Here is a 72,089-nt window from a genome sequence, read left to right as displayed (position 1 = left end):
TTCAGGCGGTTGGATGAATATCCTACATCTCCTAACCCTTCTTCCTCACCTCTTCTTCTTCCCCAACAGACCACCGCACGGGTCGTACGGATCCTCCCAACATGCGGTTGGATAAACATAATGTATGAACGAAAATTATCTGTCAGTGGTAGCACGTGTCAGTGAGGGTGCATTCCCTTGGTTGGGTTTGCGGCGTGCAGGAGCGACCGTGTGAGGGTGCGGTGTGACCGCGACAGCCGTGCGCAAGTGTACCTCCTTTTCATTTTGAAAACTTTAGGCAAGCTTGGCAAAAATGTGTGGCGAAGTATGGCAATGCAAGGCCTAGACCTAAACAGGATAAGTACGTACGTATGTACTAGGAGTACTAGTGTTAAAAAAGAAAGGCGGGGTTTTCCTTCGCGGGATTAATCGATACAAATCCTCGTTTGACATGTCAATTAATGCGTATTTTTTCTCCAAAGCCCAAAGAGCTAACCATCTCACTCCTCATCGCTTGATTAATGAAGCGCCATGCAAACCAACCTTCTCACTTCCGCATGCATGCAAGGGTATATTAATGTCCTTGGTTGCTAGTACGAGGCAAACCCCATCAATTTTGCCTCGATTAGTGTTAGTGGCCTTTTCCAAATTGTAATTTTGATATACTGTCCTTGTGTACAAAAAAATGGAGGTAGTAAGTATTTGACTTCCTTCCCCATTGCGGTGACATCGACGATATCTCGAACATTGTGGTTTGGCGAAGTGCGCTTGACGGAGAACACCATTGAGGGAGACCAAGGTAAGTCGTTCGCAAGTGCCGCCTGCAAGCCGAGACAACCGCCTTATTTGCATCCAGGAAGTTCGTTGAACCAAAGGACGCGTAAATGTACTACTACTAGTACACAATAGCGTCGTCCGTCCAGCTTAGTGTGGTGAGTTGGTTTCTCGAAGAAGACGATGGAGAAGCGGAGTCAGTGAAGAGTGAAATGATGGTTGCTTCGTCCGTGCTTTGTGATTTGTCGCCTCACTGCTTTGTCATTTGTGATAGAAGGTACAGGGGAGTAGACTCTATGCTCTATACTGTACATGCGTCCAAGCACGGGAGAAAGAGGAGAAACGTTGCATTTTTCTATTCCTTCAATCAATCAATCAGGGAGCTTCGGTTCCATCTTTTTGGCTTTGGCAGCACCATCCACAATGGTTCCCATCGATGACAAAAGCTATTTTCACATTTGGCTACACATTGTGGATGCCCTTAACCGTACCACTTGGTTTTGCTCCTGTGTGCTATCTATACAAATCTCAGTTATATTGATCTAAAAAATTATAGAATCAAGATTAGTAAAAAGGAGGTGATATATCCGTGCGGATGGCAGGGGAGGTTTCTTATTTTTAGAGGACATTGGCTTGGCGGTTTGCTAACATGCAGTCCCACGTGTCAGTGCTTTACCAAGCCGATCTGCGTCCCAAATGAGGCAGAACAACGGCTGAAGCAACATGTGGTTAACTTGAAGAAGATGAAGGAGAAGCGGATTCAGCAACGAGTGAAGTGATGGTTGCTTCGTCCCTCCAACTTCTTTTTTTACTAGCATTATTATTACTTCGTCCCTCCAACTTAACTGCAGGAAAGGTGCAGCTTTGTGATTTGACGCCTCATTGCTCATTACTACGCCGGCGCCATGACTGGGGTGCTTCACCCCTGCTGCTTTGGACTGTATTTCGGTATGGCACATGGACCCGGTAGCTTGATGTCCCACATGTCGGCGAAAGGTACTAGAACATTTATGAAAGCAAGCGCTCCACTCCTACGACGGAGGAGTACACGACACAGCGGCCCAGTGAACTGTCACTTGTACTGTATAGTACTATAGTTTTGTTGTTTCGCACGATCCATCGATACAAACCCGATTAAACAGGAAAGGGCGGGATTTTTCCTGCGCGGTAGATGATATTGGCCATACATTTCAAAGGTAATTTTAATGTATGCAGACTGAATAATTAAGTAACAATATGATATCTAGTAAAACTAAAAACACATATGATATATTGTGTTAGAGTGTAGTAGTAGTAGTAGTAGTAGTAGTAGTAGTAGTAGTAGTAGTAGTGCTGTATTGCATAGTTGTTAGATGTAACATGCGAGAATGTGTAGAGATGTAGTTTTGTAGGGCCTACAGAGAGAAAGCGTAATATGGTCACCGAACTTCAGAATACGCTCATTACAGTCACTATATACGTTTTGTGGTGATTATACGGTCACTTGCTCACCGTTCAGCATCGGATTGCACTCTGTTGACCGGCCAAATAGTCTGTGTGGCACCATGTTGACTAGTTAAATTTACCATGTTCCTTGTGGGTCCCACCTGTCAGTTCGCATAGGAAAAAGGTCACATAAACACAAATTTACGCAGGCGCGACAAGACTCCAACCCGTGCGCGGGAATCACCTGGTTGTGTATGTGTCTGTCAGGGCCTGATGTGTGTGCATGCACGGGTAGGTTGAGCACTTGAGCATGAGAGTGTGTGTTGGTCGTGTGGTGTGTGCATGCATGCGTGCGTGTGTGTGTGAGTGTTGCGTGCGTGCGTGCATGGTTGTGTGTGTACGTGTTAGTGTTGCGTGCGTGCGTGGCTGCATGTGTTTGTGTGAGTGTTGCGTGCATGCAGTTCGTGTGCATGTGTGGTGTATGTATAATCACCACACCAGCTCATGTGTGTTAAAACAGACGGCTCAGCATACCAATAGAAGGCCACCTTGTCCGCTGTGCCCGCGGTCATGACTTCGAACCACCGTCCAATATTTTTTTTGTCATTTGTTTTCATTCTTACTAGCAAAACAGACGGCTCAGCATACCAATAGAAGGCCACCTTGTCCGCTGTGCCCGCGGTCATGACTTCGAACCACCGTCCAATATTTTTTTTGTCGTTTGTTTTCATTCTTACTAGCAAGATGCCCGTGCGTTGCACGTAATATCACGATGCATTTGTATGACTAGTTTATCTTGTGGGAGAAAAGGATGAATGAGGGAAGGCCTTATTTGCAAATGTGGAGAGGTGTGTGGGTACCTTTTTGCAAAATTGCCATAGTTTCCTTCCTATCCATCAGATATAAATCGGACGTCCTATATTGCAAGATGGCAGGCACACCATCATCACCAACTCTGTTTTTTATAAGAGTGTAGATGTAGATGTAAAGTAGATACAAGCCGATAGGTGGGCCCAATGGTAGTGTGATAATGTGATGCAACACTATAGGTGCCACGTGGAGCGTTTAACTGGTCAACTAGTCGTGTCTTGAGCAAATACAGAGCTGTACGGTGAGTACGTTACTGTATAATAACCACAAAACATAAATGGTGACCGTAATGAGTGGATTCTGAAGTCCAATGTACGTGTTGTGCTTTCGCTTCAAATACAATGATCATCACTGTATATATCGCGAGATAAAGATGAAACATGCGTGAATGTGTTGGGGGCTTACTTTTAGAGGACCTGGATATAGTTTGTGTGCGTAAGTGAAAGGGGCATAGATGGGGTGTATGTGATGGAGAGAGAGATGCTCTTCGTTTCTCTTTATTATGACTAACTTTGTATATAGTATAAAAATATAAAAATTCACAGTGCGGAATAAATATCATTGTGGGCACCATGCAATGCAAATTAATGCTCATACTCCTCCATATAACTTTGTAATGTTGTATATATTTAGAAATTCTTAAAAAAAATTGGCCACACTTTATTCAAAAGGAATGTTGTATGCGAAATAAATGTGAAGAGAGGGCTTTTTAGATCAATGGGGTATGTGATGTAACATGTGTGAATGTGTAGTTGATGTATTTGGCAGGGCCTAGAGAGGTATGTGTGTGTAATACGTATTCGAGAGAGGCATGGATAGAGGGGCCGGCGGGTGGAGGGGGCGTGGGAGAGATAGCACGAGAAATGAGAGAGGTCTAGAGAGAGAGGGACGAATATGATGTCACGGCGAGAGATTCCCTTGAGTGTGTATATGCAAGGGGGGAGGGGATAGAGGCACGATGAGAATTTTTTTTGTGTGGTGTCTGTGTTGATATGTGTGGGTGTGAGAAGATAACAAGACCTGGGGGCAGAGGGTGTGTCACCGCGTGAGGTCCGGTGGGTCGAGGTGAGGCCCTTGGTTCGGTTCCGTCCTACGCCACATTGGTCGGCCCGTGACGCATTTAAGGAGACCCATGGATGACTAGTCGTACAAGACAAAGATAGCAGAATTGTGAAGGACTCTGTGTCCACTGACAAAGCCGGCCAGGATTTGTAACCCTAGGTTCTCAGACTAAGGCAACCCCTTATCTCTGATATTACTATTCATCCAACCTAACTTTAAGGGGCATCCTACAGAATGCTCTGCTAGAATCATACTCGTCGATTAGGAAGAGAGGTGTGAGACAATGCGTGAGAGACAGGCCCAAAGATAATGTGCGTACAGGAGACACGTAGGCAGGTCTATGTATATAGAAAGGGTCGATGGGGATTGTGCGTGTGTATGCTTGTGAGAGGAAGAGTGCTTGTGATTAAGGTTAGTGAAAATAGTTGTAAATGGTTATGAGAGGGATGGAGGGTTATATCGAGAGCATGTCTGCGAGAAAGACACCTCGTGAGAGAGTGTGTGAGCATGTGTGAGAAACCACCGATGGAGAGTGAAACTACACATAAAAGACTGATGTACACATTGATTAAAGATATAAATTGTATCCAAATATTAGGATGGGATCATGATATTTGCAATTCGCGTAAGGAACGGTCATTGATCCATCAGACATCTAGATTCTATCAAATTTGAGCATGTCTATGTTATTATTCGACATAATTAATCCACATAGTTAGTATTTTGAACTCCAGACAATGCATCGCTTTAGCAATCGAATATAAACGTGAGTATAGTTCATGTTGTGTGTGTAAAGCACATTATACATACGAAAGTTACACAATGAACATTATAAATGGCTAGCTATGAACTAGCATACATTTGAATTCAACTTAAGGTGGTTTAAAAAAAAATCGAATTCAACATGAAGTCCATTCAATTATTTGAATTCGATATCATGGCATTTGCAAATCATACCTAAATTATGGGGGCACCAATCTTTGCTCTGATTTTGTACATAATAGCATATATAGTCGTGTACAAAATAGATTCAAATTTAGCTCCTCCATTCCAAAATAATCGTAGTTATAGGATTTTCAAGTGTCAAAATTTCAAAAAGAAGCAGATAATTTAATGAGTTTTTCAAACATACAAGGTCAAATTTAACGTTGTCTATTTAGGTCAATCCTCAAAGTTCAAGAGTACTCTAAAAGTGAATGCTTCTGTTTCAAAATTTAGAAAAAAGCGCCAAAAGAGCCTCTACTCGCCCGAAACCGCGTGAGACCAATGTTTGGTAGTAGAAGCAAATTACTTTTCTAACTCTGACCCGTGAAACCTACCGACCCGACGTCCAAAGGTCTAAACCGGGTTAGGTTTGTAGCTTCATCTAGACGCCACACAACCGACTCCGAAAAACATTCATACACAATGACCGCCTAAGCACACATGCGCGCAGCCAAAATCGCTCCCGCCCACTATTTGGGACACCTGGGATTGCCATCCTACCCCCGACCCACAGTAGGTCCGAAATTTAAGAGGGGGGAAAAGTTTGTACTTTCCCCAAATTTCAAACAAGCGTGTCCCATCTGTTCAAAAAAGCCAAAAACAAGCGCGTCCCAGACTGAAACATGGTTCTCCCTAAGGTCCCCCCGCCCCCCCTCCCCCCCGTCCGATTCCCCATTCGTACTCAGTCGGTGCCAAAACTACCTCTCCACCAGCCGCGAAACCCCGGCGTCCTCCGTCCGCCACCCCATCCCACCCATCAACCGCCGCCCTCCTCCATCACGTCGGAGTCGATACCCCAATGTCGTTGTCCACCGCAACCTCAACCGCAACACCCTCCACGGCTAGTAGTTGAAGCTGAGGCCGAGCCGTCCGTACCCGAGCTAGTTCAACCACGCCGTCATGTGCCTCACCGCTGCCGCAGCAACTTTGCCACCGTCCACCGCACCGGAGCTATTCCTGCTGCGCCATCCTTCACCACCTCGGATCTGCTTCCCCTCCGCCGACATACGGCCACGGCAACACAGTCAACAATTTTGCCATGGTTTAGTCCAAGCCTGCACCCTCCTCCAAAACATCGGTTCCCCCAGCAAAAACAAGAAGATCGCCATGACATGACCACACTGGCAACCGAAAATGGTACTCCTCTTCCCTTATTCGTGCAAATCTTACGTGTCTGCTTGCATGGTATTCATCCCACAGAAGACACTAGTTGACCGCTTCTTCTTGATACTAGATGTTCCTAGTAACTCGCGATGCACAGGGTTTCTCCTCATATACTATTTCACCTTAGCTAGAGGTCTGTCGCCCCCCTGGATTTCAATTCCTGGTCAGTTGATTCCCAATTAACGGAAGCATTCCCCGGCGTAACAGGCGGTAGTCCGCCTATTACGGCGGGGAAGCAGCGCCTCGGTGTTTATCTTAGGGGCATGTGGGGCCTAGAGCTACTGGCGCCTGATCTGGAGGTCGGCCGGGATTAAAGAGATGGACTGGGGGCGCTGCCAAGCACGGCGGTGGTGTGAGGTCGAGGGGAGGGCGGGGCGGCGGAGGCAGGGGTCTGGGTCGATGGTTGCTGGCGGTTCAAGAAAGATCATCAATAGTGACAGGCGGGAGATAGACAAAGGCCATCTGCCCGTTCCTTATAGATCGGACGGTTCATAAAAAAATCGACTGACCTATTTATTTTCAGTCGACTGTTATCTTGATAGGACCACATGTGGTGGTGTGCTGCAGGAGTACCTGCATTTCCTTTGCTCATATATTACAAAATTGTATGGAGTAGAATCTAATTTTGTTTGCCATGCAATGTTGTAGAGCTATCATATGTCTCCTGTCATTTATTTTTCAGCCACCTGCTATCTGCTACTGTTACAGTGCACTAGTTCTGTACACACACTTCACCCATACTCTCACTATTGTGTTTTTATGCAAGGGTATTTCAGACTCTGCCTTCACAGAAGCAGAAAAGAGAAGAGAGAAGTCGCTCCTGCTTTGTACGCGGGTAGGCCAGACATGTTTCAGCACTTTAAAGGGTGTAGTGTCAGCAGATGGAGATGGTAAACGTAGCTCTGGAGTTGACAATCTCGCTCGCAACGAACCACCATCCCAGGTGCCTGCTTTAACTTCGCGGTGTCATATGTGGTTGCATGTTGCATATGGTGTCTAGCTTGTATTTGAAAGGCCGAAGTCGGTCTTTATTAAGATAAGGAAAGATATTTTTTACATGAACCACCATCCCGGGAGCACCAAAAGTCAAATAGCTAGTCAGGGCACTGGCCGAGCCAGTGATAAGCCTAGCACAGACAGGCATCACCTGGAAGCCAACTAAAAAGCCACGATGGTGGCGAAGCAGCCCGCCTCCCACCAGGCTCTCAGGTCCTAGATGATCATGCTCACCACTCCAGCCGGATGTCTACTTTGCATTGCTTCCAATTTGGTTAAATTGCATCTGCTTAGCTTACACACTATACCTTTGAATATGACATGCCTTCCTGTTTTTGGTACATACTAGTACATCTATCTATTAACCATGTTCTTACATCAAACTAATGTTCTTGTGTATCCCTCATCAATCACTTATGATGAGGCAGTCAAGCCAGTGGACTACTGTGAGAAAAGATCCTCATTTAAAGAATGCAGCGTCAGCCTCCCCACATGATTCTCAAGAAACAGAAAGGCTAGATGAAGATAGTGAATGTAGCTCTATAGTTGCTTACCGCATTTCCCCTACACTAGCATCGTAGGTGCTTGCTCTAACTTGGCAGCGTGATATGTGGTTGCATGTTGCATATGGTGTCTAGATTGTAATTCTTCCAATCTGGTTAAATTGCATGTGCTATTCTACTTAGTTTATACATTATACCTGTTAATGTGACATGCCCTCCTGTTTTTAGTACATAGTACATCTGTCTATTAAGCATGTCCTTACATATTGTTTTTTTTGTATCCCGCGTCAATCAATATGACGAGACACCTTTAGTATATGCAATGTGATATTAGTTGCATCTTTCATATGATTTGTAGCATGCACTGCTTCTAATTTGTTGAAATTCCATTTATGATGGGATGTTTTTAACTTGGTAGAGTCATATTGGTTGCATCTTTCATGTGGTTTCTAGCTTGCATTGCTTCTTATTTGTTGAAATGGTTTCTGCTTAGTTTACACAAATAGTTGTGAATATGCCATGCCGTCCTGTTTTTCGTATTATTCCATCCTGGTATCATGTGTTTGCCTTACATCAAAGTAGTGATTGACAGTATCATGCACAAATGAGTTCTGAAGAGTGAATTTTATTGTTTTTTCTTGTCGGTTTTACTTGACAATTCAAAATCAATATAAGCGGAAGGAAGTTAGCAAGGCAGCAGATAAAGGTGCTCCTTCCAAATTGAGGGCCTCTACAGATTCTACTCCTCCATCCCCCAAGATGATTTCCAAGACAACACATGCATAGACACTCAACGTAGTTGTGTTGATGATGAGCACATCTCCCCTAGTGCACCATCACAGGTGCTCCCTCTAACTTGGCACTGTTATATGTGGTTGCATGTTATGTATGATGTCTAGCTTGTATTGCTTCTAATTTTGTTGAATTCCATCTGCTTACTTTACACATTATACTTGTGAATAATACACGTGTTCCTGTTTCTAGAACATACAATATCTGCCTATCACACCATGTTCTTACGTCAAGGTACTACTGTTGTGTAACCTGCAACAATCACTTATCATAAGACACGTTTGACTTGGGAGTGTGATATAGGTTACATCTCGCATTCTTTTCTAGCTTGTACTACTTCTAATTTGTTGAAATGGCACTTATGACAAGACGGTTTTAACTTGGTAGAGTGGTATTCGTTGCATCTTTCATATGGTGTCTAGCTTTCATTGCTTCTAATTTGTTGAAATGCCTTCTCCTTAGTTTACACATCATAAGGTGTGAATATGCAATGTTGTAAATATACAATGGCACTAATGACGAGAGACCTTTAACTTGGTAGTGTGATGTTGTTTGCATCTTGCATATGATTTATTTCTTGTACTGCTTCACATTTGTTTAAATGCCATTTATGATGAGACACTGTTAACTTGGCAGAGCAATATTTGTAGCATCTTTCATATGGTGTCTACCTTCCATTGCATTGCTTCTAATTTAGTGAAATGTCTTCTGCTTAGTTTACACATCATAGTTCTGGTTATCTCATGTCGTCCTATTTTTCGTACATATTACATCCTCCTATCATGTGGTTGTCTAACATCAAGGTTCAGTTCGTCTGTATCACGCATCAATTTGTTCTGAGGAACTAAATTGTTATTTGTTTTTCTTGTCGGCTTGACTTAACATGGCACAGAGAAAGAGGAAGCAACACAGATTGACAGGGAAAGGGAAGCGGAAGAATCCTGCAGATTCTGCTGGTACTGATGGTGCAGTAGAAGGTCAAAGTCCAGCGGAAAATTGTACAAACAGGGTATCCCGTGCTACACGAGCTGCAGAACAAGCCAAACATAAACAAATAGCTTCCACCAAACAAGCAGAGACAGCCCTATTTGTTGCAACACCTTCCACAGTACCACCAGCTGCACAATTTACTCGTTGGTCAACTCAGCTAGCAGCACGTTCCCAAGCACCCTTGCCACCTGACACTACTTCCGAAGCACTCTTGAGACAAGATGAGTTGGCAAGATCAGATGAACTTTGTGAGCTTCAACAACAAGAAGGTAGTTGCTGGAGTCAAGTTACAGTTGCATGCTTCTTTATATGTAGTCTCACAGTTTGATGTACACTAACACTTCCTATGTTCATTGTTGGACTAGCACCTAGGCGCAAGAGGAAACAAACATCAGGGATAATGCTCGATAGGTTAACTAAATCTAGAGGAGGAAGAATGGAGATCCGTTTTGAGGCAGGTTTAAAAAGGCCACGTGATCCTACATAGTCAGCCAAGTTAGTATCAGAGGCAGCGGTTGCCGTTAGGTGTCATGTACGTATCCTCCCAACATGGATTCAGTACAGGAATGAAAAAGACGAAACCCAGTTCAACACATTCCTCGACCATTTATCTGTAAGTATGGTTATGTATGGAAACTAGTAATGTCGTCTTGCTCTGTCCCATACTTTCTAGGTTGCTTATAATGAGACTCCCATAATTTTCAATAGATGAGGTTCAAGTTGGATAGCCAAGATGATGCAACCAGACAAGCTTGCACCCATGTTTTCAAGTCTGCTCTGCGATAGTATCAGTATAACTTGAGGAAAACTCACTTTGAAGGCAAGGCTGACCCTGAACTTTCCCAAACATCTCCAGTGGAAAATATATCGGATGAAGACTGGAGAGGCCTCGTTAAACACTGGTCTGATCCAAAGTATCAGGTACATTATATATATGTGATCAGATCACATGTTGAAGTCCTATTTATGCACGTGCCACACAAATATATCTTCTTGTAGGTGAACTGTTCAAAGAACAAGGCCAACCGTACGAAAGTGAAATTCCAACAGACGATAGGATCTCGTAGCTATATTGCACACTGCGAGGCTCTTGTAATTAGCTGCTGTTTCACTCGTTTCATTGTACCATATTATCAGATCTATATTGACTTGTTCCAAATGCTGAGGAAAGCCCGCAAGGACCAAAAAGTACCTGAACCAAATGTTGTGGAAATCTTCAAGGACTGTCACACAAGCAAGACGAAGGGCATGACTACACCAGTCAAAGCCACTGTTGTAAGTCCTTAATCCTCATGCCGTTTAACTACTACTTACTCTAACTTGTGCCTTGAACTACATGGTTTGAAGCCAATGTCTATTACTCTTTTCAATTTTATACACAATTTTCTTAGCGTATCATTGCACCTTACAAGGTTTAAAAGAGAGGAGTGATGTTCCTTTGATCTTGACCTGTAATCTAGTTCCGTGCTGGACTTGCCCACACAACGTTACAATTGTCTGTTTGTCTGTTCTCAGTTGTTTTGTGATATGAATGATGTCATACTATGCTTTCCGTATTATAAACTTTGTCTCTTTACCCTTAGCTGTCAATACAATGTGAAGAAATAGACAATACATTAGCCATGATACATGGTCATATGTTTGGAACCTGGTTTTATTATGTACTTTTCAGTAAAATACAACTAATATTTTACATGGGTTCACCAGAATAAGTTATGTATATAGATCAAACCTATTTTCTTTGGTTTTGCTGCCTCCTTAATATCTTCAGTTCTGGTACTACTAATGTAAAAACTCAACTTTTCAGCAAGCTATGTAAAAAATGGTGGAACCGCCACCTTCTGAAGGTGGCGAGGCAACTATAACCGCAATGTCAGCTCTTGCTGCAGTGGGTCAGTACCTGTCCACTAACAGTGCCAAAAGCACATTCCTGCGTAATACTGGGTTTGCTGTTAAGGCAATCTCGTCCAAACTGCCACATGATCAAATTATGCAAGCTCAAAACAATGTTATATCTGCGCTCCAGACACAAGTCCATTCCCTAACAGAGACCCTTTGTGAAACAAGGACAGACATTGTTCGATGTCATCAAGATATGCATGGTTTTGAAACCAAACTATCAGGCATTTGCTATGTTGTTCAGGAGCCTAGGAGAAATGAAGGCGGAGGTTATGGTGCCCCATCGACAATACAGCATGAAAATGTAATAGTCAGGTCAAATGAACTGAGCTTCTGAACTTCTGGTGGTGCATTTATCTGCCAGACTGTTAACTTTTATGCCAACCTTCCTTTTGTTTTATAGTTGTAATTTGTTTTGTTGCAATACAAAATTTGTTCTTAACGTGCAGCCACCGTTGCAATACAGTCTTGTTGAAGTTTTTATTATACCCATCTTGGATGCTCATCATATTAGGACTAATTTTATAGCCAAAGCAAATTACCATGCTGTTCTATAAGACTCTCAAAATAATATAAGTGAAGCATGAGAGATCAATAATTTCTATAAAATAAAACCACCACCATGCTCTAAAAGATATAAGTGAAGCACTAGAGCGAAATTATCTAGCTCAAAAGATATAAGTGAAGCACATAGAGTATTCTAATAAATTCCGATTCATGTGTGTCTCTCCAAAAGGTGTGTACAGCAAGGATGATTGTGGCAAACTAAAAAGCAGATACTCAAATCATACAAGACGCTCCAAGCAAAACACATATCATGCGGTGAACAAAAATATAGCCTCAAGTAAAGTTACCGATAGACGAAGACGAAAGAGGGGATGCCTTCCGGGGCATACCCAAGCTTAGGATTTTGGTTGTACTTGAATTTTACCTTGGGTGCCTTGTGAATCCCCAAGCTTAGGATCTTGCCACTCCTTGTTCCAAAATCCATCAAATCTTTACCCAAAAACTTGAAAACTTCACAACAAAAACTCAACAGAAAATCTCATGACCTCCGTTAGTATAAGAAAACAAACGACCACCTTAAGGTACTGTAATGAACTCATTCTTTATTTATATTGGTGTTAAACCTACTGTATTCCAACTTCTCTATGGTTCATACCCCCGATACTAGCCATAGATTCATCAAAATAAGCAAACAACACACGAAAAACAGAATCTGTCAAAAACAGAACAGTCTGTAGCAATCAGATTTGTTAGAATACTTCTGGAACTCCAAAAATTCTGAAAAACTAGGAAAACCTGCATAATAATTTTTATATTGATCTACTGCAAAAAGAATTGGCAATTTATCACGTTCAGCAAGATCAAACAACTATCACCCAAGAAGATCCTATTGGGTCTACTTGGCACAAACACTAATTAAAACATAAAAACACATCTAAACAGAAGCTAGATTAATTATTTATTACTAAACAGAAACAAAATGCAAGAAACAAAAATAAAATTGGGTTGCCTCCCAACAAGCGCTATCGTTTAACGCCCCTAGCTAGGCATAAAGGCAAGAATAGATCTAGGTATTATCATCTTTGGTATGCAATCCATAAGTGGCTCTCATAATAGATTCATAAGGTAATTTACTTTTCTAGGAAAGTGTTCCATGCCTTTCCTTAACGGAAATTGGAATCTTATATTTCCTTCTTTCATATCAATAATTGCACCAATCGTTCTAAGGAAAGGTCTACCAAGAATAATAGGACATGTAGGATTGCAATCTATATCAAGAACGATGAAATATACGGGCACATAACTCCTATTTGCAACAATAAGAACATCATTAATCCTTCCCATAGGTTTCTTAATGGTGGAATCCGCAAGGTGCAAATTTAAAGAACAATCATCAAATTCACGGAAACCTAACACATCACACAAAGTTTTTGGAATCGTGGAAACACTAGCACCCAAATCACACAAAGCATAGCATTCATGATCTTTAATCTTAATTTTAATAGTAGGTTCCCACTCATCATGAAGTTTTCTAGGGATAGAAACTTCTAATTCAAGCTTTTCTTCATAGGATTGCATTAATTAGACCATCAACGATATGTTTGGTAAAAGCTTTATTTTGACTATAAGCATGAGGAGAATTTAACACGGATTGCAACAAGGAAATACAGTCTATTAAAGAACAATTATCATAATTAAATTCCTTAAAATCCAAAATAGTGGGTTCATTGCTACCTAAAGTTTTGACCTCTTCAATCCCACTTTTACCAATTTTTGCATCAAGATCTAAAAACTCCGAATCATTGGGATGCCTCTTAACTAAAGTTGAATCATCTCCAGTCCCATCTTTATCAAGATTCATATTGCAAAACAAAGATTTAATAGGAGACACATCAATAACTTTTAGATCTTCATCATGAAAACTAGAAGAACACACTTTCATAAAGCAATATTTTTTAGCACGCATCCTAGCGGTTCTTTCTTTGCACTCATCAATGGAAGTTCTCATAGCTTTGAGAGACTCATTGATATAATGCTTAGGTGGAAAAGATCTAAGTTTCAAAGAATCAACATCAAGAGAAATTCTATCCACGTTCCTAGCCAACTCATCAATCTTAGGCAATTTTTCTTCAAGCAAAGCATTGAAATTCTTTTGCGAACTAATAAATTCTTTAACACTAGTCTCAAAATCAGAGGGCATCTTATTATAATTTCCATAAGAGTTGTTGTAGGAATTACCATAATTATAAGAGGAATTACTAGGAAATGGCCTAGGATTAAAATTACCTCTATACGCGTTGTTACCAAAATTGTTCCTACCAACAAAATTAACATCCATAGATTCATTATTATTCTCAATCAAAGTAGACAAAGGTATATCATTAGGATCAATAGGATCACACTTATTAGCAAACAATTTCATAAGTTCATCCATCATTCCACTGAAAACATTAATCTCTTCTATCGCATGAACCTTTTTACTAGTAGATCTTTCGGTGTGCCATTGATAATAATTCCCCATAATATTATATAGGAGTTTAGTAGCTTCTCCTAAAGTGATTTCCATAAAAGTGCCTCCCGAGCCGAATCTAAAAGATTTCTAGAAGCAAAATTCAAATCCTGCATATAAATTTTGTATGATCATCCATAAATTCAAACAATGAGTAGGGCAATTACGTATCATTAATTTCATCCTCTCCCAAGCTTGTGCAACATGCTCATGATCAAGTTGCTTAAAATTCATAATATCTTTTCTAAGAGAGACGATCTTAGGGGGAGGAAAATACTTAGAGATAAAAGCATCTTTGCACTTATTCCAAGAATCAATACTATTTTTGGGCAAAGACGAAAACCAAGTTTTAGCACGATCTCTAAGGGAAAACGGAAATAGCTTCAATTTAACAATATCATTATCCACATCTTTCTTCTTTTGCATATCACACAAATCAACAAAGTTTTTTAGATGTGTAGCGGCATCTTCACTAGGAAAGCCACAAAATTGATCTTTCATGACAAGATTCAACAAAGCAGCATTAATTTCACAAGATTAAGCATCGGTAAGAGGAGCAATTGGAGTGCTAAGAAAATCATTGTTGTTGGTATTGGAAAAGTCACACAATTTAGTATTGTCTTAAGCCATCGTGACAAACAATCCAACACACAAGCACACAAGAAGCAAGCAAAAAGAGACGAACGGAAAAGAAGGCGAATAAACCGGTAAGGGTGAAGTGGGGGAGAGGAAAATGGCAAATAATGTAATGCGAGGGATAAGAGTTTGTGATGGGTACTTGGTATGTCCTGACTTGACTTGACTTGGCGTAAGCCTCCCCGGCAACGGCGCCAGAAATCCTTCTTGCTACCTCTTGAGCATGCGTTGGTTTTCCCTCGAAGAGGAAAGGGTGATGCAGCAAAATAGCGTAAGTATTTCCCTCAGTTTTTGAGAACCAAGGTATCAATCCAGTAGGAGGTTACACACAAGTCGCCTCGTACCTACACAAACAAATAAGAACCTTTCAACCAACGCGATAAAGGGGTTGTCAATCCCTTCACGGCCACTTGCAAAAGTGAGATCTGATAGAGATAATAAGATAAATATTTTTGGTATTTTTATGATATAGATTGGAAAGTAAAGATTGCAAAATAAAAGACGGAAGAAATAGTAGATTGATAGGAAAATAATATGATGGAAGATAGACCCGGGGGCCATAGGTTTCACTAGTGGCTTCTCTCAAGATAGCATAATTTACGGTGGGTGAACAAATTACTGTCGAGCAATTGATTGAAAAGTGCATAGTTATGAGAATATCTAGGCATGATCATGTATATAGGCATCACGTCCGTGACAAGTAGACCGAAACGATTCTGCATCTACTACTATTACTCCACACATCGACCGCTATCCAGCATGCATCTAGAGTATTAAGTTCATAAGACCAGAGTAACGCATTAGGCAAGATGATATGATGTAGAGGGATAAACTCAAGCAATATGATACCCCATCTTTTTATCCTCGATGGCAACAATACAATACGTGCCTTGCTGCCCGTGCTGTCACTGGGAAAGGACACCACAAGATTGAACCCAAAGCTAAGCACTTCTCCCGTTGCAAGAAAGATCAATCTAGTAGGCCAAACCAAACTGATAATTCGAAGAGACTTGCAAAGATATTTAAATCATACATATAAGAATTCAGAGAAGAACAAATATTGTTCATAGATAATCTTGATCATAAACCCACAATTCATCTGATCTCGACAAACACACCGCAAAAAGAGTTACATCGAATAGATCTCCAAGAAGATCGAGGAGAACTTTGTATTGAGATCCAAAGAGAGAGAAGAAGCCATCTAGCTAATAACTATGGACCCGAAGTTCTGTGGTAAACTAATCACACATCATCGGAGAGGCTATGGTGTTGATGTAGAAGCCCTATGTGATCGATTCCCCCTCAGGCGGAGGGCCGGAAAAGGCCCCAAGATGGGATCTCACGGGTACAGAAGGTTGCAGCGGTGGAAATAGGGTTTCGTGGTGCTCTCGGATGTTTTCAGGGTATATGAGTATATATAGGTGAAAAAAGTAGGTCGGTGGAGCCACGAGGGGCCCACGAGGGTAGGGGCACGCCTCCCTACCTCGTGGCTTCCTCGTTGCTTCCTTGACGTCCACTCCAAGTCTCCTGGATTGCGTTTGTTCCAAAAATAACTCTCCCGGAGGTTTCATTCCGTTTGGATTCCGTTTGATATTCCTTTTCTACGAAACACTGAAATAGGCAAAAAACAACAATTTGCACTGGGCCTTCGGTTAATAGGTTAGTCCCAAAAATAATATAAAACTGCATAGTAAAGCCCATTAAACATCCAAAACAGATAATATAATAGCATGGAACAATAAAAAATTATAGATACGTTGGAGACGTATCAAGAAGGAAGCGTGAGCTACGCGACGCATGCGCACAGTGCTTACCCATGTACTGCATGTGTTGTCGAAAGGGCTCAGGGTTGTCGTTCAACCTGGGAGCATCCAACGGTGCACACGTACGATCCGTGGGGTTTGGGTTCTGGCCAGTCAGAATGCACGACTCAGATCGCGCACGCAGCGGGGGTGATATCATACGGAAACCAACATTCGGTGGAAACCGATGAAAACCACAAGAAAAAGATGTTTTGAAGTTCCAAAAAAAATTCAAAAAAATGCGGGAGTTAAGAGGATGATGTTTTATTGCCACACAAAATTTCAAGTTGAAACACATTACGAGATGTGAGCTATGAAAAAGACAAAATCAGTATCGAATAGTAATGTCACTATTCAGGGCAGAATTTGTCGTTTTCATAGCTCACATCTCATAATGTTCTTAAACTTGAAATTTTGTGTCGCAATAAAACATCACCTTCTTAACATCCCACATTTTTTCAGATTTTTATGAAACTATAAAATAAGGTTTCCATGAAGTTTTCATTGAATATCGGCTTTCGTGAGTGAACCGTGTGCTATTTGAAAACATTTCGTGAGAAGAATCTCTGTTTTTAAATCCCCGTAAATCCAAAACTAAGCTGAAAATCATGAAACCTGCCATGGTGTCACGACATCGCACTTATATGTTGAGGAATTTTTTCGTCCATTGTGGCGCAAGTTTTATTACAAGCCTCTTACAAACCGGAGCTTCTCTCAAAGAAGTCTCGTGGTTCCGATAGGGAAACGTGTCCCCCTTGTGGGCGAAACGTAATCACTGCCTCTTTTCGCCTTGTATTTTCTTCTACGGGCAACATGGAACGACGGGATATCCGTGCTGAAATTTAAACTTATTCGGGGTTCGTTTGGCCTTTTTATACACTAATTGAGTTTCCTAGGCATTTAATGTCCATAATTCAAATCTGAACTACAAATACATGCTCCAGTTCACCAAAATGGCTAGAAAAATTATACATGTGTCCTTGGGTGCATGCTTAGGTCCCATGCTAGGAATGGGAACGAATTACAACCGTACTGGTGTCATGGCTCATCCTCGAACATTTCGAATCTCGGTTTTTAAGTCCCCATAAATCCTAGACTCACCAGATAGTCATCAAAGGTGGCATGGTGTCACGTCATGGCACATATTATGTCGTGGTAAAAACATTGTCCAATTTGGGTCAAGCTTTATTACAAACCTCTTACAAAAACTGGAGCTTCTCTCAAAGAAGCCTCGTAGTTCTGATAGGGAAACGTGTTCCACTTGTGGGCGGAACGTAATCACTGCCTCTTTTTGCCTTGTATTTTCTTCCATGGGCAACATGGAACGACAGGATGTCCGTGCTGAAATTTAAACTTATTCAGGGTTCGTTTGGCCTTTTTATACACTAACTGAGTTCCTAGGCATTTAATGTCCATAATTCGAATCTGAACTACAAATACATGCTCCAGTTCACCAAAATGGATAGAAAAATTATACATGTGTCCTTGGGTGCATGTTTAGGTCTCATGCCAGGAATGGGAACGAATTACAACCGTACCGGTGTCCTGGCTCGTCCTCAAACATTTCGAATCTCGGTTTTTAAGTCCCCATAAATCCTAAACTCACCAGAAAGTCATCAAAGGTGGCATGGTGTCACGTCACGGCACATATATGTCGTGGTAAAAACATTGCCAATTTGGGCCAAGCTTTATTACAAACCTCTTACAAACCGGAGTCTGTCGCAAGAACCCTCGTGGTTTCGATAGGGAAACGTGTCGCCTTTTGGGCCAAACGATAATCACTCCCTCTTCTAGCCTCGTATTTTCTTCTACACGCGACACGGAACAACTGGAGATTCACGCTAAACTTTGAAATTATTCAGGGTTCGTTTGACCTTTTTTATTCATTAATTGAGTTTTCTAGGCATTTAATGTCCATCATTCAAATCCGAACTCCAAATACATGCTCCAGTGCACCAAAATGGCTAGAAAAAATGTACATGTTTCCGTGGGGTGCATGTTTAGGTCCCATGGAACGAATGGGAACGAATTCAACTGTCTCGCCGTCCTGGCTTGCCCACAAACATTGCGAATCTTAGTTTTTAAATGTGTGTAAATCCAAAAGTCACTAGGAAATCATGAGACTTGGCATGGTGTCACTACATGGTACATATAATTGTCCAATTTGGGCGAAGCTATATTACAAGCCTTTTACAAACTGGAGCCTATCGCAACCCTCGTGGTTCCGGTAGGGAAACATGCCCCTCTTGTGGGTGAAACGATAATCGCTGCCTCTTCTCGCCTTGAACGTTGTTTTCTACAGGCAACATAGAATAACAGGAGTGTCGGGCTGAAATTTGAAACTGTTCAGGGTTTGTTTGGCCATTGTATATATATTACTAATTACTAAGTTTTCTATGCATTTAATGTAGTCCATAATTCAAATTTGAACTACAACCACATGCTCCAGTGAAGCAAAATGGGTGGGAAATCGTACATGTGTCATTGGGTGCATGTTTAGGTCTCGTTTAAGGAATGAGAATGAATTACAAACTTGTCGTCGTCCTGAAACAATGAGAATCTCGGTTTTTAAATCCCAGTAAATCAAAAAGTCACCCAAAAAACATGAAACTTGGCATGGTTTCATGACATGGCACATATATGTCGTGGTAAAAAAAATCGTCCAGTTTGAGAAGAGGCGCACACATTAGTAGCCACCGAAGTCCTTTTTGAAACAAAAAGCTGACACGTTAATATCGCAAATGGTTGTATTATATTTATCATGTCAAAATTTAACCATAATCGATGGCGTGCGTGCAACTGTTTGATTAGACAGGACAAGCGCGAGAAGTCCGCCGTGCAGGCTCAACGGGACGCGTGCGAGCAGTCCGCCGCACAGGCTCGATGGGACGTGTGCATCCTGTCCACCTCGCAGGCTCGACGGGACACGTGCGAGCAGCAAGGCCACCCATGCTCACCGTGAAGCAAGCTCTTTAACCTCCATGCACCAGCCGCCGCCCGCCTCGCTCACAACTTCTCCATTAATAGGTTAATTAAAGCACCTGGACGGAGGGTGTTTGGTTGTGATCCCATGGTAGCATTTACTTTGTTCGTGTTTCCAACTCGTATTCCGCCCTAATTTAAATTGCCACATAGGGCAACGGATAATACGGCCACAAATAAAATGGCAAGGGATAATACGACGACAAATTTACAATAGCGCAGATAATAATTGTCTTACATATTCCGGATAATTTAAAATGCCACATGCGGCAAAGCCCGGAAGACAGGGGGCAAGAGAAGAAGGAAATTGCAGACAATGATCTGGGTCGCTACTGTCTCTACTCGTCGATGGATCACCGGGCGGAGAAATCCTCCAGCTCCTTCTTCAATTCCTCACGACTTTGCTTGAAAGCAGCTAAGGATTCCTCCACCTCCTGCTCGCGCTTGATCCGGAGCTTCCTCAAGCCACCCATTAGTTCCTCGACGACCACTTTCAGCGCCATCTCCGAGGCACTGCTCTGCTCATGCAGCATCTTCCAGCCAGCGGTCTCCTCCTCCTTCTCAGCGACCAACTTGAGGAGCTTCGCATTGTCACCCATGAGTTGCTCGACGAGGCCGGTCGCCTTGTCAACCGAGGCATCGCCGATCTTGAGCAGCTTCATCAAGCCGTTGACCAGCTCCTGCTGCGTAGTGACGCCAGTGAGAATGTCGTCGTCGCCGGCGAAGGACTTCAGGAATGCCGGCTCGTCGTGATGGCCGACGCTGCGAATGCGCTTGTGAGAGCCCTCGCGTTCCCGTGAGAGCTCGTTCGAGGGCTCCGCGGTGCGCCGGGACATCTCTGCTGCAGCTGCGGCTTCGCGGCGGGACCTCTCTAGTGCTTCCACGCCCTTGGTCTTTGCTTCCTGGTTATATGTCCACCCTAAACTCCTCCTACCGGTCATGGCGGAACGACTTGACAGAAAAAACCAGTTTTGTGGGTGATGAGGAGAGACACTGTGAAGTAATTTTCGAGTGGGTAGTTTTTATAACCCGGTGCTAAGTGTGAACACATATTAGTTTGATAGGTGTGAACAGATTTGCAATTACTTATTGCGTTGTAATCAGCAATATGACGAGAAACAAGGACAAAATTTATTGATGGCAGAAGGTTGACCACGTGGTTGCTCGCCGTTGAGGCGGCCGCGGCACGCTCCGCTCTGCCGTCCCTGCGCGCGCTCTGCTCGCCGTTGAGGCAAAGTTACAATGGCAACGGTTAATAATTCTTAATAATTGTCTTACATATTCAGGATAATTTAAAATGCCAAATGCGGCAAGGCCCAGAACACTCACGACCTACTTATGCATACAATTATAATAGAATATAAGCTAAAAGGCTGAGCTGGCGGCCTTCCGACGATGGTCTTCTCGGACTCCATGATCAGCATAGCACTCTTGCGGCCGTTCACTCCGAGTGTCCCGACCCGCCTCCGCCTACGGAGCTGCTAGCGCTGGGAGGCTCTTAGGGCTGCTGGGCCTCTTCCAGAAGAGCTTGACAGCATGCAATCGCGTGCATGACAACTCCGCAGAACCGCTCCATTTCCATGTCTCTAGCCTGGTAGCAAATTCTGTCGATCACCTGCATCCTCAAGATATCACGTTGGCGATGTTCTACTTCGTCGGGGACGTCAACTCCGCCAAGGATGCGCTCGAGCCTGACCACCACATCATCGGGATCGAGGTTGACACGGTCACCGCTGGCAATGATGAAGTCGCAGGCTGCCTTTGTTTTGAATGAATCGCAGAGGTCCTCTGCCCATTCCTTGTGGGGCATCAGGCCCTCGATGAGCACTGGTGACGGCGGTTCTTCGGGTGGGCCGTCGAGCAGCTCTGGATCTTTTGCACGGTGGATGGCAAACTGCTCATCACACCTCCTCTGCAATATGTCGATTGTGCTCCCAAGGACTGTGACACCGATATCGCTGTCGATGGGTCATGGTGCCTGCACCGGCCGATGAAGCTCTTGCTCCCCGACCTGCTCCGGCTCGTTCTCCTCGCGGAAGATGTAACGTAGGTAGGCGTTGACGTCGAGGCTTTGGTCGTTGCCTAGCATGCTTGGAATAACTAATGGTAGATGGGTGAGGACTAGATCTTCGCAGAGTGTTGCGGCGGTGCGTTGCCGCCTGGGTTATATGCAGCAAGCCGTTAGCTGGTGGTGGGAAACCGGTGAGGGAATAGGCGTTGATTTTACAATTCACCCATGTGGAGCGCGGGAAGCATTCGCTGGAGCGCCGGAAGACTAAGTGGAGCACACACACAACCCGAATACCGTATCCGGTGCCACGCGTTATTTATCACACAAGTGTTATCATAAGGAAATTCATGTGTAACTTACTAATCATCGCAAACGAGTACTCGCAGACGCATCGTGTGCGATACTCCTAGCCACCGCAATCAACTAGTTTGCATTTTGCAAAGTTTTTTGTACACACAGAATCGCACACGAACTAACTGTATTAACCGTCTGTGTTGTAAATTCTCATCGCAAACAGTTCATCGAAGTCGGCTATTTGCCATGAAGCACACACATCTTGTTAAATTGTACCGTTTCTGTTGCCTTCGCTAATCGAAAACAGTTCGTCCGAGTGAACCGTATGCCCTATATCACACACACCTTAATCTGGCTAACCGTTTATGTTGCACTCCCTAATAGCAAACGGTTCATCAGAGCGAACTGTATGCCGTTTATCGCACACACATTGATATGGTTGCCCGCTTCTGTTGTTCTGCCTCATCGCAAACAGTTCGAACGGGTTAACCGTGTGCCCTGCATCGCACACGCAACTAAAATTTGAACCGTGTTTGATGCATCCTCCATCGCAAACGTTTTGCACCTTTTTTGACGGTTTTTTAATCCCCGTTTATGATTAATGCATCGCACACATTTTCGTGAAAGGGTCTCTGATCGTAGTGTCGCGTTAGCAGCATCCTGCAGTAGTGAACACAATAAATAACAAAACAATCAAAGCATCACAAAGCATAACATGGCAATACACGGTGCTAGGGGTGACCATACTATGTGCTACTGGCGAAGGGGGAAACATCCGAGAAAGTATTCCCAGTGTTTGGCATTTTCGGACAGATGAAATGGAGGAGGACGGTTCGTCTCGTCATTTTGAGCAATTTTCATGTACAAAGTATTTTCATCCGAGTTACGGATTATTTTATATTAATTTTTAAAGTTTTAATTCATTTTTGGAATTAACATAATTAATTTAAATCTAAATATGTTTACTACATCACCATGATGTCAGTATGACATCAGCGGTCAACATTAACCGTTGACTGGGTCAACTGACGCATGGGTCCCGTTTGTCATAGACACAGTTTTAACAAAACAAAATTAATTACCTAATTAGGTAGTCAGGGTTAATTAAGATGAATTAATTAGATTGATTAATTAATTTAATTATTAATTTTTCTTTTCCTTTTTTTAACATTCTCAGGGGCGGGGCCCCACTGGTCATTGACCCAGAGGGGCCTTGACGGGCGCGTGGGCAGACGGATGCACGCAGGGGGAGCAGGGCGGCGAGGCCGGCGGCGTAGCACGGCTAGAGGGGTCGAGCGGGGAGGAGGGTGGAGCGCAGTCGGCGCGGCACAGGCAGCGGTACGCGAAGCAGGGCAACATGGGCCGGCGGCGAGCAGCGGCGATGCTGAGCAGCAGCAACAGTGGCTGCAGCGAGGCGAGGCGGGGTGCGACGCGGGCTTCCAGGGCGCGGGCGCCGACGGGGGAGCGAGCGGCGACGAGGAGGAGCAGGTCGGCGCGGGCGGAGCCGACGATGGACGCAACACGCAAGCAGTAGAGGTGGCGCGCGACGAGCGCGGCCGGGACACGGGTAGGACGGGGCCTGGGCGAGGCAGAGCGCGACGACTACTCGGGTGGAGGAGCTACGGGAGCGGCAGCGGGCGTGCTCGAGCTCGAAACCGAGCTCGAGAATAAGCGAGGGGGGAATGGAGGAGCTCACAAAGGCGGAGGACGAGCTCGGGAGGCCGGAGGTCGACCGGGGCGGCGGATCGAGCGACGGAAGCGGTAGCGGCCGAGATTGGGGAAGACAACGCAGGCGACGGCGATGGCGCGACGTGGTCCAGCGAGGAGAACGGGGACGAGCGACGGGGACGGGGAGCGTCGGCGAGCAGCGACGATGGGCGACGGGCGACGTCGGGTCAGGGAGGCGAACGCAGGGGCGTGGGGATCGATCCCGATCCAGATCGGGATGGGGGGAGTGAGGGAGAGAGTCTAGGATTTCGGGGTGAGGGGGGTATGTGTAGGCCGGGGTGGGCCGGCCTGGTTGGGACATGGCCTAGTTGGGCCGGGGTCTTTCTTCTTCTTCTTTTTGTTTTATTTTTACCTTTTACTTATTTTCCTATTATGTTTTCTTTTAGTCTCTAATTTATTTTCATTTCTAAAAAGATAAAAGTAGTTCCTAATTTAGTATAACTAAATATACTATCGCCACATTAACTATGGCACCAAAATAAAATATTTTAGTATTTTATTAATTATAAAAGGCATTTATTTAATTGTTTAAGCTGTTGTTTTATTTATTTCAGTGCATTTAAATAATTTATGAAAATGTGGTTTCACCATCATAATCATCTATGATTTATTAGCTACATTTCGAACACTTTAGTTTTAATATTTGAATTTTTTTATTGTTTGACTTGATTTTGAATTTGAATTCGGAACGATATTTGAGTCATCGTGAAACTAACAACGGTAATCCTGGTGACGTGCCATCATTAGTATATGATTACTATAGCTTAACTATCTGAACAACAAGGGCTTGGACATCGGCGACCGTCGTAGTTTTTTTGTTTGAAACGTAATTAAAACCCACCGTGTTTGCCTAAATGGCGTATGTTTATGTAAATTATATCTGAACTTGCATAAAATCCGGCCCTGTTTGCACAAATTTCATCTGGTTAATTCGAATGCGGGTTGAAATGTACGTGGTAGCGTTGGATGGACGGATGCGGGAGGAAATTTGTGGGTCGCCGTTGGAGATGCCCTTACAACCAATAAACAAATGCACTTCTCGGACCAACAACCTTTACCAATAAATAAATGCACCCTTGCACACATGTGGGACCAACAACATTTCGAAACACAAATAAATGTACTTCTACTCACATATGAGACCTATCATAAATAAATAACTATATTACTACTTTTTCGTGAGATCAACGCTCAAAGAAAGAACAGATAACAAATGCAGAAATGCAACTTCAACTCAAAATAATGCTCTTGTTTTAAGTTTCTTCCTAACCATTTTCTTTCGGCTCTATATCGTAGAAATATGACTGGACAAATTTCGATTACAAAGCAACGATAGACATTGTCCTACCCGATCCACGACCTTGTGCTTTGTGCGGTCAACTTACTAATTGTATATTCCCATATGTTTCAGCATTTGAAATGTTGTATCTTGCAATGATTGCTTAAGATTCTTCAATCGTTTGCTTTTTTGTATTTTTTCCTTTTAATCATGAATTGCGTGCAAATGCCTCATGAACAATACTTTCATGACTTCCTAAGGCAGTGACTGAACTCCTCGTAGCAATGCACGAGAATTGGGCTAGTACCAAGAACGCATGCACACACATTCTTGGGCTAGTACCAAGAACGCATGCACACACATTCTACTCTACAAGTACCTCCGAGAGATTGAACTGGCACATCTCTTGATATTGACGAAGTCGTCATAGACGTCTTTATAGTCGACATGAACATCTCTCCCTATTAATGCACATTGCTAGAAGGCCTAAAATAAATCCAAAAAAATGCGACCACCAGTGCCAACTCTAGGACTTGAACTCTAATGGGTTGGTTTCACTATAAGAAACCTAACCATCTGCCCTCAGTTCGTGAAAACGGTCATATACCATATATCAGATGCATATACGAGAAATTTATAATTGCTTTAATCCAAACTTGTACATCGTATGGGGAGGTGGGAGCAATGTGCAAGTTGCTTTTGGAATAAAAAAATAGAAAAAAAAACTTAGTGATTTGTAACATAGTTAAAAATTGCATGCAAATTGTGTTTAACGACCATGTTCATAGTAAATACGCACTAAATAACCAGAAGCGGTAGGCGCGCTTTGCTGTGTTGTTGGTGTTGTTGGTATGTTACTCCCTCTGCTTCAAAATATAATGTTTTTTAAACCTCTTTAAGTTTGTCAGAATTTATAAAGAAATATATCAACATCCATAATATTAAATTGATATCATTATATTCATCATGAAATGAATTTTCATATTTTACTTATTTAGAATTGTGGATGTTTGATACTTTTAACTCTGAATTGACAAGTTAAATAAATTTGACTTCTAAAAGACAAATGCACCTTATATTTCGATGGGCTTTGTTATCTTCTAATCAACACATACTTATGTGGAAAAAAAATCCGCATTGGTGTCTGCATGTGCTATTTTAGTGCTACCATATCACATGTTGACGCTTCTTATTTTCTAGAGGATGAGAGGGTGGGCGAGATTGATATGTTTTTATAGGCCGGTTACTCCCGATTGATTTTAGAAAACATTGACCTGATCAAAATCATAAACCAAATCTAAAATTGAATATCTCAACTGAGAAAAAAAGCTCCAAATTTAAAAAGGATATTGAACTGAAAGAATTGAACGAGAGAGCTTTTTAAGAAATTATTGACCCTTGGATGACCCAATTTTAAACTGAAGACCTCAATTGATTCAATTAATTGTGAGGCCTTGAAAATTTGGTAGAATAGTGTATTTATAGATGTATCCATAGTTATATCGTTTGTTTCACACACAACCATTAATCCCTAAAATTCGTCCCTAATCTCACCCACAGCTACATGCAATTAAGCATCAAAACATTATCAAAATTATTATGGAGCATTGGATGGGAAGATCACATTAACTATAAAAAGTAAGGAACCACTAGGCATTAGACTACTGATGGCTAGTATTCTATCAGACCAGTAGCATGCCGTTGGATAGGTCCTACACAGCCGTTGGATAAGCAGCCCACCTTCTGTTGTGATTTTCCAAAACGAGAACCAATTAATGCTAATTACGTGTGATTCCACCGTTCAATTAGCTAATCCCTCCATCCAGGTGCATAAGTCATTATAGGTTGTGCACCGTGATCAAGGCAGAGGGGAAAACGAGAGAACTTAATATTTATTTGCTAATTAATATCATTGCATGCAATGAACTGACCACTGCATGTCGTGTTTGGTAGTCTCAAGCCATTGAAAGCATACACGCCCAACATCTTTTATTGGGCTTCCAATGCTAGTGCTTCTGTCTAACAAAAAAAACTAAATCCAACATAGTGACAAATTTATTATGCTTCTTAAGCAACCAAAAAGTGTTACCACTGACTACAAATTTTGCTTCTAATGCAACTGGCATTTGCATCAAAATAAGAACTATTTTCCATCTTCAAGGCAATATTTGCTTCCATTGGGAGAACGACGAAAATGTGTGCTACCCACAAACAATGCTTCCCTTTTGTTTCGTATTTATGTCAATCAAATGGAAGTGATGCTTCCAACACTGCAATGTATGCTTTATAATCCATAGCAAAAAAAATTCTCCAAGCACTGTCACGTGATGTGCTTTCATTATTTTTCATATATGATTTCATATATTACGCACAATTGGTTTACTAGCAATTCCATAGCAGTTGTGACTCCATCCCCATCTTTCCTCACTTTGCTACAACCATCTCGTCCTACCTTGCCTCAACAAAGTTTGTTTCATCCACAGGTCACTGGGTGTCGGTGTCATTGAGCCGCACGGGAGTCCAGTGATGAGCAATGAAGATGGCACCGTCAAGGGGGCGACACTCTTAACCCACAACAGGCGAGTGCGCATCTTGCTACTTTGCTTCCAGGACAATGACGAGAACAGTAGCCACTGAGATGCTCAATTTCATTTCACAGGTCATGCCCACCATCGACTACCGCTCCATGCTCACCGTAGCAAAAGCATTTCTTCCGCTCCCACAGCCATTGCAGAAATTTATGAAGCATGAATCGTTTTATTTGACCACAAATAGAATGCCTACAAAACAATATGAAGCATGGAAATGAAGCAAATAGAACACAGTGTAGAAGCACAAGCGTGCAACTGTTGAAGCAAATTGTTGAAGAAACACATCTATGGTGCTTATGAAGCAAATTAAACACAGTGTAGAAGCACAAGCGTGAAATATATGAAGCAAAATGTTGAAGAAATTAAAGTACGGTGCTTATTATGAAGCAAACTAAATGTATAAGCATGAAATTTTGGAAGCATTATATCATGCAATCCAAAATAATATGCATAGTGGAAGCATAGATTTTTAGAAGTGGGAATAACAAAAAATATTTCTAGGTAGTCATTCAAACTCAGATCATGAAGGGAGTTGATGCGCATATTGTCCATAATATATATGTGAAATTAGGAAGCAAGAATTGGTTGTCGAAGTAAAAACAGGATGACTACATAGTACATACACATACAAAGGATGTGAGACGGGGCGAAAAATACGGTGTATTAAAAAAGCCATCTATACAAAAATGCAAAAGCACGGCACGTATGTAGCAGGTCATATGGACCAGCGATGCATCGTCTTGTCGCCGCTGTGAAGGGACGCCCAAGCCAGACACCGGCAACGTCGCCCTCCTCTGCAGAGTTGGTGAGGCTCCCGGCCACCTTGGTGCGCCGATGTTGAAGGCCTTCACAGACGGGTAAGTTAGCACAGGCGCTACAGCGAGATAGGAACGGAGGAGCGAAATTATGCCCAGATCGAAGAGGTGCTCACCACTAAGGCCACCATCCTCAGGTAAAACAAAAGGCCACCATGCTCGCCTTTAGGAGAGGACACCGGTGCTGCGCTCCACCACGACGGGCTGAGCTACGGCGGCAGGCAGATCGGAGGGATCGCCGACGCCGAGCAAGGTGAGAGAATGGCGGTGGAGCGATTACTTATGGATCGGTCTTGATTTTCCTGCGTGCATGATTAACGGGTTGGCGGGCTGCTTCCGTCCTTGATTAATGGGTGCATGGAGTGGGCACGATCTGAACCCAGGGGCATCTGCGCCCACTTTATAAAAAATGCATTTTAAGTACGTTTGAAAATCTTAATAAAAATCAAAAGAAAATTTCATGCATACATGTTCACAAATGTGTGTGCGCGCCGCAAAGTTTTGTGAAAAAATATCTTTTTATTTTGTCTCCGCAAAAAAGATAAATTTCAGTGCTTCTAAATAGCGTTTCAAGACACAATTTTTTGTCTAAATAGCGTTTCAAGACACAATTTTTTGTCTTTTTTCACAGGCCACAAAAAAATTGTTTTTCCATGAAACTTTATGCACGCATATAGAACATGAATAAGTGACCATGCCACCTTTTTTGGATTTTTTTAGCATTTAGAAATGTGTTTTTCAAAGTGGGTTCATATGTACCGGGTTCATTCATGTATTTCCTGTGCATGGAGTGAAGAGAGAAGGAGACCTTCTCAGCCATTAGATGGAAAATGAATCAATGGTACAGGATTGGTCAGACATCAGACGTGTGAGGGAAAGCGTTTCCTTAAAAAGTACTCATTTTTCGAAACGGTCGGGAGGATTATATTAATTATAAAAAAAAGAACATCAAGCATTGTACACAAGGATCATCAGAATATGTATGCCCCAATTACAATGCACAGACAATTAGTAGCTAGTCATATGTAATATGTATGTGCCTCAATTACAATGCACAGGCAACTAGTAGCTAATCATATGTAAATCGACAGTGGGTTAACGAACATAACTGGCGGGTTAATGAACATAACTGACGGACGGAACGATCACTAAGATATGTATGCCTCCGTTTGCAACGCACTGGCAATTAGTAGCTAGTCATATGTAACTTAACAGTGGGTTAACAAACATAACCCACGGAAGGATCACTAGAATATGTATGGCCCCATTGCATCGCATGGTCAATTAGTAACTATAGTCATGTAATTCGACAGTGGATCACTAGAATATGTATGGCCCCACTGCATCGCATGGTTAATTAGTTACTATAGTCATGTAATTCGACTGTGGGTTAACGAACATAACTGCTAAGCCAATCCATTATCCATATGGAGAATGGATGGATCACCACCACAAAGCTGTTGAGACACAAGTTTGCATGAACAGATTTCTTCTAAATTAAACTACAATGAACAGCATCGGTATCTCTAGGAACAGCATCATCAATTGAACAGTTTATAAAAGCAACAATCATGTACTATGTCTTCCCAACATCTAGCCCAGCAGTGCGCAATAACGAGGAGCAATTCACATCTGCCGCAAACCTGGACTAGAAAAGTATTGTTTCATTGATCAGCTGGGTCAGCAATAGGGGCAGCAGCTCCGTGGTTTTATTGCCTGCTTTTCTTGGAGCTGCAGTCAGGGCACTTGTAGTGCTTTATGTGCTCCGCTTTAGCCGGAGTTATCCTCACGCACTTGCCATGGAACCACCGCTCGCAAATATCACACCCAACTCACTTGCGTTGTAGCGACCACCGCAGGTTCCACAAAGGGTTTCACTGTGTTCATCATCATCCATGTAGGCGTCATCAACAACAGCTGGCCTTGAGTTCTTGGTCTGCATGTCATTATTTGTTCGCTGCATAACAAAGCTAGGTTTCAATTTGTGGAAGAGCGACAAAAACAAACTGCATAATTTCCTGGTATGAGATAACTAATAGGAGCATCCATAGCACCTTTTCTGAGTGTCTTGATTTGCCACTGTTGTAAACACCAGATTTATTATCCCTTCCATGCTTAATGATTCAAGCACAGTTGGTTGGTCATTGATCATACTAAATAAGCGCTTCCTGGTAAACAAGAGAGCAAAGTATTGATTCCAGGGAAAAGGCTAAAAAAGGCTAAAGTTAAACTTCTGTAAAAGAAACATTTCATTAACCACCCGCAGAAAAAAAACATTTGATTAACCATGACACAAAACCTTGCATTCTCAAAAAAGAAAACATTTCATAAACCATGAGACAAGTGACTTTTAAGCAGGTAGAGAATCCAGGACACCAAGTACCCCACACATGGTAGGGGTAGCACTGTAGACGAGCCGAGCTCGAGCAAACATACCCAGTTAGACTTAGAGGATGGGGGGTCTGGTGAGTGCCAATCAATCAGCATTTATCCGAGGACGTAATCTGCATGCCAATTCCGCATTGGTTTGTCAGGTGGCGTGCAAGCTGCATCAACGGAAAGCCAAAGGTGTGCTTCTAGTGCTTGACACCTCGTGTGTTTGATTTGCCTCATGGCCCTTCGTCTCTAAAGTTCTTGGGTGCCAAGGGGTTCTCGGAGCGCTGTCTGGCCTCGGTTGCTATCGCCAATCCCTTCGGCGAATTGATCTCGATTCGCCACTCGGGCACGGATTAACCAAGACCACCAGCTCGCGTTCTGCCAATCACTGACACCAAGGAGCAGGACATCTTCACCAACAACCTGGCCGAGCCCATGAGGATGCAGGTCGAGATGATGAAGTCGGCCTCTTTGGAAGCAGCCGTGGATCTGGCCATCTCCTTCAAGCACCTCCACGACGTCTCAACAGCCACCGCGGCCACTCGGGCTCTTCCGGTCCGCCAGCCGCGCCCGCAGTTGGGGTGGGGCCCGACGCAATCTGACCGGGCTCAGGTCCGTCATGGACCTGCACGCAATACCCTTGGGCAGGTTTGACATCATCTTCGGCACACACTTCCTGAAGACACTTCAGCCGATTTTGTGGGATTTATGTGTCCTATGGATGTCTTTCGTGCCGACCACCGCGTGTAGTGGTATGGGCTGGCATCCACCGGCCGCCCTAGCCAGCTCCACTTGTGCGTCATCCGGGAGCCCCTAGACGACCTCTTGGCCTCCTTCGCAGACACCTTCACCTAGCCGAAGGGGGTACCTCCACCGCCCACATACGACTAGTGCCCGGGTATCAATCGATGACCATCCGGACATACCTAGATGCCTCACCGCAATGTCGTGGCCGACGCCCTCCCTCAACACGACGTTTCAGGGAGGGAGGGGCACTTGTGCGCCATCATGGGGCCATCCTTCGACGGCCTTCGGCAGGCCAAGTAGAGCAGCTGGAGTCCAGCGAGCTGGGCTCACCATGGACTCTCGTCGACAACATTTAAGCACTAGGCATACCTGCGTACCATGTCTCCACTAGTGGCCGACATATTGGCTGGTGGCCATGACAAGGGCCATGAGGGCATTCAGAAATCGATGCATCGCCTTTGCCGGGATTTTCACCTTCCCCGGGCCTGGGTGTCGCTCCAGAACTACATCCGCGCCAACACCGTGTGCCAGCCTAACAAAACGGAGCAACTTCATCTAGACGGCGGCTTGCTTCAACCATTGAAGCTGCAATCTCGCCTTTGGAGGACACTGCGATGGACTTCCAACATTATGCGCCTACATGGATTTCCGGCTTCCATAGTCTCTGACCATGATGTAATTTTCACTTCGGGATTTTGGAAGGCCTTATTGACTGCTGTCGACAACCGCCTGCACATAAGCTCCGTCTATCACCCTCAGTTAGACGGCTAGTCCGAGGCGGTAAACCGGGTGAACGACATGTATCTGAAGGAAATATGCCCTAGAGGCAATAATAAAGTATTATTTATTTCCTTGTATCATGATAAATGTTTATTATTCATGCTAGAATTGTATTAACCGGAAACATAATACATGTGTGAATATATAGACAAACAGAGTGTCACTAGTATGCCTCTACTTGACTAGCTCGTTAATCAAAGATGGTTATGTTTCCTAGCCATAGACATAAGTTGTCATTTGATTAACGAGATCACCTCATTAGAAGAATGACGTGATTGACTTGACCCATTCCGTTAGCTTAGCACTCGATCGTTTAGTATGTTGCTATTGCTTTCTTCATGACTTCTACATGTTCCTATGACTATGAGATTATGCAACTCCCGTTTACCGGAGGAACACTTTGTGTGCTACCAAACGTCACAACGTAAATGGGTGATTATAAAGGTGCTCTATAGGTGTCTCCAAAGGTACTTGTTGGGTTGGCGTATTTCGAGATTAGGATTTGTCACTCCAATGGTCGGAGAGGTATCTCTGGGCCCACTCGGTAATGCACATCACTATAAGCCTTGCAAGCATTGTGACTAATGAGTTAGTTGCGGGATGATGTATTACGGAACGAGTAAAGAGACTTGCCGGTAACGAGATTGAACTAGGTATCGAGATACCGACGATCGAATCTCGGCCAAGTAACATAGCGATGACAAAGGGAACAACGTATGTTGTTATGCGGTCTGACCGATAAAGATCTTCGTAGAATATGTGGGAGCCAATATGGGCATCCAGGTCCCGCTATTGGTTATTGACCGGAGACGTGTCTCGGTCATGTCTACATAGTTCTCAAACCCGTAGGGTCCGCACGCTTAAAGTTACGATGACAGTTTTATTATGAGTTTATGTATGTTGATGTACCGAAGGAGTTCGGAGTCCCGGATGAGATCGGGGACATGACGAGGAGTCTCGAAATGGTCGAGACGTAAAGATCGATATATTGGACAACTATATTCGAACTTCGGAAAGGTTCCGAGTGATTCGGGTATTTTTCGGAGTACCGGAGAGTTACGGGAATACGTATTGGGCCTTATTGGGCCATACGGGAAAGAAGGAAAAGGGCCTCAAGGGTGGCCGCACCCCTCCCCTTGGTCTGGTCCGAATTGGACTAGGGAAGGGGGGCGCCCCCTTCCTTCCTTCTCTTTTTCCCTTCCTCTTTTCCTATTCCATATGGGAGGTGGAATCCTACTAGGACTAGGGAGTCCTAGTAGGACTCCACACTTGGTGCGCCCCCTCCTAGGGCCGGCCTCCTCCTCCCTTGCTCCTTTATATACGGGGGCAGGGGGCACCCCATGGACACACTTGATATACGATATTTTAGCCGTGTGCGGTGCCCCCCTCCACCAGATTACACCTCGATAATACCGTCGCGGAGCTTAGGCGAAGCCCTGCGTCGGTGGAACATCATCATCGTCACCACGCCGTCGTGCTGACGAAACTCTCCCTCAACACTCGGCTGGATCGGAGTTCGAGGGACGTCATCGAGCTGAACGTGTGTAGAACTCGGAGGTGCCGTACGTTCGGTACTTGATCGGTCGGATCGTGAAGACGTACGACTACATCAACCGCGTTGTGATAACGCTTCCGCTGTCGGTCTACGAGGGTACGTGGACAACACGCTCCCCTCTCGTTGCTATGCATCACCATGATCTTGCGTGTGCGTAGGAAGTTTTTTGAAATTACTACGTTCCCTAACAGTGGCATCCGAGCCTGGTTTTATGCGTTGATGCTATGCACGAGTAGAACACAAGTGAATTGTGGGCGATATAAGTCATACTGCTTACCAGCATGTCATACTTTGGTTCAGCGGTATTGTGAGATGAAGCGGCCCGGACCGACATTACGCGTACGCTTACGCGAGACTGGTTTCACCGTTCGGAGCACTCGTTGCTTAAAGGTGACTGGCGGGTGTCTGTCTCTCTCACTTTAGTTGAACCGAGTGTGGCTACGCCCGGTCCTTGCGAAGGTTAAAACAGCACCAACTTGACAAACTATCGTTGTGGTTTTGATGCGTAGGTAAGAACGGTTCTTGCTAAGCCCGTAGCAGCCACGTAAAATATGCAACAACAAAGTAGAGGACGTCTAACTTGTTTTTGCAGGGCATGTTGTGATGTGATATGGTCAAGACATGATGTGATATAATGTGTTGTATGAGATGATCATGTTTTGTAACCGAGTTATCGGCAACTGGCAGGAGCCATATGGTTGTCGCTTTATTGTATGAGATGCAATCGCCATGTAATAGTTTTACTTTATCACTAAGTGGTAGCGATAGTCGTAAAAGCAATAAGTTGGCGAGACGACAACGATGCTACGATGGAGATCAAGGTGTCGCGCTGGTGACGATGGTGATCATGACGGTGCTTCGGAGATGGAGATCACAAGCACAAGATGATGATGGCCATATCATATCACTTATATTGATTGCATGTGATGTTAATCCTTTATGCATCTTATCTTGCTTTGTTTGACGGTAGCATTATAAGATGATCCTTCACTAAATTATCAAAGTATAAGTGTTCTCCCTGAGTATGCACCGTTGCAAAAGTTCTTCGTGCTGAGACACCACGTGATGATCGGGTGTGATAGGCTCTACGTTCAAATACAACGGGTGCAAAACAGTTGCACACGCGGAATACTCAGGTTAAACTTGACGAGCCTAGCATATAACAGATATGGCCTCGGAACACGGAGACCGAAAGGTCGAGCGTGAATCATATAGTAGATATGATCAACATAGTGATGTTCACCATTGAAACTACTCCATCTCATGTGATGATCGGACATGGTTTAGTTGATATGGATCACGTGATCACTTAGAGGATTAGAGGGATGTCTATCTAAGTGGGAGTTCTTAAGTAATATGATTAATTGAACTTGAATTTATCATGAACTTAGTACCTGATAGTATTTTGCTTGTCTATGTTAATTGTAGATAGATGGCCCGTGCTGTTGTTCCGTTGAATTTTAATGCGTTCCTTGAGAAAGTAAAGTTGAAATATGATGGTAGCAATTACACGGACTGGGTCCGTAACTTGAGGATTATCCTCATTGCTGCACAGAAAAATTACGTCCTGGAAGCACCGCTAGGTGTACCACCTGCGCCAGCAACTGCAGACATTGTGAATGCCTGGCAGTCACATGTTGATGACTACTCGATAGTTCAATGTGCCATGCTTTACGGCTTAGAACCGGGACTTCAACGACGTTTTGAACGTCATGGAGCATATGAGATGTTCCAGGAGTTGAAGTTAATATTTCAAGCAAATGCCCGGATTGAGAGATATGAAGTCTCCAATAAGTTCTATAGCTGCAAGATGGAAGAGAATAGTTCTGTCAGTGAGCATATACTCAGAATGTCTAGGTATAATAATCACTTGATTCAACTGGGAGTTCAACTTCCGGATGATTGCGTCATTGACAGAATTCTTCAATCACTGCCACCAAGCTACAAGAGCTTCGTGATGAACTATAACATGCAAGGGATGAATAAGACTATTCCCGAGCTCTTCGCAATGCTAAAGGCAGCGGAGGTAGAAATCAAAAAGGAGCATCAAGTGTTGATGGTCAGTAAATCCACTAGTTTCAAGAAAAAGGGCAAAGGGAAGAAGAAAGGGAACTTCAAGAAGAATAGCAAGCAAGTTGTTGTTCGGGAGAAGAAACCCAAGTCTGGACCTAAGCCTGAAACTGAGTGCTTCTACTGCAAGCAAACTGTTCACTGGAAGCGGAACTGCCCCAAGTATTTGGCGGAAAAGAAGGATGGCAAGGTTAACAAAGGTATATGTGATATACATGTTATTGATGTGTACCTTACCAATGCTCGTAGTAGCACCTGGGTATTTGATACTGGTTCTGTTGCTAATATTTGCAACTTGAAACAGGGGCTACGGATTGAGCGAAGATTGGCTAAGGACGAGGTGACGATGCGCGTGGGAAATGGTTCCAAAGTCGATGTGATCGCCGTCGGCACGCTACCTCTACATCTACCTTCGGGATTAATATTAGACCTAAATAATTGTTATTTGGTGACAGCGTTGAGCATGAACATTATATCTGGATCTTGTTTAATGCGAGACGGTTATTCATTTAAATCAGAGAATAATGGTTGTTCTATTTATATGAATAATATCTTTTATGGTCATGCACCCTTGAAGAGTGGTCTATTTTTAATGAATCTCGATAGTAGTGATACACATATTCATAATGTTGAAGCCAAAAGATGCAGAGTTAATAATGACAGTGCAACTTATTTGTGGCACTGCCGTTTGGGTCATATCGGTGTAAAGCGCATGAAGAAACTCCATACTGATGGACTTTTGGAACCACTTGATTATGAATCACTTGGTACTTGCGAACCGTGCCTCATGGGCAAGATGACTAAAACACCGTTCTCCAGAACTATGGAGAGAGCAACAGATTTGTTGGAAATCATACATACAGATGTATGTGGTCCGATGAATGTTGAGGCTCGTGGCGGATATCGTTATTTTCTCACCTTCACAGATGATTTAAGCAGATATGGGTATACCTACTTAATGAAACATAGGTCTGAAACATTTGAAAAGTTCAAAGAATTTCAGAGTGAAGTTGAAAATCATCGTAACAAGAAAATAAAGTTTCTACGATCAGATCGTGGAGGAGAATATTTGAGTTACGAGTTTGGTCTACATTTGAAACAATGCGAATAGTTTCGCAACTCACGCCACCCGGAACACCACAGCGTAATGGTGTGTCCGAACATCGTAATCGCACTTTACTAGATATGGTGCGATCTATGATGTCTCTTACTGATTTACCGCTATCGTTTTGGGTTATGCTTTAGAGACGGCTGCATTCACGTTAAATAGGGCACCATCAAAATCCGTTGAGACGACGCCTTATGAACTGTGGTTTGGCAAGAAACCAAAGTTGTCGTTTCTTAAAGTTTGGGGCTACGATGCTTATGTGAAGAAACTTCAACCTGATAAGCTCGAACTCAAATCGGAGAAATGTGTCTTCATAGGATACCCAAAGGAGACTGTTGGGTATACCTTCTATCACAGATCCGAAGGCAAAACTTTTGTTGCTAAATTCGGAAATTTTCTAGAGAAGGAGTTTCTCTCGAAAGAAGTGAGTGGGAGGAAAGTAGAACTTGATGAGGTAACTATTTCTGCTCCCTTATTGGAAAGTAGTTCATCACAGAAACCAGTTTCTGAGACACCTACACCAATTAGTGAGGAAGTTAATGATGATGATCATGAAACTTCAGATCAAGTTATTACTGAACCTCGTAGATCAACCAGATCAAGATCCGCACCAGAGTGGTACGGTAATCCTGTTCTGGAGATCATGTTACTAGACCATGGCGAACCTACGAACTATGAAGAAGCGATGATGAGCCCAGATTCCGCAAAATGGCTTGAGGCCATGAAATCTGAGATGGGATCCATGTATGAGAACAAAGTATGGACTTTGGTTGACTTGCCCAATGATCGGCAAGCCATTGAAAATAAATGGATCTTCAAGAAAAAGACTGACGCTGATGGTAATGTTACTGTCTATAAAGCTCGACTTGTTGCGAAAGGTTTTCGACAAGTTCAAGGGATTGACTACGATGAGACCTTCTCACCCGTAGCGATGCTTAAGTCTGTCCTAATTATGTTAGCAATTGCCGCATTTTATGATTATGAAATTTGGCAAATGGATGTCAAAACTGCATTCCTGAATGGATTTCTGGAAGAAGAGTTGTATATGATGCAACCAGAAGGTTTTGTCGATCCAAAGGGAGCTAACAAAGTGTGCAAGCTCCAGCGATCCATTTATGGACTGGTGCAAGCCTCTCGGAGTTGGAATAAACGCTTTGATAGTGTGATCAAAGCATTTGGTTTTATACAGACTTTTGGAGAAGCCTGTATTTACAAGAAAGTGAGTGGGAGCTCTGTAGCATTTCTGATATTATATGTGGATGACATATTACTGATTGGAAATGATATAGAATTTCTGGATAGCATAAAGGGATACTTGAATAAGAGTTTTTCAATGAAAGACCTTGGTGAAGCTGCCTATATATTGGGCATCAAGATCTATAGAGATAGATCAAGACGCTTAATTGGACTTTCACAAAGCACATACCTTGACAAAGTTTTGAAGAAGTTCAAAATGGATCAAGCAAAGAAAGGATTCTTGCCTGTGTTGCAAGGTGTGAAGTTGAGTAAGACTCAATGCCCGACCACTGCAGAAGATAGAGAGAAGATGAAAGATGTCCCCTATGCTTCAGCCATAGGCTCTATCATGTATGCAATGCTATGTACCAGACCTGATGTATGCCTTGCTATAAGTCTAGCAGGAAGGTACCAAAGTAATCCAGGAGTGGATCACTGGACAGCGGTCAAGAACATCCTGAAATACCTGAAAAGGACTAAGGATATGTTTCTCGTATATGGAGGTGACAAAGAGCTCATCGTAAATGGTTACGTTGATGCAAGCTTTGACACTGATCCGGACGATTCTAAATCGCAAACCGGATACGTATTTACATTGAACGGTGGAGCTCTCAGTTGGTGCAGTTCTAAACAAAGCGTCGTGGCGAGATCTACATGTGAAGCGGAGTACATAGCTGCTTCGGAAGCAGCAAATGAAGGAGTCTGGATGAAGGAGTTCATATCCGATCTAGGTGTCATACCTAGTGCATCGGGTCCTATGAAAATCTTTTGTGACAATACTGGTGCAATTGCCTTGGCAAAGGAATCCAGATTTCACAAGAGAACCAAGCACATCAAAAGACGCTTCAATTCCATCCGGGATTTAGTCCAGGTGGGAGACATAGAAATTTGCAAGATACATACGGATCTGAATGTTGCAGACCCGTTGACTAAGCCTCTTCCACGAGCAAAACATGATTAGCACCAAGGCTCCATGGGTGTAAGAATCATTACTGTGTAATCTAGATTATTGACTCTAGTGCAAGTGGGAGACTGAAGGAAATATGCCCTAGAGGCAATAATAAAGTATTATTTATGTCCTTGTATCATGATAAATGTTTATTATTCATGCTAGAATTGTATTAACCGGAAACATAATACATGTGTGAATATATAGACAAACAGGGTGTCACTAGTATGCCTCTACTTGACTAGCTCGTTAATCAAAGATGGTTATGTTTCCTAGCCATAGACATAAGTTGTCATTTGATTAACGAGATCACCTCATTAGGAGAATGATGTGATTGACTTGACCCATTCCGTTAGCTTAGCACTCGATCGTTTAGTATGTTGCTATTGCTTTCTTCATGACTTATACATGTTCCTATGACTATGAGATTATGCAACTCCCGTTTACCGGAGGAACACTTTGTGTGCTATCAAACATCACAACGTAAATGGGTGATTATAAAGGTGCTCTACAGGTGTCTCCAAAGGTACTTGTTGGGTTGGCGTATTTCGAGATTAGGATTTGTCACTCCAATTGTCGGAGAGGTATCTGGGCCCACTCGGTAATGCACATCACTATAAGCCTTGCAAGCATTGTGACTAATGAGTTAGTTGCGGGATGATGTATTACGGAACGAGTAAAGAGACTTGCCGGTAACGAGATTGAACTAGGTATCGAGATACCGACGATCGAATCTCGGCCAAGTAACATACCGATGACAAAGGGAACAACGTATGTTGTTATGCGGTCTGACCGATAAAGATCTTCGTAGAATATGTGGGAGCCAATATGGGCATCCAGGTCCCGCTATTGGTTATTGACCGGAGACGTGTCTCGGTCATGTCTACATAGTTCTCGAACCCGTAGGGTCCGCACGCTTAAAGTTACGATGACAGTTTTATTATGAGTTTATGTATGTTGATGTACCGAAGGAGTTCGGAGTCCCGGATGAGATCGGGGACATGACGAGGAGTCTCGAAATGGTCGAGACGTAAAGATCGATATATTGGACAACTATATTCGAACTTCGGAAAGGTTCCGAGTGATTCGGGTATTTTTCGGAGTACCGGAGAGTTACGGGAATACGTATTGGGCCTTATTGGGCCATACGGGAAAGAAGGAAAAGGGCCTCAAGGGTGGCCGCACCCCTCCCCTTGGTCTGGTCCGAATTGGACTAGGGAAGGGGGGCGCCCCCTTCCTTCCTTCTCTTTTTCCCTTCCTCTTTTCCTATTCCATATGGGAGGTGGAATCCTACTAGGACTAGGGAGTCCTAGTAGGACTCCACACTTGGTGCGCCCCCTCCTAGGGCCGGCCTCCTCCTCCTCCCTTGCTCCTTTATATACGGGGGCAGGGGGCACCCCATGGACACACTTGATATACGATATTTTAGCCGTGTGCGGTGCCCCCCTCCACCAGATTACACCTCGATAATACCGTCGCGGAGCTTAGGCGAAGCCCTGCGTCGGTGGAACATCATCATCGTCACCACGCCGTCGTGCTGACGAAACTCTCCCTCAACACTCGGCTGGATCGGAGTTCGAGGGACGTCATCGAGCTGAACGTGTGTAGAACTCGGAGGTGCCGTACGTTCGGTACTTGATCGGTCGGATCGTGAAGACGTACGACTACATCAATCGCGTTGTGATAACGCTTCCGCTGTCTGTCTACAAGGGTACGTGGACAACACTCTCCCCTCTCGTTGCTATGCATCACCATGATCTTGCGTGTGCGTAGGAATTTTTTTGAAATTACTACGTTCCCTAACAGTATCTAGATGCCTCACCGGAGATCGTCCTCACCAGTGGCTTCCTTGGGCCGACTTTTGCTATAACACCTCCTACCACTATTCTGGGTGGTCTACAATCGTGATCCTCTCCGCGCCTAAATTCTATGCAAGATTCTGAATCAAGAAGTGGAGTGGCAGATTGTCGACCGCGAAGAGAGCCAAAATATCCGGGTTCTCTTTTTCCGCCAGCTCATCCTCAGGATTGCCGGAGATTTTATGTCATCAAAACATATTGTGGTGGCAAACAACAAATTTCGCCACAATTGCAGTGGTTTTATGTGATTCATGCGATACATGAACCCCACACACAAGCAATAGAAGAGCATTAGAGCATCTCCAGCCGTTCGGCCCCCCAGGCGCTTGAAATATCGCTACCTGGGGGCGAACCAATGATAATCTCGGCATGGGGCCGATCGGGTTCCCAGCCACCGCCCCCAGGTCGCCCCCAGACGCCTTTTTTGAAACATGAAATCGGCCAAAACACACAATTTCGTCCAAACTAGGCGATTTCATTGATATTTTACAAAAAACTTAAAAACACAAACTAAAAACGACTACGCTTAGCCACCGCCCGCCTTCTACATGCCGAGGAGCCTGTAGAACCGTGTGGTCGCCACCGTCGTCGTCGCCGTCGTGCTGGTACCGCCATCGTCTCTGCTGCACCCCTGACCAGCGTCGCCGATGCGCGGGGGGTTGGACGGCCCGGGCACATCCTCGTCGTCGCTGTCGAGGACGACCACGCCGTCCTCCTCGCGTCCGCAGCGCCGAGCGGCGATTTCCTCGAAGGCTCGGCGCTGGCGCTCCATCTCCTTAGCCCACTTGAGGGCGTTCTCGTCGGGGGCGGCCATGTCCTAGTGCTCCTTCACGGGGAGCAAACCCGGCTCGGTCTTCGGCCGGACGAGGCGGTAGGAACGACGAGAGGGACATCCGCCCTCGTTGATGACGAGGGCGCCGCCGCGGGTGCGGCCCCCAAATGGCGTATCCTGCGGCTCCGACATGACGGGGCGAAGCGCCGGCGAGCCGGAGGACAAAGAGCTGGAGCCTGACGACGACGATGTTGCCGTCTCCATTCGCCGCGGTGTCCAGGAGCTGTCGCGGCGGCGAGAGAAGGAGGGGGCGCAGGGTAGAGGAGGCGTGCCTCATCCTCGCGCAGATGGCGGCGGCCATTGCCTTCGGCTGGGAGAGAGAGTGGGAGGGAGAGGCGTCGGCGGCGAGAGGTAGAGAGAAGGGAGTCGGTGGTGAGAGCTTTGTGCGTTCACCGGCGAGGGAGGACGGCTTTTATAGCCGCGGATGGGCGGTGGAAGAGCTGCCGCCGTGTGCCGCGTGGCGGGAGCGGGCGGGACACGCGTCGCCATGCCTTCACTGTGCCGCCCGTGAGGCATCAATAGAAGGCTGACCGGCGCGGCAGCCCCGGCATTGATTCCCACGGGAACCGAGGCGATGAGGACAACGAAGACGGCGAGTCGCTGACTCGGCGGACCCACTCCTTTTCGCGCCAAAAACGTTTCCCTCGGCGCCCTAGCGCGCCGGGTTCGGCCTGGTCCGCAGCGCCAAAATCGGCCCTAACCGGCGAAAACTAGGCTTCTGGAGGCGCGACTGGGCCGAAATTTCTGCGCCGGCAACGAAAAAGGGCCTTAGGGGGGGGCATGTTGGGGGCACGGCTGGAGATGCTCTTATACACAAGACAAGAATGTAGACCAACAGTATAGATTTTTTTTCTGTCCCTCAAGAGAAGTTACCTTCCAATAACAACGGCAATACCAATTGACACTGAGCCCAAGGCTTAATCTTTTCCTAATAATAAAGTACGGATTGACTCCGTGGGTTCACCGTCACAATACGTTTCTTCCTGTGAATTTACGCTTTCTGTTCAAGCGGTGATTTTTGTCTTTTAATAAGATAAGATACATATATGAGGTGGTACTAATTCGAGGACATATGCCACTTTAATTTGCCACCTTAAGTCCGACGACTGTTGGGCCGCACGCCCGCCGTGCTGGGCTTGGTCCACTTTTATTTTCCTTCAACTCAGGGGGCAAAAAATTAGTGTCAGCGGCGTGGGGGATCGAACCCAGTACATTCCTCTCCATCGCAAAGGCTGCATCCAGCTGCTCTACTCCACAATCGCGTAAAGATTGATGATTAGGTACATAAGGAAATACTCCGATATCGTCTGTCCCCGGCTGGGCCTATCTAGCGCCCCTGGTGGGCCTATGCGCACACACAAAATCAGCCCACCAATCCGTTAATTTGCCTATTTATAAATAGTCCCACCTTGCTATCTTAAATTAAATTCTTCTAATTTATATATGTCTTTTCTACACTACTATTAAACGAGAGAACTTGACAACGGCGGACGAAAACTCTGCCCGTACTAACAACCCACGCTCGCACGAGTGTACAGGTAAACCCACGTCCTTTTCTCAAAAAAAAAAGGTAACAACCCACATCCAAATTACACGGAGAGTCATACACGGATAACAAATGAGTCATACACGGAAACAACTGAGCTAAATTAGCAGGAATCAATCCAGGCTCGACGTCCAGATTACATGCACCGTCGCTGCCCTGCGCATCCGCTGAGGCACCGGACGACGGCCGCGACATCGCTGCCCTGCACAGCCGTCGAGGCACCCGACGACGGCCGCGACGACGAGGTCACAGGTCCAGCCGCACAGACGCCCTGCCACAGCCGCGACGAGGAGCTCCTCGCCGACATAGGTGCATGCTCTTCTCTGATCTGAAGTTCGAAAGGCTTTTACATGCCGCTGCCGCCAAGGCTTCGTTAGGCTAGAAGACGCCTCCGCCCTACTCCTTTGTCAACCTGTTCATGTGATCCATCAATTGTTTTGATTGAATGAAATTATGAAAAAGAAGGAAAGTGTATGAACTGGTGAAATATGGCATGACCATATACTGACCTCACCTAAATGCCTCATCAAGCTGCATATGAACAGGTCCAATTCTCAGTTCCAAATATGAACACACATAAAGTCACTCTGAGATACACCTACATGAATAGCATTACAAACTACTACATCCTGAATCATTATTGCAGGTATATATATTAATGCAAAAGGAATTCAATTGGCGACTGAGTATTAACAAAGCTTTCATGTTAAACAGTAGGATGGAGTTGAACATAAAACACTACTATGTCTGAGTTGTGGTAATAGTATTCCTTCAGTTACAATTGTGTGATACCATTCTTGACATTCACAGGGTTGAAGGACTTCGTATGGCCCCAACCAGTCCCAACAGGGCGCGCACCCCGTTCCAGGATATAAGCAACAACCAATCCTTGGGTGATGAGCATTACACAACCACCCAATTTCAGTTTTTGTACCCCAACTGCTGAATTGTGACATTGATTGCAGACCCTAATGAAGTAAAAAGGCACAGGGATAGAGAGCGGTATGCACAAAATAAGGATGAGATTAATAAGAGACGACGTGAGGCCTACAAACAGAAGAAACTTGCGTCTGCTGAGATCAGTGGGGCACAAACAAAGCTGGGAGTATCACAAGGTAATAAAGATGAACTTCATTCTTCATTATATATATTGCTATATATAATGATCTATTCTTCATCTACTCAGGCAGTAATGAGATTAATAAAGATGAAATTCATTCTCCATTATATATATATATATATATATATATATATATATTGCTATATATAATGATCTATTCTTCATCTACACAGGCAGTAATGAGATTAAGAATCGTATGGAAAGGGAGCGGTATGCACGAAATAGAGAGGAAATATTAAAGCGACAGCGACAAACCCGCGAGCAAAATAAGCATATTGCTGCCGTCCTTGATGGCAGTAACATTGTAACGCAAGTGCCGGCCACCGGACAATCTGCAGTCACACAACTGCAGAACATAACAAGTGCAGGGGGTGCGGTACCAAATTCCGTTCATTTGACCAGAGAAGACAATGTGGACGATGAGTCTGATTGGTTGCACAGAAATGATGCGTACTAGATGCAACGGAATTCAAGACGACTGATACCCACACTTATGTCACTAGATGAGAACCCCCAACTCAGTACAATCGACAACCTACATATGCCAGAAAAGTCTTCTAAAAAAAGGGTTAGTTGTCTGATTTATTAATGGTGCTAAATTATCCGGTGTTTATTTCTTCTCTAATTTGCCATTCTATTTTTGTTTCAGGTACAGATCCTTCTTATGGCAAGAAACCTCTACCGATCCAACGTAATGATATTACTCCAGGGATGGAACCGTCCCCAGATGCAGGTCAAACCCCTCATAATCAAATTGGTACGGTCTTGTGGTACCATCCTGTGCATAAAAAGGGTCCATCTCTTTTGCTTACTCTTTTGTGCCAAATAAATGTTTTCAGCCAACGACCACGCCGAAGATGCTTACGGACTACTGGAGCCCGATGTCCACACCATAAACATTGATGGTCTGCATAATGTCATTTTTAGTTTCATCTCCCCAGTATGCATAACATCAAATGAGCATCATTTACTACCTCACAAATAGAATGCTTGGGAGACGGGAACCTAGGAGAAAAAACTGGAGACATGGACCATGATGAAGAAGCTAGGATCTTCGCCCAACCAGGTTTATTGTTGTTGACATGAGTTGCCAGTACAATATAGTATTAGTAATATGGTTTCTGGGTGAACTTTAATTAATGCATTCTGCTCCAGATGTTTATTTTCAATCCTACCGAGTGGAGCAAAAGTATGGTGATGGAGCTCCCAATAATGATGCTCACAACAGAGTTTACATGAACCTGCCCAAAAAGCATCATGTGCTTAGAAAAGTTACTGATTGCCGCCATTGTGGAGCTTTGCGATTTCAATACGAGGGGCCTGCATTCTGCTGCAGAAAGGGAAAAGTGGATGTATTTACTCCAGATGTTTGTGAGGAGTTGAAACGGTTGTTTACAAGTCAAGATGATGGGGATGCTAGATATTTCAGAGAAAATATACGGTATTTCAACTCCCACTTCTCATTCACAAGTCTGGGAGTCACCCTTGATCGCCGAGTCAGCACCGCGGCAGGAACCGGCGTATATACATTTCGTGCGTGTGGAGGGTTGTACCACGCTCTTGATGATCTCGAGTCTGGTGATAATGGCCCTCGACATTTGCAGCTATATATTTATGATACAGATGAAAACTTGTTTCACAGGGTTAAGAGGTCTCCAAATCTTAGGTTAGATCTCATACGGAAGATTCTGGCAATACTAGAGCATAACCCTTATGCTCAAGTATTTAAAAGCCTTGGTGTTGTTCCAAATCTAGATGAATACATGATCTCATTAAATACCGATATCAAGCTTGATCAACGAAGGTACAATGCGCCAACAACTTCTCAGGTAGCAGCAATATGGGTTGAAGGGAGCGACCCACAAAAAACCTTTGATAGAAGTGTTATCGTGTACGGGAAAGGAGAGCGTCCCCTGTATATTAGAGCATACTATGGGTGCTACGACCCTTTGTCATATCCACTATTCTTCGCACGTGGGGAGATCGGTTGGAATCGTTTGATGCCATATATTGGGGCCGCCGATGACACAAACCAAGATTCAGTGGATGATACTGCACGACAACAGTACCCAGCCTATGTTCTTCCTTCAGGTATAATGTTCATAATTGATCTATAAATTTTAATCAAAGTTAAACTTATTCAGTAATCCATCTTGCAGACGATAACATGATTAGTGAACAACTTGGTCATGACGCAAGACATGAAGACCAGGCCACTGATTTAGCTGCAGGTATTGGACATGATTGCTGTTTTTGTATTCTTATGGTTCTATACCAGATTTATGTTCATTGTTGATTTATACATATTAATCAAAGTTAGCCTTATTTAGTATTTCATCTTTCAGACAATAACATGATTATAGACCAAATTGATCATGGCCGCCGACATGATGACCAGGCCAGTCAAAGTTAACCTTATTTGGTATCCATCTTTCAGACGATAACATGACTAGAGAAGAACTTGGTCATGGCGCAGGGCATGAAGACCAAGCCACTGATTTAGCTGCAGGTATTGGAAACGATTCATGTTTTTATATTCTTATGATTCTATTATACCAACTTTAATGTTGTTAAACAATTTTTAGATGACTACGAGGATAACCCGGATGAGGATTTTGGTGACAATGAGATGAATGCCACAAAATCAAGGAAATATGTTAGCGCGAGGGAGTACTATGCCTTCAAGCTGCAGGTCCGGAAAAAGCTTTTTAACATCATCTTGTTTGGGGGGCGCCTTTTCCAACAGTGGGCGGTTGACATGTACATCAAGATTGAGACAATGAGGCTTGACTGGTACTCAAAGCCAGCAAATCAAAAGGTCATACGCGCTGACCTCTACCAGGTAACGTGCTTGTGTTTATACTATTAAATTGTATTACAGATGCCACTCTTTGCTTCAACATGGTATACTAATTGGCGTCAAATATTGATTTATTATAGGGCCTTGTTGACACCGTCATCGCTGGCGAGTCACGCGGTGATCGTATTGGCAAGAGAATCGTGCTTCCACGTATCTTTCCTGGTGGTGACCGTGACATGCAACGCAGGTTCCTGGCAATAGTTCAACGATGGGGTAAACCGGAGTATTTTGTCATGATGACATGCAATCCCTACTGGGAGGAGATAACTATTGAATTGTTGCCTGGACAGCTGCCACAAGACCGTCCAGACCTTGTGGCAAGAGTATACAGAGCTAAACAACGATCCATGATGGACTTACTGATTAAGGGTAAGCATTTTGGAGAAGTTGCGGCTTATGTACATGTCACTGAGTTTTAGAAACGAGGCCTCCCTCATGAGCATATACTTCTGATCATGAAAGCTAAAAGTAAGTTAAGGACCCTGGATGACTATGATCGGGTGATATCGGCAGAAATACCAGACAAAAATAAATATCCTGTTCTCCATGATCTGGTGGTCAAACACATGTTGCATGGTCCATGTGGCGCGCTCAAGAAAAGTTGCCCTTGCATGATAGATGGACAATGTCGGTTTCATTACCCGCGAGATTTCTGTGATGCTACATTACAAGGGAAAGACTCATATCCCATCTATAGAAGGAGGGATGATGGGGTGAGAGTTAGGATCAGAGGAGTAGATTTGGACAATAGATGGGTGGTCCCTTACAACCCATTTCTGCTGATGACATACAACTGTCACATTAATGTCGAAGCATGCTCGAGCCTCAAGGCAGTGAAGTACTTATTCAAATACATCTACAAAGGGCATGATAAGGCATCATTTGCGTTCGAGCAGGATATTATCAATGACGGGGGAATCATCGATGAAATTCGACAATATAGGGATGCACGCTATATATCTCCTCCCGAAGCTATCTACAGGATTTTCGGCTTTAAAATGTTTGGTGTCAGCCCAGCTGTGTTGCAGCTCCAGCTTCATTTGCCAAACATGCATACAGTCGCATTTCAGGCTTATGAAAATCTGGAAGATGTTGTCGCTCGACCATCTTCTTCCAAATCCATGCTTACCGAGTACTTTGGGATGAACCAAAAGTATCCAGAGGCACGAAAATTGTTGTACAGAGAGTTCCCAGAACATTATAGGTGGATAGCCGGTAATAAGAAGTGGCAACCGAGAAAAAATAAGAGATCACAGATTGGAAGATTGGTGCATGCACACCCTGCTGAAGGAGAGAGGTACTACTTGCGGGTGCTCCTAAACCATGTCCGAGGTGCCACTTCATTTGATGATTTAAAAACAGTAAATGGCAAGGCATGCGGGTCCTTCAGAGAGGCGTGTGAGCAATTAGGCCTCATTGAGCACGACAGGACACTTGATGATTGCATGACGGAGGCAACGATATTTCAAATGCCTACTGCTCTTAGACGGTTGTTTGCGACTATATTGGTATTCTGTGAGGCAACACAAATCCATCAGTTATGGGACAAACATCTAGCATCCATGTCTGAAGATTATCGCCGTACTCAATCGAATGAGGCAGCACTTGAGCAAATGGTCCTTAGGGATATCAGGGATCTGCTGCAATCCATGGGAAAGGATATTAAACTCTATGGACTTCCGGATCTGGTTGACGCGGATGGTTCTTCTAACTTTGACAATACAGAGGTAACAGAGGAGAGACAGGTCAAAGTGGACCAAGAACATCTAGATCTATTCAGCTGTTTGAACAATGAGCAACTAGCTGGTTTCAATGACATAATGGATCATGTGACAAACCAAAAAAGCCAGATATTCTTTGTTGACGGTCCAGGAGGCACTGGGAAGACGTACCTGTACAAGGCGTTGCTTGCAAAGGTCCGTTCGATGGGTCTAATAGCGACCGCAACTGCTACATCAGGTATCGCAGCGTCGATAATGCCTGGAGGCCGGACTGCACACTCCAGGTTCAAAATTCCAATCAAGCTCACTGACAACAGCATGTGTAGCTTCACAAAGCAGAGTGGTACGGCAGAGTTGCTTAAACAGGCGTCCTTGATAATTTGGGATGAAGTTGCTACGACAAAGCGTCAAGCAGTTGAGACACTTGATAGATCTCTGCAGGATATAATGGAATGTTCTTTACCATTTGGTGGAAAGGTTGTCGTCTTTGGTGGCGATTTCAGGCAGGTCCTCCCCGTTGTGACCCGAGGGACAAGAGCACAGATCACTGATGCTACACTGTTGAGATCCTATCTGTGGCAGAAGATCCGCAAGATACGCCTCACACGCAATATGCGGGCACAGACAGACCCTTGGTTCTCGGAATACCTCCTACGGATTGGCAATGGGACAGAAGAAACAATTGGCGACGACTATGTGCATCTCCCTGAAGACATTGTGATTGCTTATACCGACGATGATGAACCTATTAACAAGCTTATCGAAGATGTCTTCCCATCCCTGCACACCAATGCTAGGTCGAGAGAGTACATGAGCACACGTGCAATTCTCTCGACCAAAAATGAGCATGTAGATGACCTGAATGACAAGATGATCTCCAGGTTTCCGGGCGAAGAAAAGGTGTACCATAGCTTTGACTATATCGAGGATGACTTCCAGAATAAAATGAGCATGTAGATGACCTGAATGACAAGATGATCTCCAGGTTTCCGGGCGAAGAAAAGGTGTACCATAGCTTTGACTATATCGAGGATGACTTCCAGAATAATTACACAATTGACTTCCTGAACTCGATCACACCAAATGGGTTGCCCCCGCATGTCTTGAGAGTAAAAATCAACTGCCCGGTCATTTTGCTACGGAACCTCGACCCTCATAATGGGCTATGTAATGGAACACGGCTTATGATCAGGGCCTTCCAGGATAATGCAATCGATGCAGAGATTGTTGGTGGCCAGCATGCTGGAAAGAGGGTGTTCATACCTAGGATCCCTATGTCGCCCTCGGAGGACACCTCACTTCCCTTCAAGCTTAAGAGAAAACAGTTCCCCATCCGCCTGAGTTTTGCGATGACCATTAACAAGGCACAGGGTCAAACCATCCCAAATGTCGGTATTTACCTTCCAGAACCTGTTTTCTCACATGGTCAACTATATGTTGCATTGTCAAGGGGTGTCTCAAGAAAGACGACACGGATTTTAGCCAAGCCTAACAAGGAGGTTGATAAATCTGGGAGAAGCACCAAAAACATTGTCTACATAGATGTTTTAGAGGGGTGAGGTACGTGCAATAGTTCGTGTTTTCTTTGCACCTTCGATTTTGTACCTATATAACTAACTCTGAATATAACACTTTTCTCTTGTTTTATTTGCAGGTTTTCATAACAGCGCACTACATAATAGGCATGAAACACAAATGATGTCGATGTGACCTCCGACTCTTTATGTCAGAGTCGTTTATTAGTTTGATTTATTTGTAAAAATCGTTGACATATTAACTGTCCCGAAATGAAAAAGTACAGACTTTAAATGTGTCACACTTGTTATTCCGTTCATGTTCTGATTACTTACAGCATTCATTTGGGAATGTAGAAATTTCAATTTATTCTATAAATTCCAGAACATAAGATTGCTATACCAGCAAAATGTAAGCTGCTGGGATCATTGACAGAAATAATGAAATATTGCAATCTTATGATGGCTGTTTTTCTCTGAAGTGCATATGTGATTGTTCGGCCTCAGTCTCAAATATAACTGGTTGAATTGCCAAGCGCACGTGAACTAACTAAATTGAAACGATCCATCTAACATATAAATGGAAGAAAGAAGTGTCAATTTCAGTCTTGACTGGACGTGGTCATCATGGAGTACTAAGTATTCTCAGTCCCTAACACTAACAACCGTCGATAATAATGTGTAAACACAACACTGCAGACAGCATAAGCAACAATGAACAAAAAGAGATAAAGGGCCAAGAAAGCAATCAATTTTTCTGAACACACGTGAGCAGCAATAATAATAAAACATAAGTACGGAACTCACCTTGATGGTTTCTTCGTAACATGGAAACCTATGATGTCACCAGTCCCAATAGCTTTGGGCTGTAGTACAATGTTTGCAAGGTTGCATGGTTTGATCTCAGGAATAGTGGATTATGCCGTTTTATCAAGCTCAGTCTTGAAACAATCGAAAGCACTTCCTTGGCCCCTCCTGTCAAACACGGCCATTGAGGGCACATAATTAACTAACTGCCAAGACAAAGGATACAAGAATTATATTTCTGTAGAGAATGATGAACTTTCTGTACATAATAAAAAGGTATTAGAGAAAGCACACAAAAAATAGATAAACGTTCTGATGAGCCGAGCAATATTTCTGCATAAACATGTATTACGAAAATAACTCAATTAATTCTATGTGCGTAGGGTATAAAAGCAAAAAAAAACATGCGTCCTGAGATAAATCAAAAGAGTTGCCAAAAAAAAGATAGATCAAAGGAAAGCGTGGGGCATGAGATAACAATCACGATTCCCTTGCCTCCTCACGCTAGGAAAGTCCTTCCCCTGATTTCCGCCTTACATATTGCCTACAGCGAACGATCTTTCAATCAGGAGCCCACAGAAGTAACGGGTTTTGCACCGTAGGGTTTCCTTCATCCTCTCTCGCGAAGGATTGCCGCAGCCTCACACCCCTCCGTCGCGGCGGCCTCCTCCACCGCAAGTCTGTCCAGCTTGCCGTACACATGTGTCCGTGGTGAACTACCATCGTCCCCCCCATGTCTGCGTCACAATCCACGGTGGCCTCTACGGATCAATCTGATATCATCGTGGTAATAATGATATCTCTCGATAATTACATCCTATTCACGATTTCACATCTACAAGGCAACATAGTCGCTAGAGGTGATCCAACGAAGTGAATCAACATGCCTTGTGTTATCCCGCAAAGTTACAGAGATTTCATTATGTGACTTAGGAAATTCTTTGGGCAAGATCCACCTGATTACTAGAGAGAATAGTCACGCAAGTTAGTCTCGAAAAGTTTACTGAACAATTAAAAAAAGAAATAGATACTGAAATTTAGTTGGAAAGGATGTCATGATACCACTATGTTAAGTACACATGAGCAGATATGTGCATATAGTTTTGATGTACTCCCTACGACCCAACATATAAGATCAATTTTCAAGCTAACAAAACATAGGGGCTGAATGTGTATGACGTGATAATAATATATGCTTTGATTTTCAGGAAAACATCGACAAAGGAGCGAAGGACGAGCATACACAAAATATGCAGATTGAATGCATGATAACCAAAGATGAAGATATGAACACCGAGTCAAAAAATGCAATAGAAGAACAAGGCATCATGGAAGATACAGAAAATATGCAGATTGATGAGGTGATATCCTAACACAAGCATACAAAACCCAAGCCGACAAAGGCGGTTTTTAATTTCACATGCCATTATTATTCTTCTTATTCAGGGGGGACAAAACAATATCTAATCTATAGTATCATAATATCATACCTACGATTCTTTATTCATCTTCATAATATTTGCTCTTCTATACGTACTGAAGAATATTATATTATTATGTGTTTCAGTTACTAAGCGATGAAGAACCAGTAAGTACTGGGTAATATTATATTATGTGTGTTTCAGGTACGAAGCGAGGAAGAATCAAATGGAATAGACGACGACGATGAAGTACAGAAAAAAAAAGCACACAGGCCACAGATTGTGAAGTGGCAAAGGCATGCTTCCGTTTCAACTATCCCAAATAATTCTAATTCTCATTATATTATAATACTACATAGGGATTATTCTTTGTAATGTTGCTCTCAGGGATTAACCGTCAAGGAAACAAGCGAAGAAATGCAGCCAGCTCAAGACAATGAATTAGCACAAACATTCGACACCGAAGGGGCAGAAACTGTAGGGGACAAACTTGCAGAATTAAATGGAATAGCCAACAAAGATGAAGTGGAGAAAAATAAGAGCACGCGGTCCACAGATTCCGAGGTGATAGAGGCATATTTTCTTTTCCAAGTATTTGTCCCAAGTAGTTCTAATTCTAATTATATTAAACCCTGCATACTGATTGTTCTTTGTAATCTTGCTCTCAGGAATTAACCTTGAACGAAACAAGTGAACAAATGCAGTCAGCTCGGGATGAGGAATTAGCACAAACATTTGGCACCGAAGGGGCAGACACTATAGGGGACACAATGAGAGAATCAAATGGAACAGCCGACAAAGAAGTGGAGAAAAAGTAGAGCACGCAGTCCAGTGATTCTGAAGACTCTGAAGTGACAGAGGTATCTTTTCTTTTCCAACTATGTCCCAAATAGGTCTAATTGTAAGTATATTATATCCTGCATACCCATTATTCTTTGCAATGTTGCCTCCAGGAATTAACCTTCAATGAAACAAGTGAACAAATGGATGCAACTGAGGACAGAGAATTAGAACTAACGTCTCGCATGGAAGGGGCACATACAGGGAAGCCTATCCGACTGCATAACAAACCTAAGAAGGCACAAGACTACGTGCTGGCTCCAGAAGGCACGGACAAATCCTTCTATGCCCTGCTTTTGCTACATTTATTTTCTTTGTCATTAATAAATGTTGTTACTTACATCATGATAGATTACGCCTGCACTGGCGATGATTGGTCTGTGATTGAAAATATCATGTCTGAACCAAACGATAAAAGAAATTTAGTGAGCATCGACGACTCACATCTCCAAAGAAAACAGTTAGAACGTCTATTACTCCCCGAAGAATTCCTTGGCGACGAAGTAAGTATATGTGTCTTTCAGACAAGACTGCTGTTTTAACATGAGTTTCTATTCACTCCTCTGACTAAGGTGTGCACTTCATATTGCAGATCATAGACGCATACATACATTGCATAAGTGCTAAAGAGCATCTACAGATGAGGTCAGGTGGAAGTGTGTTCTTAGAGAGTGCATGCATCTCTAAGATGATAAAGGAATTTAGCTCTATACGGGATGACGCACCAAGATGGGTATTAAACAGAGCTACAACTTATTTGGAACATGATATGGTGAGTCTCAGTTCCATATAAATGTTTGTATAGATGGGACCTAAACTAACAAAAACCCTATTCTCAGATATTCATTCCAGTTAACATTGAACACTTCCATTGGTACCTAGCAGTTATAAATGCCGGGCAGCGATGCATCCAGGTGCTCGACTCGCTAGGCCCAAGAATGAGCCGCAAAGACCTCACCGCTATGGTTAGTCATTAGTCCCACTGCACCATCTTTTGATAAGACGATTTCTGTTATTGTTCGGTTGTGATGCTAATACTTTGTCATTTATTCATTCAACAGCTCAAAGGACTAGAAAATGTATTCGAATATGCATCGCTTCAAGTGGAACTAAAAACTGATAAGTGGAAAGACTTAAACATCTCATCATGGCCAAGGGAAGAGTGTATTAAGAGCAAACTGCAAAGAGACTGGTATACCTTCTATATCTGAATTAAACTTTAGTCTCAATATTTGAATTTCTATCTCTGGACCATGTGGCGGCAAGCAAGCAAATTAAATTGGTAAACAGTACAGTGTCCAACTGATTCAGCACTAGAGGCCGACAGTGATAGCACCAAGCGAAATTCAGTAATTATGACCAGCAAATCATTAAACTTAGTCTGAATATCTCAATTCTATCTCTGGACCATGTGGCTGTAGGCAAGCAAATTAAATTGGTAAACAGTGCAATGCCTATCTCATTGAACACTAGGGCCTGAGAGCAACTAGATTCAGTCAAGCATGCAAGTGAATCTAGAGCAGCAGAAAAATCAGGGAACCAGACCTATGAAATCAAAACGAGAGAGAGGTAGAGGGAGGCTTTGCCTTGGGTTGCTGCTGCCCCATGGCTGGGCGTCATCCCGTGAGAGAAGCCTCACTCCTCCTCTCCCTGCATCAAGTTGGTGCATGTGCGTGGTGAGTTGGAGGCTGGCTGCATCCATTGGCGTGTTGAGGTCTCCTGCAGCCCAGCACGAACACCATCTCAGGGAAGGGAAGAAGAAGAAGAAATCCAAGAGGAGAGGAGAAGGGGGCGGACCTGTATGTCGTCGGGGTAGCCTTCCTGTCCCGGAGCCACAGGGTAAGGTCGCCGGAGCCACGACGGAGCAGATCAAGCACCGGCGCACGCGGATCCAATGCCGGCAAACGCAAATCAAGTGCCTCCTCGCCCAGCAGCACCTCCTCGCCCAGAAGCCTCACTCCTCCTCTCCCTACGGGGTGTGAGAGAACTAGGGTTGGGGGCTGCCAGAGTGGGCGTAGGTGATGGGGAGCAAGGCGGCCATGGGGAGGAAGAGGAGAGCGCACGCGGTGGATGGCCCCGGCGTCGCCAGGAGGAGTGAGGGGCGGCGCAGAGCAGATCGCCGGGCCGCCGCGTGTGGATGGGGATGTCGTGGCCACGAATGAGGGAAGAATGGGGAGGAAAGGAGAAATGAGGGGGCGGTGGGAGTTTGACTGAGCTTTGAGTGAGTGTGGCATTGTCCGAACAAAAATACACTGTACTGTATTAGATCATCTAAATACACATTATATTTCATAGGGCATCTCCGGTTCACTAAGTTTGTGAAAATTTTGTTTTCATCACGGCTTGTTTCAGTCATGATCATTTGATGATTCTAAAAGTTGTTTTATACAAATATCTATAAATTTGATTAAAAATGATTGAGTTTATTTAAGTTTTATATTTGTAATCATGCAGGTCATCTTGTGGTCTGTGGATGGTAAATTTTATGGAGTACTTCACTGGAGATATGTTGTCTGACATTCCTACACAGGTATTTTTTTACTGTGTATCATTATATTTATTCTATGTTGTATCACTATTTAACTCTTATTACTGTTTTAATAGGAACATATGACAGATTTTAGAACAAAACTAGTTGTCATTTTAGTGGACTCAGAATTGAATGATGATAATATAAGAAATCGAGACATGGAAGAGGACGATAACAACACAGATCCCACAGAATGTATGATTCTGGATAGACCCCCTGAGAATTTCAAAATATCAAATACATCAACAGAAGTTGAGCTCATCCCGCGGTCATTTATTCTTTCACCGTCTGTCAACCCAACAAATGATGATTTAATAGATGAACTTTGCTTGTTCATCAGTATGGTTGATGATGTCGCTCTACTAGAGTAAGCCATATTTTTTATTTCATTTTCTATTCCAACAAATTACTCTGATGTCATTATAATTTACAGAATTTTGATTTTACAGGAGAGAATGGGTGAAAAGCTCTGATCCGTACACTATTAGCTTAAATTTGAGACAAATTAAAAACATTTTAAGCAATGATGAATACATGGATATTCATTGCTTTAATATGGCTGTGCGAATACTAGCGCGCCACGAAGTCCAGCTTCTCAGAGACATTCCATCTCACTATATGGATCTGAACTTTTGTGTAAGTTACTATAATCACGTACTACATTTTTTTTCTCATTGCACTAATATTTTCTCATTCGTACTTTAGTCCATGTTCCATTATGCACGAGACTCAAGTCATTGTGAACATATGGAAATTGCTACATTGAAACGGTTGTTCCATAGCTGGCCTGACAGTAATGACTATCATATCTCTCAATGTGATATGGTAAGATTTTTTTTATTTGTAACAGTGCTTTACTTGGTCTTAATTAATATTCTATGTATTTCTAAACTATTTCATCATTGCAGATTTTATTGCCTTGGTATATGTTTGGGTTATTTCTATTGTTTGTCTTGGATCAAAATAGAAAAGTTGTCTCAATTTTCGATCCGATACCAATACCTACTTTTGGAAAGAATGTACTTAAAACTGTGGCCGACAATCTAAACCTTGCGCTTGAAGTTGCAAACCCTACATTCAAGGATGATATCTCTAAATGGGAATGCATAGTTCATGATGCTCCAACAAACTCACACTGGTATGATTCTTTTAAACGCATTACAATATTAGTTGATTCATTCAACGCACATTATGTGTTTATTTCATATATGCAGTGCCTTGTCTGGTTATTTGGTTTTTAATTACATGCACTCATTGTGCGATGGAAAACTATATTTTCCCATACCCCAGGTGACTATTTACACCATGCTTATCTGTATACACATTGCACATACAACTTGTTATAACAATGTTGTATAATGCCAATGTAGGATGGTTTTCAACCGAGGAAGCAATTTTTGATGCATATTTTAAAGTACGAAGAGAACGAAGCTCAAAACAATATCCCATACATTGAACGAAGCATCATTGATCGCATCTATAGATGCACCTTCATTGCTTCAAAAGCTGGACCTTCAAAACATGCTTAGTTGCGGTTTTTAGAATATGTTCTTGTAGCAATTATAATATAATTATTATGTGACAGTGAATTTTATGTGAAGACATGTTTATGATATGTGTGTTGGATCACAAATATGTCGCACTTTTTGAAAAAACAATTTGAGTGACATGATAACATTTAGTAGCGATCTGAATTTTCTGTAAAAATCATTTTAGTATTATATCATGTAAACATATTTTGTTTGAGACGTGCGTTGCACGTGCATGCTTACTAGTAGGTTAAAGGGTCTCAAAGAGCGACTGGGGAATCAAAACTATTTCAAACGATCTAACAGATTAGATCTCAGAGAGAGATAACGAGGGACAACGATGAAGCCAAGGAAGAGAGACCTAATATAGTGGCTAATTAATTAGGAAAAAGGAGGTGGCAAGAGGGATCACGTTGCTGTGATGAAGGAATATCCTGACACATTGATGGAGTACGACATGCACACGGTACGGAAAACACGCACATACATTGTCGCAAAGAGACGGTCAGTTATTAAAAATAAAAAGGGAGGGGCCAGAAAAATTATGGTAGGACTCGACGAGGCAAGGGCTCAACCACACGCACCTTGACACATTTGGGAGTATGGAGACATGCTACAAGATCAATCATTCTTGGCTCACAGCTCAAACCTGTACTGCCACATGACAACTATGTTTTTTTTTACTTCTCCATCTATTTCTGCATATTAAGTCATAAAATCCCTCGATAATTGGTAAAGAGTAGAAGATATGTGCCAGAATCAACAATTCAACACATATAGTTATAAAATAAAAAATATATTATACTGATAAAAACACATCATAATCGACCAAACTTGCATGCAGAAGCGTTTTCAGAATAAAAGAAAATTAATACAAAGTAATATACCCTACTTAAATTAAATAGTATTTTAAGTAAAAACTGATTTGTATCCTTAGCGATGGATTCCACTAAAATGTAATCAATCACTATATGATCAGATTGACATAATATGACATTTTTATTTCATCGGAGTTGTACGGTTGCAAATTAAATCAAAATAATTGAAAGTTGTAATAAAAGAAAATACATCAAAATCGCAACTGGAATAGTGCATTAAAAAGAATGAACCACAACCGGTCATAAAAGAAAATTACATGACTCGGTCACATAATCTAGGATGTATTATACATTGTGTAATAGTGTAAGCTACAAAATACATCCATATGAGAATGTTCTGCTAACATTTAGGATGTTAGAGATTTGCACCAAGTTTATGAGCCATGATGAGCCGTTTCTACTCGATATCTTGATGTTGAAAGAGAGATGGACCCGTTGCAACGCACGGGCCCTTTTGCTATCGGATTTAAAAACAGTCCCGCTTCGGTACAATATGGACCTTTGACAGATTATACGGGTGCCGAAAGGCGGCGCCAATCGAACACAAGACCTCCTGGTCTCTATTGACAATTTAGCAGCGCGGAATATTAAGAACTATGCGAAGCAACATATTTGAATGTTTTTTCAAAAATTTGTATGCAGTTGTTTTAAACGCAAACATTTTTCAAAATTGTGAAAAAATTGAACACAATTTGAAATTCTGATCAAATTTTCAAAATGAGAACAAAAGTTGGAATAATGAACAATTTTTTAGAACACGAACAAAATTTCAAACCCTAACCTTTTTTGAAATCGTGAACAATTTTTCAGTGAACAAATTTTTAAAATGCAAACCATTTTTTGAAAACGTGGACAATCTTTGAAAAATGGATAACATTTTAAAATACTGATTTTTTGAAAAATGAGAAAAAAATTGACATGCTGAACAATTTTGGAAAAATGAACAATTTTTGAAACACAGTTTGTTTTCGAAAATCTTAACTTTTCTGAAAATGCGAACATTTTTTATAATTGCGAACAAATTTTGAAAATATTAACAATTTTTTAAACTCTGAACTTTTTCAAAAAAACACAAACAAATTTGGAATTCCGAACATTTTTGAATAGATTCATAAATTTGAAAAAAAGTTCAGGAATTTGATATTTTTCCCATTTTTAAAATTTCACGCATTTGAAAAGCAAAAAAGAAGGAAAAAAGAAAATAAAAAGGAAATTGAGAATAAAATAGAACAAAACCTGTTTTAAGAAAACAAAAACACAAAAACCCGGGAAAACCACTTTAAAACCAGCTGGTTTTGCACCAAGTTGGTCGCGCCCTATTACTTCAGCGTAAACCTGACGCTAGCCCAACTGGCATGCAATGCTGCCCATTCATCTTTAAGACTAGGTATCAATTCCTGTGTGCGCCCCTTTGCTTCACCTCTTTTTTCAATCCTGCAGACGCTAATGGGCCGGCCCATTAGTGTGGACGCTTTTGCCGAAGCGCTTCTTCCGTACTGGCGGCCGACGTATCTTTAAGAAAGACCATCCTAAAGGTCACATTTTTCATTGCCGTTGTTAGTTACCCGATGTGCTAGAAAATGGTTTGTTTGAACAACATATATGTGCGATTATACCCGGCTTATATATTGGGTTAGGGGCAGGTGATAATATTTTACTCTCGTTGCAACGCATGAGAACTGAAATAGATCATGACGAACATTGTTAGGGTACGTCCAAATTTCATGGTCAAAAAAGAAATACTCAATGTAGCCTTATTTTTGACGTTTGCAAAAATTAAATTAAAGAAGTGCTGCATAATGGCAAGTGGAGCAAGTTTTAATTTTTCGCCCGGTGCAACGCACGGGCATTTGTACTAGTAAGAACAGAAAAATTGTTAAACTATTTTTCAAAAAATGTTGAGCCTGGGGCAGAACCGTACCTCTCGTTTGCATTGAGACGCGCGCCAAAGAAGAAGGCAACGGAGAGCAGCCACGAGTCCGAGTGGACGGCGACGAGGGAGAGCCAGTCGCGGCGATGCATCCCATCCCTGGCGAAGTTGATCCCTAGCGCCGGCTCCGGCATCTCCGGCGGCACCTCCTCCGCCGGCAGCGCGACCTCCCAACTACCGTTGGGGTGTCCGTATAGACACGAATTCTCCTTCTCTGCACACCAATCAAAGAAACCGATCAAAGCCCATGACGCGAAGAACCCACCAATTCGAGCCATCAGATCCGATCCGGTCTTACCTTGGTCGCAGTACCTGTAGAAGTCTTCCACATCTGCAAGAGCCACGAACCACGCGGGGCGACGCGCCGTCGCGTTAAATCTAATATGAAAGAGAAGCTGCACAGAGTGAGAGCAGGGCGGTGCCTGGGTCGCTTACCGACGGTGAGAGCGCGGACGAGTGCACTGCGGCGGTTGGAAAAGTCCTTAAAGATGTCCTCGACTGTGCGGGGAGCAGGGGAGACGGGGGCAGCGGCAGTCTCCATCGGCTGGGGCACGGTGAACGGCTGCGCAGGCAGCAGTGTCGGCGCCTTCCGATGTGAGGGAAGTTCAGGTCGGAGCTCTGACGCAGGACGGAATTTAAGGTTAGGGATGCGGTCCAAGCGGGCATGACACAGTGGAACGGGGCTGGGAAGGGATGCCGCAGTGGGCACGTGGCATCTAAGGTCGACGAGCGCGCCACGCACACCAGTGGATAGTAAGTGTCACCAGTAACATGCGTACGTTAGGCTAGTCATGGTGACGAGTAACTTAAACTAATGTCATGCATACGACACTAGTATATGTTACTATTTTTATCGTGCAAAGTAACATAGAAAAATATCATATATGGTTGCATTTATTAGCTTTAGACTCAAGTTTTTTTGGTAAGCGCTATGTGATGGTAACATAATATGTTACTCTAAAGCTAATAAATGCAACCATATATGAAACTACTTCTATGTTATTTGCACAATGAAGGTAGTAACACATACTAGTGCCGTATGCATGACACTAGTTTAAGTTACTCATCACTATGACTAGCCTAAGTCTAGTCATAATGGAAGTAACATAGGTAGTAACATGCATGACGCATAAGCAAAATATGTAATGTGGCAAGTAACTAAAGAGGAGAGAGACAAATAGAGTAACATAATATGTTACCATCACATAGCGGTTGCCAATGCTAAATGAGTCTATCAAGTAATAAATGAATTGATGCATGACACTACACATATGTTACTACCCACTATAGAAGTAGTAACAAAGACTAGTAACATATGCATGTTAGTAGTCTATGTTACTCCCCACTATGACCAGCCTAAGAAGTTGCTCCCCACTTCTATCAATTCTCTCAACATGCACATTGTCCACATCAGCTCCATGCCACGTCAGCAATTTTTTTTCTTTTTTGGAAAGAGTAGCCATCCCCTAGCCTTAATAAACTCCCTAGAAGAAATAAAAGACAATAATTTTTTTCCCTAACAGCGACTGAACAATTATATTAGCCGATCTCTCTTCCTCCCCATCTCTTCGTTACTCCAATCTCATCCCTTCCCCTTCTCTCCCCGTCGCTCGATTTCCTTCGCCGTCGTTCAGGATCCAAGATCCAATCCCCCCACCCAAGAAAATACACCAATTTTCTCCCACCAGCGGCTGGGGGCTCCTCTGACACCACGGCGGTTCCATCTCGCCTCCACGGCTCTCTAGGATTCTATCGGGCCATGCTCCCTGAAAGTGCAACTATCCCTGCGTGGTTTTGGTAATTCCTAACATATAGCTCATTGAACTAATACTATTTCAAGATGATCATTTCAGAAAGTTCAATGATTGGCATGGCGTGGACTAGGAATGTGGACCCCTCAAAATGCTAAGGACACATATTGGCTCAAGCTCAAGACTCTACATTTTCATTTTAGTGATCCAAGATCACATTGAGTCCATAGGAAAAGACAATACTATTAAAAGGGGATGAGGTGTTGCTTAATGGCTTGCTTGCTCACAATGCTTAGTGATATGCTCTAAAAGCCCTCAACCACGTTCTCATTTCCACATATGTCCCAAAACAAAAGTCAAACTCGGCCCCACCAATTTGATCTATCCAGCGCCACCGAGTTCATTTGACATAGCCACTGCCAGAAACCCTAGTCAGTTTGGTCTCACTGATAGGGATCTCGGTCTCACCGAGATGGGATTGCAAACTCTCTGTTTTCCTTTGTAACGTTTCGGTCCAACCGAGATGAGCGATCGGTCCCACCGAGTTCGCAATGCAAACTCTCTGTTTTCCTTTCGTAACGTTTCCGTCTCACCGAAATGAGCGATTCGGTCCCACCGAGTTTGCCTGACCAACTCTCTGTTTGCCTATTACAGAAATCGGTCCTACCGAGTTTATGTGATCGATCTCACCGAGATTACGTTATGCCCTAACCCTAATGAAATTGGTCCCATCGAGTTAACATGTCGGTCCCACCAAAAAGCCTAATGTTCACATTTTGAACTAAATCGGTCTGACCGAGTTTCATGATTCGGTCTCATCGAGTTTGGTAAATTATGTGTAACGGTTAGATTTTGTGTGGAGGCTATATATACCCCTCCACCCACTCTTCATTCGTGGAGAGAGCCATCAGAACGTGCCTACACTTCCAGCATACATTTTCTGAGAGAGAACCACCTACTCACGTGTTGAGACCAAGATATTCCATTCCAACCACAAGAATCTTGATCTCTAGCCTTCCCCAAGTTTTCCACTCAAATCATATTTCCACCAAATCCAAATTTGTGTGAGAGAGAGTTGAGTGTTGGGGAGACTATCATTTGAAGCACAAGAGCAAGGAGTTCATCATCAACACACCATCAATTACCTTTTGGAGAGTGGTGTCTCCTAGGTTGGTTAGGTGTCACTTGGGAGCTCCGTCAAGATTGTGGAGTTGAACCAAGGAGTTTGTACGGGCAAGGAGATCGCCTACTTCGTGAAGAACTAACCTAGTGAGGCAAGTCCTTCGTGGGCGATGGCCACGGTGGGATAGACAAGGTTGCTTCTTCGTGGACCCTTCGTGGGTGGAGCCCTCCGTGGACTCGCGCAGCCGTTACCCTTCATGGGTTGAAGTCTCCATCAACGTGGATGTACGATAGCACCACCTATCGGAACCACGGGAAAAAATCTCCGCGTCTACATTGCGTTTGCACCCTCCAAACTCCTCCCTTTACCTTCATGTGCAATGTTTTTACATTCCGCTGCTATACTCTTAGACTTGCATGTGTAGGTTGATTGCTTGACTTATGCTAAGTTGCTAAAATTTGCCAAAACTTAAAATTGGGAAAAGGCTAGATTTTTATTTGGTCAAGTAGTCTAATCACCCCCCTCTAGACATACTTTCGATCCTACAAGTGGTATCAGAGCTTTGGTCTCCATTTTCCTTGATTTCCATAGCTTTTGGTGGTCATAGCCTTGGTTTCACAACCTTGAAGAGTATGGCGTCTAACGAGGGAAATTAACACCATAGAGGTTCTTACTTTGATGGTACTAATTTTGCTAGTTGGAAGCATAAGATGAAAATGCATATTCTTGGACATAACCCCGCCGTTTGGGCTATTGTGTGTATTGGCTTGCAAGGTGAATTCTTTGATGGGAGAGAACCAAACCATGAAGCTACCGCAGAAGAGTTGAAGATGCTGCAATACAATGCTCAAGCTTACGATATCCACTTCAACGGATTGTGCCCCGAAGAATTCAACAAAATCAGCTGTCTTGAGAATGCAAAGGAAATTTGGGATACTTTGATTGATATGCACGAGGGTACCGACTCCGTCAAGGAATCCAAATTGGATGTGCTTCAAAGTCAACTTGACAAGTTGAAAATGAAGGATGGTGAAGGTGTCGCTGAAATGTACTCTAGGCTTGCTCTCATCACAAATGATATTGACGGCTTAGGAAGTGAAGAGATGACCGATAGATTCATCATCAAGAAGATCCTAAGAGCCTTGGATGGAAAATATGATATCGTGTGCACATTGATCCAAATGATGCCCAATTACAAAGATCTCAAGCCAACGGAAGTCATTGGAAGAATTGTTGCTCATGAGATGTCACTCAAGAATAAGGAAGAGCTTCACAACAAGTCAAGTGGTGCTTAGAAAGCCTCATGTGATGCTCCTACATCATCAAGTGAGAAACAAACCTTCAATGAGGAATTGAGCCTAATGGTGAAGAATTTCAACAAGTTCTACAAGAGTAGAAGCAAAGAAAGAAGTTCCAAGTCAAGGTCCTACAATGACAAAAGATCTTCGAGTCGTGAGCGTAATTTCTACAATTGTGGAAGACCCAGACACTACTCCAATGAGTGTACGACCCCCTACAAAAGAAGCGAAGACTCACCCAAAAGGAGAAGTAGAAGAGAAGATTCACCTCCAAGAGAGAGAAGGAGTAGAGATGATCGCTATGAACGAAGAACCTCTCGGAGAAGCAAGGATTCGGAAAGGAAGGACAAATCATCAAAGAGCTACACAAAACAAAAACATCAAGCTCATGTTGGTGAATGGGTATCCGGCTCCGACTCCGACCACCACTCCGAAAGAAGTTATCGCTCCGACTCCGAATATACTCAAGATGAAGGTGTTGCCGGTCTAGCACTTGTGTCAACCAACTCCTATGACATATTTGACTCACCAAATGAAGGAATTGGAAGATGCTTCATGGCTAAAGGCCCAAAGGTATCACACCCCGAGTATGTTGATTTCAGTAGTGATGAAGATGATTTGCTAGGTGATGATGATTTACTTGTTGACAACTCTAGTGGTGAAAACTATGCTGAATTTGCTATTAATCATGCTAATCAATATAAAAATGAATAATGATGATAAGAAGGAGATTGAGCGTCTAACTAAAGAACTAAACACTTAAGTTAGCTCATGAAACCACCTTGGGAGATCATCGAGAACTTTTAAAGAGTCATGAGAAGCTATGCTTCGAAAAACTCAACCTTGAGCAAGAGCATGGGTTCTTAAAAGCAATCAATGACGATCTTCGCAAGAAAAGTTCTTCTTACATTGCCAAGCGTTTACTCTTGTCTACTTACATGCCACAAGTTAAGTCTAGTAACAAGAGTAAGAAAGATTCTTCTTCTAGTAGTAACAATGATCATGTTAAATCTGATATTGTTGCTTCTAGTAGTTCTCTTGATTCCACTAATGATTCTCTTAGCCAAGTTACACTTGAGCAAGAAAATAGCTTATTGAAGGGAATTATAGAGAAATGTGTTTACAAGAGCCTTGCCGGAAGTAAGCAATTTGAGGAAATTGTACGCAAGCAAGGAAGACACCGGAAGAATCAAGCTGTTGGTTTTGAACAAACGTTCAATGCCAATGGAGTTGAGTGGGAAGAAGATCAATACCCCAAGACGAAGTTTGTTCCTCAACAAGAGAAGTATGATCCTACTTCTTTCCAAGGGACACAAGCTCAAGATGATCTTCCACCACAAGACCACAAGCAAAAAGGCAAGGACAAGCTTCAAGAAGAGATTGATGCATGTAACATCCCAAAATTCTAAATTTTGGAATGTTATATTAAATAAATAGTTTTGATTGATTGTTTGATTGTGGTGTGGTTGCTTGTGTGAAATTCAGTGAAATTCGAATTTTTTTTGAAAGTTAAATGAGAGGGAATAAAAGGACTTTCCCAAACTTTCATTTTGCATTTATGATCTCCATGAATTCAAATTCTTTTCAAATACAAAACCCTAGAGAGAAGATGATATGACTTCTTCCATTTAATTAAATGAAAAAGGGTTTCTGAAAAATATTTGAATTTCATTGGGAAATAATTCAAATTCAGAAACTTCAAGCAACTCAATGATTTTCATGATAGAAGATAAAATGACTTCTTCAAATCATATGAAATATGAGTCGGGAGTTTAAAAGAATCAAATTTAAAGTCCCCTTTGAAATTACTTTCAAATTGGAGTTATTTCGATTTTATTTAAATTATTTTTCTCCAAAAATAAAATATATAGAAAATAGGGTAAAATGATTCCCTACAGTAGAAAATGGAGAGAAATAAATTTGAAATTATTTTGGTATTTTAAAATAATTTTTATTTGGTTTTTAAAAAAACCAGAAGCACTGTTTGCTTTATTTAATTTTTTGTGTAATTTATTTGCCCTTGAAAAATAGTTCGTGTTGTAGAAAATCTTTTTCTAAAAATTTTGATATATAATATGCCTATATATCATTTTTGTTATTTGTTGTTTATTCTTATTTTTTCTTGTCAAAACAATTGTTTAAAAAAAACCATACCGCGCCAGGCCAGGCCAACCGCCCCAAGGCCTAGCGCCAGAGCGCTGCGCCCCACACCGCCTACCGCTCGCTGCCCACTCGCAGCCCCGCTTGCACGCCGCCTCGCCAGCCACCGACAGGTGGGACCCATCTGTCGGGTTCGTCCCCGACCTCGCGGCGGAGTCCTCCGCTCGCACGAAACGCCGCCGCCGTGCCCGACCCGGACGCCCTCCGCATCGCCTTGCCCCCTCACCCACGCATCGCCCTCGCCCCCTCCTATATATAGCCGAGGCCCCGGCCTCGTTTTGCCTCAAACCGATAGGCCCTAGACCCCCCCACGCTCCACGGGAACTTGCCGGAGTTCGCGAGATCCGCTGCCAAGCGCCGCGCCGTTCCGACGCCGCAGCCCAGCTCCGACCCCGCCATCAGCTTCGGCACCTCGCGCCGCTTCTTCCCGACCCCACGGCCACGCCGGAGGACCACCAGAGCCGACACCCGCTCGAAGCCGCTGCCGCCGCCGTCTCCTCCGGCGACGTTGAGCCCCACCGCCGCGGTACGCCCCGATCCCTCTCGTCCGTTCGATCTTAGAGCTACGGTTAGGATTAGATCTGTTTATTTTTTTATTTGAACCGGTATCTGCTAAATAGCGAATGTCCACCATTTTAGCCCCGCAGTGCATAGTTTTCAGCCAGTAGATTTCTGACACGTGGCCAGGGACCTAGATGTAGTTTTTTTCAGATTAGCCCCTGGTTTTCAAACCCTCACAACTTTTACACCGTTTGCCCAAATTCAACGAAACCAACACCAAATTCTTCGTCATGATCCCGTCTATCCAGATAACCAACTTAATCGTGTTTTGAAAGTTTAAAATTTGATTTCAAACATATTTGAATTCAAACTTCTTTTGTTCATAACTTGAGTTTTATAACTCAAATTTAATTGATTCTTTTTGCTAATTGAAGCTCTTGATCTAAGCTTTCTGATAAGGCCAAATCCACCTAATTTTGGCGCTTTTAGAAATTGTTTGCTGTTGCAAGAGTTAATTTCTTGTATTCAAAGTTTTTTGAGTTCTTTTCTTCAATTCTTTTGCATGAGTGCTTATGTATGCAATGGCTTGCTTACGATAGATTGACCGGAGTGTGACGAGTAGAACTATCAGGAGTTATGAGTGCGAATCATCTTCATCAATAGTACGAGGCAAGTTCACACTTTGATTATACCCCTTTATTACCCTGTTTTTATGCATTAGCTTCAATCCTCAAACATTGCATGAGTAGGTATGAATACTTGTGGGTATCGGGAAGTAGTTGATGAGGTAGAACCTATTGTCTTGCATTCAAACTTGGGAGTTACTTCTACGTTATGCTTATACTGCAATGCTATGCTCGTAGACGTGGTTTGGTTTGAGAGTATTCATGACAGATGTGAGAGATTATTGTTAATTAAGGTTTAACTTAAGGTGGCTACTTTAACACACATCTGGGTGGATTGGTTTGTGGGCACCTGGGGAAATCCAATGTTGTCCAAGGAGAATCCCAGGGTATCCGTATGGTTTGCCACCTAGGCTCAAAGGGATCATTATGTTATTGATGTTGGAAACTTCCGTGTGCAGCCACAAGCCATTATGGGCTCTGGCATAATTGAGTATGTTGTGTGATCTCTTACAGTGGTAGACTAGCAGATGTAGGGGATGTAGGTTGTACTGTCTACCCGTCGTAACGAGCTAACGCTTCTGAAAGACTGTGTCTCGGTCATCCGTTTCTCAAACATCATGTAGTGAGAGAAATACAACAGAGGAGATCGAGTCTTGTGGGGAAAAGTGCGCAAACCTCTGCAGAGTGTACAAACTAATCATGGTTAGCCGTGTCCCCGGTTATGGACATCTTGAGTATCTGGTACTTGAATTATTGGTTTGATCCCATCACGTTACTTAAATAATTTGTTGGGTTATTGATGTTAATTTGGGATTGAGTTGGGGTTACCTTCTCAATATTTTCAACAAACATTGTAGTTAAATAAAATATATTCCTTTGTTGTGGGGAAAAATTAGCTTTATGCAAAAATTAAACTTAGAGCCTCCACCAGCCAAATGTGCATGTAGTGATAGCCATTATTCAGCATTGCTCTACAGTGTGAAATTGCCAGTACATTTAATGTACTGACCTATATGGCTGCAATGTCTCATGTTGTAGGATTCGTACGACAAGTAAGTGATACGTTAGGGTTATGATTTCTACACTCAACTTTGCCGTTGGTGTTGATGGGAATCCACAACCTTGTTGTTACTTCCGCTATATGGATTGAGGTAATAGTATTTATGCTACTTTATACATGTGATTTTCCTCTGTTATAAATCCTCGAGTACTGTGTGTGTTAGTATACCGATCCAGGGATGACACTTAAGCACAGAGACTTGATCCATTCGGGTCGGGTCGCTACAAGATGGTATCAAAGCACATGTTGACTGTAGGACGTGACCCTAGAAACTGGCAAGCCCATAGGAAAGATTTTCTCTATTTTTTCTTCAAAATGATCTTTTACCTCTCCTCTTTTCTGAGTTTTATCAAATATTTCCTTTTAGTTAGACTATACCCCCCTTTCCCCTTTTTGACCACATGAAGATTCGACTGATGAGACCACTCCAAGAAGTACAAGATATCAGACAACTAAGACCATTCAGAATGAAGAGGATTTTACCGCGCATTGATAATGGAAACTACAACGGTTGAAGACTCTGAAGACTAGGAAAATTTGAAGGCTCGGAAGAATTCCGAGATTGGTATGACCTAGGAAAGTTACCCTTATGGAACTCGTCAGACTATTGAAGTTGTCAATACCCGAGATCAAGGTGTGTCGAAGAAAGATCGGAACATGGAGCGTTAAAACTCAAAGTTTTTGTCAAGAAAACCCCAAGGTAGGAGATATCAACTATGGAATGATAGCTCATGGCGGAGACCTGGGCATAAACATGGATATTCATGATATTATCACCCGGTTATGCTATTGTCACCGTGCTAAGTTAAGCATGCATTTCTTCGGAAGGATTGGATGGTAGAAGGCTGATGGATCACCTATCAGCAAAAGATGAAGTTTTAACCTTAGCTGGTGTATCACCAGGATCTGGAGTATTACATCAAGAAGTTTAAGATGGACCTGCAGGAAGCTATATTTGACAAGGAGCATTTCGTGAAGAACTCAGGACCCAGAAGCTGAAAGTAGCCAATCGGGAGGAGCAAAACCTCGAGATACCGGAGATTCGTCAGGAACTGAAGGACAGTAGTACCATGGCTCATGCCAAGGATGTTGAAACCCAGAAGTTTGGAACGCAACTCCAAAAATATTAAAGGACGTCACGAGAGACTTCGCGTCAACAGAGATGATCTAGCAACAGAACTTGAGAAGGACAAGCATGATCGGAAGAATCCATCGGAGACATGAACAAGACTTGAAGAGTTTGGAGACTTTGAAGATTTATTGACCTTTAGAAGACCAAACCCCTGTTATATACCTACATTAGATGCAACGATTGTGAGCTGTCATTTGTTTGATGTTTTTCCGACAGCCACAAATAAAATCTGTCTTTTCAAAACCATTGTTTGTATTGTGTATCCCTCTCTATCTCTATTATCCCACCCCAAAACCCATGGACCCAATAGAGGATGAATGGAGATGAACTCGTATTTTCTGGACCGATGACTCAATTGGAGACGGACCGATGGATTCAGAACATGGAGGATCACATGAAGAACAACACTATAGCCGGAAAGGATATGGCCCAGCATGCTCTTCAGTGCTTTGAAAGAGGTGCTACTACTTGGTGGAGGATGTACCAAACCATCAATGGATGGCAAGGAGTAACCATTTGGAAAGAATTTAAGTTGACTCTGCTAAAGTCTCGTCTTGTGTCCCAGAAATTGAAGCCTTATGGAAATGATATGAAGAAACCTTGTGCATGCAAGCTCTATGGATAAATAGGACACAACCATAAAGAACACAAGGATGAATGCCCTAATTGTGAAGAAAGTCACCCAGCTGAAGAATTCCCAACTAGGCAGATTACTTGTTTCTTATGTGAAGGGACTACCCACTACCCTGCTCAGTGTCACATTTACCCCATGGTACAACGAACTATCCAAGAGAAGAAATAAGAAATGAAAGGAGCCCTCATGGAAATTTTAGAAGAACCGGTGATGAAGGAAGAGGTGGAGGACACACCCAAAGAAGACCCAATTAAACGCTGCACCAAGTCATGCTATTCATGTGGAGAAGAAAGACACATCTCCCGGAATTGTCTGAATGGGGATCTAGTAGAATTCCTGACAGAGGAAGTAGAGTATGACCCATAGGAAATAGAAGCCCTGATTGGAACAGAAAAGTCCAGGAAGAGAAATAGATTGGATTCCAAGAAGGACCTGAGTCATATCACATGTTTCAGGTGCAAGGAGTCAGGGCACTACTTCAGCGGTTGCCCAAAAACGAAGCCAAGGACCCAAGGAGGCTTTGAAATCACAAGGAAACCTCGAGACCTGTCAGAAGTAATACGTTTTCGTTGTAATGAAGCAGGGCACTTTGCGAGAGATTGTCCAAAAGAGAAGGAGGCTTGTGCTAAATAGTTGAGTTTGCAACAAAAGAAATATAGTAGTGGTAGAGGGAAAATTTCTTTTATATTGAGGTGTTGAGTTGAGGCATGTAATGGAAATACAGGAGATTGTAATAATTTGTGAATCAATAAAGTTAGTATCATTGGTACTGATTTGGATTTGATGAGTAGTTACTCTAAGAAGAAGGATTTTGACCATTTTCGAGGATATGAGAAATATGGTCTATGGAAGAATTTTTGCATTTCAAGGGTGGTAGTACCCTGTGAGGACACTTGACTCCTGGAAAAGATAATGATATTCCATCGAGTGGACTTCGGACAAAGTAAGTACGAGTTTTATCTCGATATGTGGGACACCCCAAGAATATGAAGGGATGAAGTACT

General features: G+C 43.1%; 1 pseudogene; it reads right to left on the bottom strand.

The window, feature by feature from the left end:
• Positions 1 to 30,301: 30,301 nt before the first annotated feature.
• On the bottom strand, positions 30,302 to 61,341 carry LOC123052737 (PHD finger protein ALFIN-LIKE 2-like; annotated as a pseudogene).
• Positions 61,342 to 72,089: the final 10,748 nt, after the last annotated feature.

This window comes from Triticum aestivum, chromosome 2D (assembly GCF_018294505.1).
Source record: "Triticum aestivum cultivar Chinese Spring chromosome 2D, IWGSC CS RefSeq v2.1, whole genome shotgun sequence".
NCBI classification, from domain to species: Eukaryota; Viridiplantae; Streptophyta; class Magnoliopsida; order Poales; family Poaceae; genus Triticum; species Triticum aestivum.
Note: the sequence above shows the minus strand (reverse complement) of the source record. Positions and strands in the feature narration are given on the sequence as shown.